At 40.2% G+C, this 71,791-nt stretch overlaps 3 protein-coding genes across 16 annotated transcripts; 1 reads left to right on the forward strand and 2 right to left on the reverse strand.

Moving 5' to 3' along the window:
- Positions 1-2,761: 2,761 nt before the first annotated feature.
- dnajc19 (DnaJ (Hsp40) homolog, subfamily C, member 19) lies at positions 2,762-7,596 on the forward strand. The gene is made up of 6 exons (XM_085375892.1): positions 2,762-2,852; positions 3,208-3,259; positions 5,740-5,813; positions 5,955-6,034; positions 6,254-6,324; positions 7,368-7,596. The coding sequence occupies exons 1-6, from the start codon at positions 2,850-2,852 to the stop codon at positions 7,436-7,438; spliced, it is 351 nt and encodes a 116-aa protein (XP_085232018.1). The 5' UTR covers positions 2,762-2,849; the 3' UTR covers positions 7,439-7,596.
- Positions 7,597-10,194: 2,598 nt separating this feature from the next.
- Positions 10,195-27,726, reverse strand: fxr1 (FMR1 autosomal homolog 1). Of its 13 annotated transcripts, XM_085376842.1 has the most exons (19): positions 27,646-27,709; positions 23,875-23,927; positions 22,250-22,343; positions 22,074-22,145; positions 21,832-21,980; positions 21,527-21,620; positions 21,204-21,320; positions 19,587-19,757; positions 17,626-17,704; positions 15,721-15,830; positions 15,471-15,566; positions 14,363-14,588; positions 14,055-14,148; positions 13,840-13,949; positions 13,307-13,516; positions 12,964-13,080; positions 12,270-12,352; positions 11,941-12,134; positions 10,195-11,811 (listed from the first exon to the last, which is right to left on the reverse strand). In XM_085376842.1, exons 1-18 carry the CDS (start codon positions 27,694-27,696, stop codon positions 11,946-11,948), a joined length of 2,115 nt encoding a protein of 704 aa, XP_085232968.1. In that variant the 5' UTR covers positions 27,697-27,709; the 3' UTR covers positions 10,195-11,811; positions 11,941-11,945. The 13 variants fall into 13 exon arrangements, with proteins under 13 accessions (XP_085232968.1, XP_085232977.1, XP_085232976.1 ...); XM_085376851.1 differs by having other exon boundaries at positions 10,195-12,134; positions 13,003-13,080; positions 13,307-13,513; positions 15,471-15,557; positions 27,646-27,726; XM_085376850.1 differs by having other exon boundaries at positions 10,195-12,134; positions 15,471-15,557; positions 27,646-27,726.
- A 22,348-nt stretch (positions 27,727-50,074) lies between these two features.
- ttc14 (tetratricopeptide repeat domain 14) lies at positions 50,075-62,700 on the reverse strand. 2 transcript variants are annotated; one of them, XM_085376269.1, is made up of 12 exons: positions 62,132-62,700; positions 60,390-60,514; positions 60,061-60,260; positions 59,433-59,517; positions 58,928-59,057; positions 58,401-58,556; positions 58,189-58,260; positions 57,930-58,049; positions 57,403-57,525; positions 55,432-55,549; positions 51,485-51,591; positions 50,075-51,358 (listed from the first exon to the last, which is right to left on the reverse strand). In XM_085376269.1, exons 1-12 carry the CDS (start codon positions 62,263-62,265, stop codon positions 50,386-50,388), a joined length of 2,343 nt encoding a protein of 780 aa, XP_085232395.1. In that variant the 5' UTR covers positions 62,266-62,700; the 3' UTR covers positions 50,075-50,385. The 2 variants fall into 2 exon arrangements, with proteins under 2 accessions (XP_085232395.1, XP_085232394.1); XM_085376268.1 differs by having other exon boundaries at positions 60,390-60,517.
- Between the last annotated feature and the right edge of the window lie 9,091 nt (positions 62,701-71,791).

Below are 71,791 nucleotides of genomic sequence, written 5' to 3' on the forward strand. Positions count from 1 at the left end.
AGAGAAGTTGAGTGATGCTGATAATGTTTGCAGGTACCCCAGACCATAGGAAAAAACGTTGTGTGTGTCACGTTAACCTGATGAAGCCTTATTTCGTTTGCCATACAAGTGTAAACTCCTCTTCATCCCTGGCTGTGCCATCAGCTATGCCCGTTAGTGATGTGGCAGTTGCGAACGAAATGGCTCTTAGAGCCGGATCTTTGACGTGAACGATGCGAGCCGGCTCCTTATCGAGAGCCGTGTTTTTTTTTCTTTCTATCACCCTCTCTCTCGCACTTTTTTTCCACTTCACTCCGCATGCGAGCTTGTGCTTTGCACTGGGCAGAGGGGGGAGGGGCGGTAGTTACGCTCGCAGTAGCACAGAAACAGAGCGGGAGGGAGAGACAGAGAAAGAGAGCCAGGGACAACAACGTCACATTAGAAAAGTATAGTAATCACCCACAACTATTTTCAGTTGCGGATGATAAAGGATTCAGAAAGTTTATTCATGCAGGCCTATATGACAGAGAATATGCATGTTCTTTTTGTTTTCATATTTTAATTTAGATTTAATTGTGTTGTGATTTGCAGTGTTTTGTGTTGTTTCATTTTAAATTTGTTTAAAAGGAAAAAGCTGAAAATTTAAATAGTTAAAAGTTGAAATGTGACTAGTTGGTTTTTGTATTATATGATTTATTTATTACATTTTATGTGGAGTGAATAAATAAAAGTATATTTAAGGTGGCCCCTACAGACAAAGCACGTACAAACTTCAAACGACCGGATTTGGTGTGTGATAGTAACAGGTAAATGAACTTTTTTTTTTTAATTATTTGAATATATATGAGTGCTTGTGTATAAATACACAAACAATACACATATTTCAATTGTGTAATTTAAGTGATCTAGGTTGCTCTGTTTTGAAGTTCAGTTAATGCTAGAAATGTGTTTTGGAGTTTGTACGTGTTTTGTCTCTAGGGGCCACTGTATATATTTATATATAAACATATATAAATAAAACCACTTTTTTTTTTACATTAGTAATTCCTTTTGTACATAATTTTATATTATTGTTAATAATAAATTAATTAAAGCAACAAAACAACCTGAAGACCCGGTTCTCTAAAAACAGCCGAAAGACCCGGCTCTTTTTAGTGAGTCGAGCCGAAAGAGCCGGTTCTCTAAAAACAGCCGGAAATCCCATCACTAATGCCCGTAGTTGTGCCAGCATCAGCGTCTCAGTACAATCCAGAAAGTGATGGTTTACTTTTTGTTTGTGCCGAGGGTTGCTCTCAACTCAGAAATATTAGACAATTTAAAATCCCACCCAAAACACTTGGATGACTCTGCCAAGAAGAATGTGTGCTGTCTGATTGAAAATCACCTTTCCCTGTTTGCCAACACTCCGTCTCGCGCTACTGTTCTGGAACACGACGTAGATGTAGGTGGCCATCCTCTGATCAACCAGCACGCTTAGCGGCTGAACCCACGCGCACTTTTTTGGCAAGAAGTTTTACTTGCTGGAAAACAGTCTAGCTGTTCCAGTGCATGTAGCTCTTTAACAAAGGGTTAAATTGCTAATTAGCTAAACTACTATTTAGTTTAATTATTTTTTTAGCCCTGGCCTCCCGGTGCACTTTAAATGCTAACATTAGCTGTGTATCACACTTCAAGTGTTCTAGTCACTCCTGAGCTGCGGTGTATCACACTCACCAGCTACCTATAATATGAGTATACATACCAGAAACACGTGTGACAAGAAAAGCATTCAAAAAGCATTCAGTTTAAGCTAGTATTTAACGGGTTGCTAACAATAGCATCTAGTTTGACCACACAGAGACCCACAATTTAAAAATTAAAATGTGCTTTTGAAACTAATAAAATTGAACTCACTGCCAAAAAGGTTCATGTCAGGTTCCAACTTCCAACAGCATTCATGAAAAGGACCAAGAGTAGCACAGGACACACAGCTAAGACCAACATTAGAGGCAATATTCAAAGGGGAAAATGAAATCATCAGACTGAAGAGATTAAAGAAATTACAAAGGTATGCATCTGTGATCTTTAAGGTTTTGTTGTTGTTGTTGTTTTCTTATGCATGTGTAGCTGAAAGTGTGATTACTACCAGAATTACAGTGGTTATTTATTTACACTGTTCATTACAGCGGGATAAAATTTTTAATGTATATCTCAGGAGTAACCTTTCCTTTACTACAGGGGATTCATAGCACCAGCATCATCGGGAGGGCCCAAAACATAATTAACATCACCTACAGCGTCATCTATTCACACTACAGGAGTCTGAAATTGAGGACTAAACGACTCTCAAACACCTTCTACCCAAAGACCATTAGACACCTGAATAAAATAATCAACACTGCTCTTCTACCACCTCATCACAGCTATTAAGTATAATTGCACTATTTCTTACAGTATTATTAGAAGTATCTGTCACACTAATAAACTACCTTGCATAAGCATTAACACGAGTTTGCACATTCACTACTTGTACTTGTCTCATCCTAGAATCACAACAGAATATTTTCATTGACATAAACTGGGTAAAGTATTATTTTCAATTTTTTTCCCTTTTAAAAAAATGTTTCCCTTAAAATGTTTAACCTGTGTTTTTTTTCTTTTAACTGTATGGTTTTATAAAGTCAAATAACTTTCCCGCAAATTTTTATTTATCCAGGAATAAACACAAACGTTAGAAACCAAGGAAACAGCTGCGAGTTGCGTTTACCCGGCGTTTACGACAGTTCTCTTTCATTTCCGGCATAAACACATGGACGCCTGAGCCACGAAAACATGAGAGGTCAAAAGTTATGGTCGTAATCTTCAGCATAAACGGAACATAACACAGAAACATGGTAAGTTGAAATCGTGATTTACCACATGAAATGTGAAAATGGTTGCATGCTCGAGAGACTACGGAAATAGCGTTTGAAGGCGTTATTTTTAATAGCTAAGCTAGTGTTAGCTTTACTTAAACGTGCATATGACCCAACACGACTGGACCAAGCTAAGCTAAAGTTTGGTGTTCTTCTTATTTTAACCAGCACGTCACTATTAGCCTGATAATTGGACCATTGATAGGTTTAAATCAAATGTAAACACGCCGCTTGGGTTTCGCAGCGAGCTCCAACGCGGTCACTGGTCTGCTGATTTGCTTTGTATCCCCTAATGTCATGAAGCTTTCTGATTTCCACCTTTCTGCCTCCGCAGGCCAGCTCCATGGTGGCAGTGGGACTGGCTCTGGCAGCAGCTGGATTTGCAGGTCCGTGACTGGAAAATTTTGTTGTTAACTTTGTCAGACAGGGTTTCACGAGTGTACAGCACCATGGACATTGAACTTCAGTACAAAGCACTTGAATTGCAAGGAAACTATTAAACAAAATGCATACACATATATGGATGACATAAAAATAGCTCTACGTAGTTCTATTTTTGTAAATTTACATATGTTTTTGACAACTTTTTAATAGTGTTATTTGCACTTTGCACATTTATAGTGTCATTTTGCTTAATATACTATCCCGAGCAGGAATAAGAGGCTTGAACTGTCTTACAAATAATGTAATGAAGAAAATATAACTGTGTGGTTAGACCTCTCAACATCGGCAATCTAGCTAAGTGGTCAGGTTAAGCTAGATATCAACTCAGTAACTCGACCCTGGATTTCCTGGTCTAGCAATGACAGCACTCGCATAAAAGAGGCGGTTTTGGCAGCGAGTGACTGATCACAAACATATAGAGTAGAGCCGCATATTTAACAAAAGTAAAGCAAATTTTAATGTTTAACATAGAAAAAGGTTAAACACACAATGCAGACTAAATGTAACACATGTTGCAGGCAGCGCAGCAGCAGTGTGACAGAGCTTTCCACACATAGTATGTATAGTAAAAAGCATTGTTAGAAATGTTTGTAGACTGCGAAGCACTTTGTAAATGCATTTAATCTAAAGGGAAGGAAGGATGGTGTGAAACACAGATTTACAGTCTGACTAATAGACTTGCAGTTATAATAGTTGGTGTTTTGCAGCACCATCATCACAAATGATAAATATTATATTTTGGAAGACTGTTGTTCTATCCGTCCCATATCATAACAGATTCTTTTTGACTCAAAACCAAAACCACTGAATGATTTAACTTTCATGTTTATGTTGGTTTTCCGTTTGTCATCTATCAGTAGGTCAAGGGCGAGTCCTGTGTGTGTTGACAGAAACTACATGAAACCTTGTGTTTAAGGTTTAATTTAACAGTATGCGAATGCTCCTCGCCTCCAAAGCAGATATTAAATTATGAAGAACATTTACATTACAGAAACCTGAGAGTGCAAACCTCTGCCAATGTCGTTTAATCTCTGGGCAGTATTTACTTTTAAGGGAGTAGTATTATATAAAGTTTAGGAAGTTTGAAGTGCAGGAAAAAATCAGATAAGGGTGGCATGACATGCTTACTTTGATTCCACAAACATTATTTTGGAGTAGGTCATGGATTATTAGGGGTGGGGGGAATAATCGATACTGTGTAGTATCGTGATATGACTTCAGAGCATGTTGATCCTTTTTCTGAGCAAGAATCCTGACATTCCTTCACTGTCCAAATGTGTTTCACTTTTTTTTTGGCAGCAATAAACATGACAGTTTACTTATTTTAATTTAAGACATGTTTTATTTTAATTAAGTTTAAAACTTTTTTATTTAATGTAAAATTATATTTTGTTTTAATTTACTTTCAAATTCTTCAGTTGCTTAATGAGCTGCATAGTTTTCATAAATTGCATAGTTCATAATAGCTATAATTGTACCAGATGGTTGCATTCAGTTAAGTTGGACTAGACTGTAATACAAACCGTTCAGTTTGTCAACAATAAAACTGACTGAAATGAGAGAAAGACTGAGTGCGAGACTTTGATATTAGATAAGAATATTGATAAAGTTTACCTTTATGTACAGAATCTGAATATCGCAAAATATTTTTAAAAAATTGCAATAATATCGTATCGTGAGATGTATGGTGATTCCCACCTCTATAGATTATAGGTATTAATTTGTAAATAGGTGGACATGAATAACTGGAGTTTATTGTATAATATTAATAAACTTGAAAGAAAGGCAGGCGTGAAATGTAAAAGTGAGGGGAGAGGTGACATGATATTTGGAGGCAAACTATGATGTGACTTTTAGAATCCCCATATACCAGTATCATGTCCTAAACAAAGGTAGTAGAACTTGAAGTAGTTTTACAGATAAAAGATGAAAGTTTCACATTCTTTGACTTTAAAGAAGAGGTCAGAGGTCAAATGTGATGATATTTTAAATCTTTACACAACGCTCTCTATATGTTTACAGTACACAACACACTTGTAAGAATCATAGTTTCTAAGTTATGTGGCTTTTTATTGATTTTCAACAAATAAATTATTAAGCAGAAACTGAAGATGTAAGACAAATGTTTTTTGGTAGTTCGGTTAAGCTAGGTGAGTCTAGGTGATTTTTTGTTAGTTAATATATTCTCAGATTTTCATATATTACAGGTTGTCTTGTAGTGTCAGTACTGTATCTGTATTGTTGTACTGTGATAGTAGCATTATCGTGGGAAAAGTATTGTTAGTTGCACCGGCGCCCAACCCTAAACCGCATCAGTGTTAACAGTAAAACATTTAAGGGACAAATCCACAGATTGATTTGTCATCTGAGATAAAGTGGATTTGCCCATCACTGTAAATGTCTCATCTTTTTCATGTACCAGGTCGCTATGCCATGCAGGCCATAAAGCAGATGGAACCCCAGATGAAACAGGCCCTTCAGAGCTTCCCTAAAACTGTAAGAAGGAACCCGTGTTTGCTGTGATAACTCTGCCAGTTCGATGTGCAGAAAACACAGACACATGTTGGTCTTTGCATTCAGTCTGCATTTCGTTTTCTCTTTCCTAACTCGTAACCTCGACTGCACACATTGTTTCAGGCATTTGGAGGAGGCTACTATAGAGGTGGATTTGAACCAAAGATGACAAAGAGAGAAGCTGCTCTGGTTTTAGGTGTCAGGTATGTGGATGCTGATCAGCACTCAGCACTGATTCTTAGTCTATCTGTGATGTTACAATACTTCCAGGTTCAGAGAGGTTTGGTCTTGTGCTGCACGGCTACCTTGTTGTGTTGTTTGTAGTCTCTCCACTACAGCAGCACATTTAACAACCACCACTAATCACTCATAATAACTCACTGTTACATACATTTACTGTTGCACCACTATTCTGTCTTCAGTCCCACAGCCAACAAGAATAAGATCAGAGAAGCTCATAGAAAACTGATGATCCTGAACCATCCAGATAGAGGTAAGAGAAAGCTTAGTGCTTACTCAAATACTGACTATTTTTCTGATGAGTCTGTTATCTAGTGAAAATAAAAAATAAACAAAATACCACTAAAATACTATGAACAAAGTTCAGTATAATCAGAGTATCTTTCCATTATCTGGCTTCACTTGCCTTTGCCTATAACGGTGGTCAACTTTATAAGTCAAGCAGGGACTTCCCAGTGTAGCTGTCAGCAAATTTGGATAAAAATGGCTGCGTTGAAGCACCAGAACAATCAGAGACATGTATACTGAAAGCAGAGCAACAGAATTTTTACAAAAGAATAAGCATAAAAAGTTCATTCAGACATAGTCCTGCCAAATGTACAAATATGATACAAGGTCCACAAAGTCCAGAGAGGTGTTCAGCTTTAGGATTATATATCAAGGTGTATAAAACAATAAAATAGTTTCAAACTTGTTTGCAGTCAACAAAAAAATAAAATCAAGGAATAAAGTTCTTCTCAGACTTTAAAAGCTTTCAACCCTCCTGGTATTTGTGCACACAAGTCTGAGGCATCACTGCAGAAGAACCGACACAGCTCTGTTCTGGAAAACACTGCACTGGCTCGAGAACCTTCATAAAAATCGGTGACCACGTTTCACAATTGCACTTTATTTACAATGAAAAGCTGATCATGCAAAAAAAAAATCAAGCAGCTGGAGACTCGCTTATTCAGACTGGCTTTTAACTAGTTTTAGGCTGTATGATGTCATATGTATGCTGTTTTATCGTTTTGTCTTCTGTGTTTTTATATGCCTGTTTTTATTGTTTTTATTTACCCACTTTGTGGGTTTTGACCTGTGAAAGGTGCTGTATAAATAAAGTTTACATAACATTTAACTTCAGAATGTAGTCCTGAGCTGTTACGCATGAGTGGCAAGTCTGTTAACAGGTCTTAGGTGTATTGTCAACATCCTGCATAGTAAAAGAAACTGTTTTGTTGTTCAACGTGAAGTGTGATTATGTGTGTGTGTGTGTGTGTGTGTGTGTGTGTGTGTGTGTGTGTGTGTGTGTTGCAGGTGGATCTCCCTACTTAGCAGCAAAGATAAACGAAGCAAAGGATCTGATGGACGGGCAGGCCAAGAAATAAAAGTGGAGATGCTTATTCATGCACTGACTGACTTGAAAGTTTTTCTAACTGATTGTTCTAAAAATAAAATCACGCTGTACAAGTGCAGACCAGAATCCTGCCATTATTACTGCTCAGTTTATATTGACTTTGTGAAATTCTATAAAGAGGTTTCCATTTGACAGAACTTCAAATTGTTGTTTTGCGTTTTTTAAGATCACACATGAAGTGTGTTTCTTAGTCCAACCTACAGATGTCTCATAAGCAGTTGCTAAACTTAATGGAGTCATTGAGTATTATGCATTTTGTGAGAGAACAAAGACAGTTTTTCTACTTGTGATTTTACTAGATACATTTGGACATGTGAATATTATGTTGCATGTCTTTTTTTAGCGACAGCACGCTGTTGTTAATGTGGTAAAATGTTAGTTGGTTTGAACACTTTAGCATTAGCAGAAACTTAAAAAATGTTCCTGTGCTTACTGAAATTACACTTACAGTGGGGCAAAAAAGTATTTAGTCAGCCACTGATTGTGCAAGTTCCCCCACTTAAAATGATGACAGAGGTCAGTAATTTGCACCAGAGGTACACTTCAACTGTGAGAGACAGAATGTGAAAAAAAAATCCATGAATCCACATGGTAGGATTTGTAAAGAATTTATTCGTAAATTAGGGTGGAAAATAAGTATTTGGTCACCTCAAACAAGGAAAATCTCTGGCTCTCACAGACCTGTAACGTCTTCTGTAAGAAGCTTTTCTGTCCCCCACTCGTTACCTGTATGAATGGCACCTGTTTGAACTCATCATCTGTATAAAAGACACCTGTCCACAGCCTCAAACAGTCAGACTCCAAACTCCGCCATGGCCAAGACCAAAGAGCTTTCGAAGGACACCAGGAAAAGTATTGTAGACCTGCACCAGACTGGGAAGAGTGAATCTACAATAGGCAAGCAGCTTGGTGTGAAAAAATCAACTGTGGGAGCAATCATCAGAAAATGGAAGACATACAAGACCACTGATAATCTCCCTCGATCTGGGGCTTCACGCAAGATCTCATCCCGTGGGGTCAAAATGATCATGAGAACGGTGAGCAAAGATCCCAGAACCACACGGGGGGACCTGGTGAATGACCTGCAGAGAGCTGGGACCAAAGTAACAAAGGTCACCATCAGTAACACACTACAACGGCAGGAAATCAAATCCCGCAGTGCCAGACGTGTTCCGCTGCTGAAGCCAGTGCATGTCCAGGCCCGTCTGAAGTTTGCCAGAGAGCACATGGATGATACAGCAGAGGATTGGGAGAATGTCATGTGGTCAGATGAAACCAAAGTAGAACTTTTTGGTATAAACTCAACTCGTCGTGTTTGGAGGAAGAAGAATACTGAGTTGCATCCCAAGAACACCATACCTACTGTGAAGCATGGGGGTGGAAACATCATGCTATGGGGCTGTTTTTCTGCCAAGGGGACAGGACGACTGATCCGTGTTAAGGACAGAATGAATGGGGCCATGTATCGTGAGATTTCGAGCCAAAACCTCCTTCCATCAGTGAGAAGTTTGAAGATGAAACGAGGCTGGGTCTTCCAACATGACAATGATCCAAAACACACCGCCCGGGCAACAAAGGAGTGGCTCCGTAAGAAGCATTTGAAAGTCCTGGAGTGGCCTAGCCAGTCTCCAGACCTCAACCCCATAGAAAATCTGTGGCGGGAGTTGAAAGTCCGTGTTGCTCGGCGACAGCCCCAAAACATCACTGCTCTCGAGAAGATCTGCATGGAGGAATGGGCCAAAATACCAGCTACTGTGTGTGCAAACCTGGTAAAGACCTATAGTAAACGTTTGACCTCTGTTATTGCCAACAAAGGTTATGTTACAAAGTATTGAGTTGTATTTTTGTTATTGACCAAATACTTATTTTCCACCCTGATTTACGAATAAATTCTTTACAAATCCTACCATGTGGATTCATGGATTTTTTTTTTCACATTCTGTCTCTCACAGTTGAAGTGTACCTCTGGTGCAAATTACTGACCTCTGTCATCATTTTAAGTGGGGGAACTTGCACAATCGGTGGCTGACTAAATACTTTTTTGCCCCACTGTATGTGATGTTCCAATGTAACAGGTTAATTCACTCAAAAGCAGATTTGTGGTTTAAATCAACTTAAGCAGGTGAAACATTTTGCATTTGCATATGGAAATGTTTTGAAGCTTAGCCAGTGAAAAGAAGCCGGTTGTATGCTGAAAAAGAAATTCTGTCTGATGGATACTGAAACATGAGTGGTGACCAAATCAACAGCTTCTAAGTCTGTGAACCTAGCAACATGAAACTGTCTGTGACTCCACAGAAGCCAAGAGGGTGTGTTGGCAGGATCCCATCTGTGGTGAAAACACTTCATTACATTCAGCCAAAGACACAACTTTTCCTATTTCTCATTTCATAAGTTTTTAACTTGTAAAAGAGACACCACAGCTATCATATACAAATCATGGCTAGTAAAGGATGCCTACATTGTATTCATACATTTAATAATCTTTCTGGCTGCAGGATAATACAAAAACTAACAAGACACTTTTCAATAAACTTGGTCAAGAGTTAGATGATGTGGGTCATGTCTCAGTTTTTGAAAAAGACAAACCTTGTTTAATAAACTCGAACTGCACCAGTATACTTTACACATCAGTAAACAGGTTATTGTCACATTCACTATCCAAATCAGAATCTCCACACAATGCAGCGACGCAGCATTCCTGAAAAGTATGTGTACAGCTAACAGTCACAAGCAAGACACAGAGATGGGTTTTAGATCTACACGAAAGATCAAGTTTATTTAAGAACCACCTGCATACAAAACATATTGCACATCAACCAACCAGACGATCCTTAAAAAAACAACAAAAAAAACTTTACTGTAGTTGACCCAACAAAAACACTTGGGATGTCACAACTCTCAGTAGTCCAAATTTGTCCCAAAAGAAAACCTCTAAGCATCGCATGTTAGTGTCAAGAAAACAGAAGAGATTGTTTTTGTTTGTTTTTTTAAATACTGTACATTTTCTTAAAAATAAATAAACCAAATATATCTCCTTCCTTAGTGGAACAGTCATGACCAGTTTCCAGCCAGCCAGTGTGGAAGAACCATGAAAATGACATCGTCACCTGGGCAAGGTTTTCTGGAAACATCTCAACACCGCAGTGGTCGGTTTTTACAGGGCTCTGTTTTCCCCAACAGTGGGCAGATAAAAGTGGACAATACCCTAAAAGAAACTCAAGTGACTTTATTGAATTCCTAGTGAGGGAAAAAAATTAATCAGCATCAAGCATTACTCGGGATGTACGTAATGAAACAATGTTTAGGAATGAGATGTTTCCAGGTGGCCGAGCACTGATGGTACATATCTGTCCAGCACTAAACGGTAACAAGCCAGTTTTCAGACTCAACTACAATCACGTTTTAAACAGAAGAAAGGTTATGTTTCAGTGCAAAGAAAACGACTCTTCTACAGTTTCTTTTCCAGACACGATGTAAAAGCATTTCTTCTGTGACCCAAGTGGTTGCATATTGGAAAAACAGGAAGCAGCTAATGTGAAATTCTTCAACAGATATATTTATTTATATATATATATTTATATATATATAAAGGATAACTGGATTCATCCCCACCCTCCCCACAACGAGAACAGACACTCCTGACTTTAAAAAGATGCCCCTAAAATCTTTTTGGGGTGTTTCAGTGGTTGCCTTCACCTCCCGCAGTACCATAAGAGAACATTTAGCACATGGAGACGCCGTGTCTGGTTCCGCTGTGGCAGATGAAGGCTAACACAGAAACAGGTGAAAGGATTTCAGATGGCATGCAGAGCCAGGCAACGACATGTTGAATCTACTCTCAAGGCACGACAGCTAATCACGTTTATGTCAAACATACTTGGGGTTTCCAACAAGCCAATCTGCACTGTGCTACTGCCCATGCAGATCAGTTAATTTACATCCTGAAATAAGTTTATGGAAGCATTTTTCTGGATCCAACTAGGAAAAGGCTTTTTAAAACCCTGCTGTGATGTTTCTACGAATAGAAAAAGGACTGCTGCATTCATACCACAGTATGGGTTTGACTGGAATCCCTGTCTGATTTAATAAACGCTGTACTCAGTGCAGCCTCTCCCAGAGCTCTCAGTGAAGACAGGACTGAAAAGCAGTTCATGTACACATCTGTAAGTTTATGTGTGTTTGACTATCTTTGGCAAGCTCATACAGGAAGAACTATTGTAAAAAAAAAAAAAAGAAAAAAAAGGAAAATGAATAGTTGGATAAAACAGGTGTAAAAAGGGAGGTTCAGGTTCTGACCTCTGAAACTTGCACAGCGGAACAGGTCACAAATATTTGGAAAATCTAAAATAAAAAAGAGAGAGAGAAAACAGTGCTTTAAATGTTATGGTTCACTTCTGAAGCTGCTCCAGTCATGGAGATTCAATCAAGTGCAGCTCTAGAAGTTCAAATATTTGAAACCATTTTCCTTGCCCTGACTAGGAGAGTCCATTAACAACAGCTTGTGGGTTAGATTCCTCCTTGTAGGAGACTTTAGTGGACTTCTCAGTGGAAGACCTGGGAGCTCTTGTGCCATTGTTGCCGTCGCCATCGGCTGCACCGTTAGAACCATTAGTGGTTGCCACGGCAGAGTTTGGGCTGTGTTCGGCGATGACATCCACCTGACCCTAAACAGAAAGGTGGGACAAACAGTGTGTGATGGGTGAGAGAGAATGACGAATGAATGACGAACACTAAATCACCAGTGACTGCCAGGCTTTTAAAGCAGCGAGAAGTGAGGATATTGTAAACTAGGTACTGACCACATCCTTGTTTTTCTGGGAGTCCTTCTCGATCATCTGTCTGCTCTGAGACTCAGCCCTGGATATGTAGTCAGCCACAGTAACTAAACAAATACAACAACAGAGAAAATAAACTATGAAAGCACATGAAGACTGACTCCTTCATACCAGAGCAGAGGCACAAATCTGTTTCAGATATTCCAAACTTCATCAGGATTGTATCGTCTTCACAGTTCTTGTAGATTAGTGAAACACACACAACAGCAGCATTTGCAGTGTGAAGTGAATTACTATTAAACCTGTGTACACAGTTAAAGAAAAAGTGCCCTTTCTCACAGTCTGAGAATAACCTTTTTACTAATTATGCATTTTAGATTCAAGATTACACCAAAATATGTTAGAACAATTTACAATGACACACCACACAAACAAGACTATTAATTGCTGTTAATGTCAGCATGACAAAGCAAAAGCAAGTTGTGACAAAGTTATTGGTAAAAAAAGGTTTTCTGCTAAAAAGAGATGCATACTTATATTTCTACATACCAAACCTTGTTAGAAAATGCTATATTACAGTATTGATCAGCCATATTGAATCAAATAGCAAAAGCCAAGAACACGACTGCTCAGTTTTCCATAGTTTGTGTTTAGCATGGTGTTGGTGGAACACAAACAAACACAAGGTTTTTTTAGTCAAGTCATTCAGAGTGCTCACTGGAGGAGGGCACACTAGGTGATCCAGTTGCCTGGTTACCTGGCTGCCTCTCTTCAGGCAGACGGTTTCTGCGACGTCGGCTACGATTACGACGTTGAGGTTTAGCTTCCTGGTCATCTAAAGGTGTCAGGTCATCACAAACAGAGGGATTGGGGTGGAGGGACTTACATCGCGATCTACAATTGTCATCTACTTTGAGCTGCACTGACGCCCTTTATGTTTCAAAATAGAAATGATGCACTGCTGCACAGTCCTGACAGCTCAGAACAGCAGTCGGTATAACCTGAATACACTGTGTGAGACGACAACAACAACAACAACAAACATCTAGTAACGTTCATACCTGTTCCATTTTCACTCATAGAGGCGTTGTCTGACTCGCTCATGCCATCAATCAGAGTGGTATCCTCGTCTGTTCTGCGTCGCCGAGATCTTCTGCGGCGGTTAGCAGGCAAGTTGGAGTCGCTAGCATCTGTATCAGCTGTCTGATCGGTCTCTGTGTTTACCTCCAAGGCTCCATAGTGATGGTTATCCTCATGGTCTCGAGGCCCTGCTGCACATACAGGATCAGATTAATAGGCAAAAACTTTCAAACAGAACTTTAACAGAAGAAAATGATAACTTAGAGTGTCAATATATCTGTGAAGGTTCCCAATCATCCAGGTCGTAGTCTAAGGAACTTGGAAAGAAAAGCTTCTGGCCTTCTTTAAGTTTCCTGAAAGACGTTTCAAGGAAACTTAAAGCTTCAGTCCAGAACTGAAGAAGCTTCTTGGATGAAACGTCTTCAAGGAAACTTAAACAAGTCCAGACGCTTTTCTTTCCAAGCTCCCTAGACAAATTAGAGTGTCCCTACTTTCCTTGAATTATCAATTTTACCAGAGCTGTTGCTGTAACTTCCTCTTCCTCCACGTCCCCTTCCCCTTCCTCGGCCGGGTCCTGGCCTTCTGCGGCCATCTCTCTGTGGCCGTGGGCCTCTCTCCCGCTCCCTGCAAGTCCACCAAACCAAATGAAATTGATTACACAGAACAGCAACCAGCAGTTTAGTCAAAAACTGGTGAGATAATGCAATATATGGATCACAGTAACCTCACCTTTCATGATCTTCTCCAGCCAGAGACCAGTCACTCAGCTCATCTTTGCGCTCAGAATCTGTCTCAGAGGCGTTGGACTGCTCTGAGGTGTTGCCTGAGTGTAACCAAACACGTGTGAGAAGACAAAAAAAAAAGAAAGAAAGAAAGAATAACCCACATAAAAAGGATAGAACAAAGAGGGAGAAAGAAGGAGGTAGTTATACACCTTGTTACAGGTGCGAACAATCCAAACATTTGACCTCCTGCATGATTTTACTGTATATGTGATTTTTTTGCACATATAGCGTTTGATTTTTAGAGATGCCTACCATATCCAGTGCTGTAGTTGTGGCCCCTGCGTCCACGCCCTCGGCTGTTGTAAGAGCGACTGCCATGCACGGACGTAGAGGAGGCATTGGCATTGTTTTCTGTATTATACCCGCCTCCTCTCTCCCCCCTCTCTCCCCTGTCCCTGTCAACTGGTCGGTGGCCCTGGGTAACCTGACGCAACTGTTCGTCAATCTGCATCCGTTCCAGACGAAGCTGCTCCACCTCCTAGAGCAAAGGAAGACGATAAATAATACAAAAAAAGCAGTATGTTCTAAACTAAATAAATAAAAAATGCAAATCTGAGAGCTTTGTTTTAAAATAGTCATCACGGCACACACATGCATAATGACCATACACACATCTACATCACATCCAATTCGCCTTGTGTTGTTTATTCTTAATCTTGCTAGGCTGCCTCCCTGTGTATAATCCACAATCTGCCTCAGCTCTTCCGCTAGCTGTGCGCCCTCTGCAAGTAGCTCCACCATGTCCTACACACAAACGGTGCAAAACAAAGCACACACGAAGCACCAACGCAGCACAAAACATGCAAACAGCACAGGACCCACACATACACATGGTGTAAAATGGATACACAGCAAAATACAGACTGCAGAAGAGCAAATTTCACATATCTATGAATCCTGCACTACGTTTTTATATAAGATTACTTGCTAAAGACTGAATTGGTGGTAAATTAAAATCCAGCTCAACAATACGGAAACGAAGGCTTCATTGTAACTAAAGTAACGGCCTCCAATATGAAATATTTTGACAATATTGTAATATAATCATTTCAATATTATTTCTATTTACTGCATACAAACATATTTTCCATCCTTCTGCACTTAATATTCAAATCAAATTAAATATAAGAAATTATAATAACACATCTGAGAACACTATCTGCAAAGCACATACAAAAAGCAATCCTGCTTGAGCAATGTTTATTGTGTGCTGTTTCCATGCTAAAAGCCGGGCAGTGTCATTAGTCTTGTGCCAGAGTGGACATTAAAAGCAGCTTGACATAGCTGGGAATTCGCATTGCAGCATTTGAAAAAGGTTAGCAAACGCAACACGCAGACACACGCACAAAGGTGCTCGTACATTTAGGTAAGAGATGTGGTACTCCAACAAGACCTGAACGTTGCCAATGCTCTCCTTAGTGCCGACAAATGTGAATGGGACCATTCCCTGTGTCAACAAAACAAAAAAACACAACACAGATGTTAATATGGGACTGTCCAACTAAATGACACTGTTTGTACGCTCTGTACTCCTATAGACTTTTAAACATCTGTCATAGGGATCAGTGCTTTAGCAGTTGGGGGTAAACACATCGCAGTAGCAGGCTTACTTCTTGTCTGGGCTGCTTGGTATCGTTGTCTCCTTCTATCCTGACACGCACCACACCGGACTTGTCCACTATCTCCTGGATGACCTTACCATTTTTACCAATCACTTTGCCTAAAGACAAAGAAAAGAGAAAAGGATCAAAAGGTAGGATGTCACAGCTTAGGTCAAAAAGATGAGACACTAGTAAACTGAGGATATATAAGCACAGTACAGGGAGTGCAGAATTATTAGGCAAGTTGTATTTTTGAGGAATAATGTTATTATTGAACAACAACCATGTTCTCAATGAACCCAAAAAACTCATTAATATCAAAGCTGAATGTTTTTGGAAGTAGTTTTTAGTTTTAGCTATTTTAGGGGGATATCTGTGTGTGCAGGTGACTATTACTGTGCATAATTATTAGGCAACTTAACAAAAAACAAATATATACCCATTTCAATTATTTATTTTTACCAGTGAAACCAATATAACATCTCCACATTCACAAATATACATTTCTGACATTCAAAAACAAAACAAAAACAAATCAGCGACCAATATAGCCACCTTTCTTTGCAAGGACACTCAAAAGCCTGCCATCCATGGATTCTGTCAGTGTTTTGATCTGTTCACCATCAACATTGCGTGCAGCAGCAACCACAGCCTCCCAGACACTGTTCAGAGAGGTGTACTGTTTTCCCTCCTTGTAAATCTCACATTTGATGATGGACCACAGGTTCTCAATGGGGTTCAGATCAGGTGAACAAAGAGGCCATGTCATTAGTTTTTCTTCTTTTATACCCTTTCTTGCCAGCCACGCTGTGGAGTACTTGGACGCGTGTGATGGAGCATTGTCCTGCATGAAAATCATGTTTTTCTTGAAGGATGCAGACTTCTTCCTGTACCACTGCTTGAAGAAGGTGTCTTCCAGAAACTGGCAGTAGGACTGGGAGTTGAACTTGACTCCATCCTCAACCCGAAAAGGCCCCACAAGCTCATCTTTGATGATACCAGCCCAAACCAGTACTCCACCTCCACCTTGCTGGCGTCTGAGTCGGACTGGAGCTCTCTGCCCTTTACCAATCCAGCCACGGGCCCATCCATCTGGCCCATCAAGACTCACTCTCATTTCATCAGTCCATAAAACCTTAGAAAAATCAGTCTTGAGATATTTCTTGGCCCAGTCTTGACGTTTCAGCTTGTGTGTCTTGTTCAGTGGTGGTCGTCTTTCAGCCTTTCTTACCTTGGCCATGTCTCTGAGTATTGCACACCTTGTGCTTTTGGGCACTCCAGTGATGTTGCAGCTCTGAAATATGGCCAAACTGGTGGCAAGTGGCATCTTGGCAGCTGCACGCTTGACTTTTCTCAGTTCATGGGCAGTTATTTTGCGCCTTGGTTTTTCCACACGCTTCTTGCGACCCTGTTGACTATTTTGAATGAAACGCTTGATTGTTCGATGATCACGCTTCAGAAGCTTTGCAATTTTGAGACTGCTGCATCCCTCTGCAAGATATCTCACTATCTTTGACTTTTCTGAGCCTGTCAAGTCCTTCTTTTGACCCATTTTGCCAAAGGAAAGGACGTTGCCTAATAATTATGCACACCTGATATAGGGTGTTGATGTCATTAGACCACACCCCTTCTCATTACAGAGATGCACATCACCTAATATGCTTAATTGGTAGTAGGCTTTCGAGCCTATACAGCTTGGAGTAAGACAACATGCATGAAGAGGATGATGTGGACAAAATACTCATTTGCCTAATAATTCTGCACTCCCTGTAGATGAAAGTTTTTGTTTAAATGTTGCTGAGAAGTTGAGCAAATAATGTACTGAATGAATGAATGACTTGTTACTAATTACTCATTGCTGTTACTAAATACCAACTTCTTTATCCCCTTCTTAAAATAGTTGAATCTACTTACCAACAAGGTTTCTTGGCACCTGGACCGAATCCTCTACAAATTCCAAGAAGCTTCTGGCTTTCTTTACTGCCTCTGCTGTCTAAAGGAAGACACAGGGTCGCTTACATATATTACACACTCAGCTAAAACATATACACAACCCAGTTACCACTGTACAACATGTACAGTATATACACAAAGAGCACGTCTAAAGAGTCCCACGCTATTTCTCTTATAAATAACATTCTCCATGTGAGACCATTAAAAAAAGAGACTTAGCAAATCCAATTTCATGTCAGCATTTTCATATTACTTCACACATAACCTGCCATACAGGAATAATTATGGATTCTTTAAATGGTGTTCATTTCTTTGTAGGAATCTCGTCAACTAAAAGCAACAATTTCATAAGAAAGATATGTTATTACTTCTTTCTTGTTCACCATTAGAGAAAGCATCTATACTGTTTACCAGTTTAAGTGCACATGTTAAACACCATGTCACCCTCGTCATCACTTCTCTTTCTCACATCCTCACTGGCAGGAGCTAAGACGTGAGTGACAACCATGTTGTTGTATAGAATAATAAAGCCCTGTTGATAATTCAATATATACTGAAAGACAATTTAGCCAATTTAAGCTCGATAAAATACTAAATATTTACTGATTTTGTTGTGGAAATTACTTTTACTTTGCTTTTATATACAGAGGGTAAAGTATGTATTGAACAGGTCACCAATTCTCTAAGCAAGTATGTTTCTAAAGGTGCTTTTGACATGAAATTGTCACCAGACATTGGTAACAACCCATGAAAAATGTGAAAAAGGGCATGGTAACTATCAGTAACTAGAAAGCAATCCTCCCACTTAGTGCAAATTCATTATCAGCTGATTCAGTCCCAAATGATGGCCTATAAAAAGCTGTCCCATTACTAAGATGTCTCACAAGAAACACACAAGACGGGTAAAACCAATGAGCTCTCGCAAGACCTTCACAACCTTATTGCTGCAAATTTTTCAACATAAAACGACCTCCCTATAAGATTTCAGACAGCAGAGTGAAAAGAATTATTAGAAGAGTTGTTCAAGAGCCCAGCAACAGAAAGACCTGGAATCAGCAGGTACAATTGTTTTAGTACAATTGTACTCACCACGCACGACTCCATTGCTGAAGAAAAAGCATGTTGAAGCGTGTTTAACAACAACATTTAAGACAAGCCTGTGAAATACCCAGAGGAAACAGTCTGGTCAGATACCAAAATGAACCCTTTGGATGCCATAAGGCACTGCACTGCATCACCCCACAAACACCATACCAACGGTGATGTTTGTAGCTGGGAACATCATGGTGTGGGGCTGTTTTTCAGCATACAGCACTGGCACGCTTCATATTATTAAAGTAAGGATGAACGTGGAAAATGTGCCATGACATTCTTGATAAAAATCGGCTGCCGTTCACCAGGATGATGAAGATAAAATGAGGATGAATGTTTCAGCAAGACAGTGATCAAAAACATACAGCCAAGTGAACTCTCAACTGGTTTCAGAGGAAGAAAAAGCTGCTAGAATGGCCCAGCCAATCACCTGACCTGTCTCCTTTATAAAATTTTCAGAGAAAGAACTAAAACTCTTCATAGAAGAACCCTTTAGGATTTAAAGACTATTTATGTGGAAGAATCACATAAATCCCACATTACAACTACTTTTCCATACAGGAGGCGCCTTGAAGCTCTCGTCACCAACAAAGGCTTTTGTACAAAGTACTGAATGAACTTCAACAACTGAGACATTTCTCATTATTACACATAATTTATGGACATCTATGGTTTGATTTCTTTGCATGTATGGATTGGCCGACATCTGGTGAGAATTTATGTCAATAGCATCTTTAAAAAGTGACTTAGATCATTTTTGACATGTTAAATAGTTATTTTACCCAGTGTACAATCCAGTAACCCTACTACCTCCTGTATTACCAACCTACCTCCCCATAAATCCTGAAATTGCCTGACTCCTCATCCAGCTCAATGGCAGTTACACCTGGAACCTTCCGGGCTTGCTGGATGTTGCTACCATGGCTGCCAATGGCCAGGCCCATTAGATCCAGTCTCACTGTAAACTCTTCCTGGAAGGAAGACACCAAGTGCCTGGAGTTCTACGAAAAACACAAGACATAGTCAAAACCAATGAACTCAGTCAGCTCTGTCTGAAGCTTTCATCCTGTACAAAAACTGAACAATAACAAATTTAAGTGTACTGTTAATTTAAACTCAAAAACTAAATGCTCGACCTTACAGAGCTTAAGATTATTGAAATATCTTTGGTAATATGGTTGTGTCCAAGGATGCTGAGCTCATGGACTGACAATGATCAGAGGAACTGCTAGTGGCTTGCCAATCAAGGCATTTTTTTGTCTTGTTTTTCCATGCATTACATGCACTTATCAGATTCATGAGTCATTAACTTTATCAGCTTCACTATATCTTCATTTCAGTATTTCTACATATTACTGACACTTGTGACACAGATGCAACTTCAAACTCTGTAAGGAACGGCTACACTGATCCACCATCACAAAACTAGAGGTCAAAGAAGAAGAGGATTCCTGTCTGTAGATGTGACTTTAAAGTATTTGGAAAGATGCTACTTTGTCTTCTTTCCTTAACTTCTTTAAATTAAAAGATTAATATGTATGAGGAGCACATGATGCAGGGCTGAGCAGAGACAGGTGAGCTACTTCAAAAAGAAAATGAAATTAAAAAAACAACAATCAAAACAGACTGAACAAGTTTGTTGGAAAAAAAGTTTAGTTAAAGAAAAAAGTCTGTCAAATGTTATAACTTTATACAGTTTTTGCTGTTCAGCTATCATCCGCCTACTTACAGTCACCCAATGATAGGCTAAACCATCCATCACTGTATATCAGGGGTGGGGAACTCCAGGCCTGAAATGTCGGTGTCTTGCAGATGTTAGATATCACCCTGGGTCAGCACACATTGAATCAGATGATTACTTAATTACCAGCCTCTGGAGAACTTCACGGCATGTTGAGAGGGTAATTTAGCCATTTAAATCAGCTGTGTTGGATCAAGGACCCGCAGGACACCAGCCCTTGAGGTCTGGAGTTCCCCCATCCCTGCTGTATATGAAGGCCACCCTGCTGGAACAGCACACGTTAGTTCTTTTTGAACTGGAAGTAGAAAATAAACTTGCCAGTTACTTACCTACTTCTTTCTTTCTTTTTTTCTCTTATTTTTAAGTTTCAGCCACACAGCTTGCATTAAGTGCACCGCACTATGTTAACCCCACTCTCCCACCTCAATTATTGTATTATATTATGGTATTATACAACAATCAGTCTGGAGATCACTGCCCAATACTAAATGGCACAATAAAAAGCTATAAGCAAAACGACAATTGCTCAACTAAAAAGTATAATTTGGCTATTGTTTTAGCTTACTTTAAGCAGTAGGATTGTATTTTACCATTTACCATAATAAATGGCCTGAACTACCAACTGAGATTGTTCCAAGGCAACTACAGTGCATACAGTAACCCCAGAACATCTCAGTAACAGGTCTTTTTCTTGCCATCACCCTACCTCAAGGTGTTTTGTGGCTTCCTGGTTGCGTGACATTAGAAGTAGCTTGGTCCTGAGGCTGCGCAGGTGCATGTCACTCAGCAAAGACACACGCTTCACTGTCGTCTCGTTGGTGGACTAAAACACACACACACAGGAAATAAAAAGACTTATGCAAATATGTGGGGATACTCCTCTGCTCATAATCACTAAAAGAAATGAACAGCTGAGTCATGTATTAGACAAACATGCAGGGCAGGATAAAGGTGTAGCACATCGTGCATTAGCCTTGGTGCTACTGTACATTTCCACATGTCACCACAGAATCACAGAAAGCCAGTTACCACAATCACTAGTTGGCTGGTCTCAGGGCAGTATGAGATGTGAGAGGCTCCCACGGCTTTCTTGAAGTCTTTATGAGCATTTTCATTCTGGCACCTGTCCACAAAAAACAAAAAACATATTACCTTCCAATCCTTAAACAAACAGTTCACATCTACTGAAAAAACGAGACAGACCATATATAACAGGTACAATAAAGGCTCTACTGCATATACACACTCTCACTGCTAATGAACTAAACAAGCCTGTGAATTTAGTTAAAATCTGTCTGTCTCTAATTTTGTTGCTGTAAAAGTGCTGTACATACGCTTCTTGTAGATCCTGAGGAACCGGGACAAAGCACTTGTGAAAGGAGTTCTTGGTGATGGCCTTGTTGGTGTTGACCGGACGCAGACGTTCAAAGGTCACTATTTCGTTGTAAGTCGCGTCACAGGCTGCATACTCAATCACATAGAACTGGAAATATGGAAAGGTTCAACAAAAAAAATGAATAAGTAGAATACTCTTCATAGTGCCTATAGTCACATGTACAAAAAAGGTTTTACTCACATCTCCCTTCATCATGCGGACTTTAGCCAACCACCAACCACACGGCTCAAGTTCAGTGGCTCTAGAAAAGATCTGCCAGGAGACGAAAACATAAGCAGGATAAGGCACATATAGAAAGAAGCAGGTGAGGACAAGAGGAACAGAAAAAAGGAGAGAACTTATATCTGTGTCCTTACCTCCACCTCGTCACCCTCTCCAATCTCCTTCTTGACATCAGCAGGTGGGGGCATCCTGACATCACTGAAGGGCACTTGGCGTTCTGGCTGCCAACTGAGAAAAAAAAAGACCCCATTTTTTTCTTTTACCTAAAACATGGTGGTTCTGGATCTATGATAAAATATTAAATTTACATGTTTTATGAAAACTGGTCAAATGCAGAAGAAGTAAAGACTAGAGCTGGGCGATATGAGATTTTTTCATATCACGATATGTTTTTTTCATTTCAGGCGATAACGATATCTATCACGATATAAGCCAAATAACTATATTTGTAAGATTTAAATGTGCCGTTGCTCACAAGTAAAATGTGAAATAATCAGCAGCTTGTTTTTATTTAAATATTTATTTCCCATAATAAGTTCAACAGGGTAGATGTACTTAAGGAACATGAGACTTTTTCAGATAAATAAAGGCAAATATTGCAAACTACACAAAAGGCAGCCGCTAAAGCGTTTAAGTTTCAAAATAGAACAAACGAAACAAACTAAATTGTCAATTCCACTTAGAAACAAAATATTAATTCTAAAAATAAATCTTAGTTTGTTTTACAGAAGAACAGACAAAACTGACTAACTTTTGTCAATATCAAATAAACTGAGAACTAAAAGGAAATTCTCAATCTCTCCTTGTTGTATAGCTGAGCTTTTCAAACAGTTTTAACAGTTACTTTAGTCTGACAAAAGCCGAATGACGAATTAGCGCTTCCAGTCAGAGACTGAGGCTACGTCCACACGTACACGGGTATTTTTGAAAACTGAGATTTTCCGTTTTCGTTTTAAAAAAATAATCCCGTCCACACATAAAGGCAGAAATGAAGGAAAACGCTGCTATGAACATGCCAAAGCAGCAGGTGGCGCTAGATTCCTAACCGTGCAGAAATGTTGGCCAATCAGAAGTCTAGAAGCCTCGGTGGGAAAAAGTAAACAAAGCTGGGGCATAGAAGCAGAACCGAGTCGTATGTGTGGACGGACAGTAACTGTGTGTATATGTAAGCATTTAAACACTGCAGAGAGTAGAATTAACAGTAACAGTATTGTAGAAATTCATTTCACCGAAACAATAACGTGGCGCAGTGTGACGCATGCACCAGTTTATTGTATTTCCAGACTTGCTTTCGGCACAATTTACAGTGCACGCTACTCTGTTTTTTGTCAGACTTGAAATAGCCGAAATACCTTCACACTACGGAACTTCTATGGCTCTTCCGTTCGACAATCTCTCCGGCATTGGAACCATCATCTGTTTTCTCTTCGGTCACGCTCGGTTGATTTTTCTAGTCGGCACACTCATTTCCTCCATTATGCGCTGGCTCCATTACCCGCTGGCTGCTTCCCAAACAAACACACGTGCGGCTTGGCACTTGTGCTGTACGTAACAAGTCACGCGACGTGACGCTGCGGCTGTGATTGGTTCGGCTCTGCGCTACTTAATTTGGATTGGCTGACCTTTTAAAAAAAAAAAAAAAAAAAAGAGGACAAGAGCGGCGAGGTCTATCGCGATAGCTTAATTTCTCTATCGAGTAAAAGTTATATCGCGATACATATCGTTATCGTTCTATCGCCCAGCTCTAGTAAAGACTCACTTGTTCTCAAAGGCAATAGTGAGAGAGTCATCGTGGATATCTTTGACAAAGCCCTGCAGGAGGGACAGAAACACAGATCAGCGGTTAAATATAGTTCCTGCTTTAAAAGAAGAGTTTTTTATGTCTAGCAGAAAAAGTGACATTTTGGGTATGGGAACCCATTTTTTTTATTTTGTGCATGCACACAAAGTATATACGCATTGTTGACAAGATGCACACTCCTGCTGATTGTTTGCCACTATCTCATCTGTATACAACTCACAGTAACATGCTAAGATATGCAAAGCACTAGCAAACAATTCTGAAGAAAAGTGCTAGGATGTATACAAGGATGTGCACAATAATGAATTTAAAATACTTAAAAACCCTGCATGAAAAGAAGCAAATTGAACATGTTTGTTAAAACACTAGGATACAGTGTGACAGCACAAAGTGTAAAACTGAATGTGAACATAACTACGTTTCCCACAGATTTAGATTCAATTTGTTGCAGGAGGTGGGCATGTGCACGCAGATAAGTGATCTTGAGCTTTTGTGTATAGAAGGCACACACTGGCTTTCTTAAAAGAACTATTACATAATGTGTTTATATTATCTGATTTTTAAATACTTTTCTCCCCTGCAAATAATTTAATAACCAAGTAGCATAGCCTCCCACAGCTTCACTCCAACTTTCAGGATGTTGGATGTCAATTAGCAGCTGACTGATACTGATGACTGCCACAACACTCAGCAGCAGAGGTCTTAAAACTGGACTAGTAAAATCTGAAAGCCATAAACAAAGACTTCTTTCAGCTGGTCCCTTCAGGGGTTGCCACAGCAGACCATCTGCTTCCATGTCACCCTATCCCTAGCATTCTTCTTTGTCACACCAACAGTCTGCATGTCCTCCATCATTACATCCATAAACCATCTGTGATGTCCTCCTCATTTCTTCCTGCCTGGCAGCTCCATCTTCAACATCCTTTTCATCCATCTCAGCCTTGCATCTCTAACTTTGTCTCCAATATGCTCAACCTGAGCTGTTGCTCTGATGTACTCATTTCTAATCTTGTTCTTACATTACATTTTCTAACTTAATCTAAACATCTTCACTTCTGCCACCTCCAGCTCGGCCTCCTGTCTTTGAATCAAAGCCAAACTTGCAGGCAGTGAAACCAGCAACTTTCCAGAAAACGTACCAGAAAACAAACAAAAGAACAACAAAAACAAAGGACAATGGCAGTGGCAGTGAACTGAAGAAAAGTATTTTAGTGAGACACTGACAGCTTCATGAGCTTCTTCAGGTAATTCGGCAGTTAGATCAATTACTATCAGAGAAAGAGAGCTTTGTTGTCACTGTCTTAGTTTATGTTTTAACATGTTTAACACTGCATTTATTAGCATATTAGAATATTATCTGCAGTAAACAATCATACTTTCTTACACTATGTGAGATAGCATGTTTGAAACCTTAGTACGTAACCAAAACCGATAATAGTCTAGCACTACTATTTAATACTGTGGTATGCTAATACTGTGACAGTGACATCAGCACCACTGATGGTAACAGATAGTGACCAACACAAGATAGTTTAGTGTGTAAAATATCTAAATAAATAAAAAACAAAATGATATATTTGATAAGTATGGACTTGTTTGTTTGCTTGTTTGTTTGAAGGGCCAGAGTCGTCTCTATTTTTTGAGGCGACTGAGGTCCTTCAACATCTGCCAGAAAATGCTGAGGATTTTCTATGAGTCTGTGGTGGCCAGTGCGATCCTCTATGCTGTTGCATGCTGGGGGAGCAGGCTGAGGGTCGCAGATGCCAACAGACTTAATAAACTGATCCGTAAGGCCAGCAATGTTGTGGGGATGGAGCTGGACTCCCTCAAGGTGGTGTCGGAGAGGCGGATGCTGTCCAAGATAAAGACAATGTTGGATAACACCTCCCACCCACTCCATGACATGTTGGTCAGTCACAGGAGCTCGTTCAGTGAGAGACTGAGATTACCGAAAAGCACCACTGAACGACACAGGAAATCATTCCTGCCTGTGGCCATCTCCCTGTACAACGCATCCACTTAACACACTGTTTGCTGCTACAACTACACATGTTTCTTTTCCAACTATTTATTTATGAGTGACTTATGTATGTATGTATGTATATATATGTATATATTGTACTATTCTTAGTTAGCGTATTGTCTGTCTTGTCTTAATGTTGGTTTAAAATGGAGCACTGTAACAAAAAATAATTTCCCCCAGGGATCAATAAAGTATTCTGATTCTGATTCTGATTTTGCAAGTTTAAGTTTGAACTGCTTTCCAGCATTTGACAACATTCCTATCACAGGGTGGAAGCTGCAAAATTACTTTTATATATCCTTTATTTATCCAGAAAGTGATATTGACATTACAAAAGCCTTTTTCAAGACAGATCTGGCCAAGAGGGCAGTGGAAAACGCAACAAATATATCATCACAGTTCTTTCATACACAGGCACAATAACAGAGAGACATAAAAACACTGTAAAACTAGTCATTTCCTTACTTAACGTATAACTCCTACATAAATCCTAATGACTACAGTCTATTTAACAACATAAGTAAAGATATCATTAAAAAAAGCCCCAACAAAAAGAAAACACACACGCACACACAGAAACATCAGAAATCAGTTTTGGCAGTGGATCATTTTTTGGCACAACGCCTGTGCTAGAGTCAAACGTGAGGTACCCAACACTACACACCAGACTTGGAAGTACTGAACCCCAGGTTCAATGCGTTCAGACACTTATTTAAGCCATGTGTCTCGCTTGCGTGAAGGACGGTGTTGATTACATTCAAAGAAAGCACACACACGTATGTCTAAAGAGTTTAAGACACAGGGGTGGCAGAGTGGACAGAATCGCCCAGGGAAAAAAGGGGTGTGTTAAATAAGGAAAAGCAATGAGAACAGTGTGAAAATGCAGTAGTACAAAAGAAGTCATGGGATGTGAAGGTGAGACAAGAAAGAAAAACTTGAAAGTCTGGAGAAAAATGAGAAGAGAGAGGAGACACGGGGAGAAGAGGCGAGGGTGTTGCTGTGGGCAGCACGTCTAGAAATAGCTTTAAAGTCGATGGTATCAGTGACCCACTCGACATGCCAGCTGGTCGGGATTGACAAGGAACAGCTGGCTCACACATACCGAAAAAATAGCTTCGGAATGATGGAGTATCAAATAATAGACAGCGACAGTCAGTCGTAAAGTCTGTGCAGAGAGACTTCAAAATCTCTCACACCACCAACCATGGTGCCTTCACAACACGACACACTTTAGTAAACTGCGTCAAGGTATAATGGGCTGGTCCTCCGTGTTTCTGATATCAGCTCAATAGCCAATGATGACACATGCAGATACTATTTACTTCAGCAACATCTTTCGACGTCAACAGCTAGGCAACTATCAAGTTAGCTAACTTTCAGCTCGAGAAAGCGGCACAAGAAGTCAAATAAAATTAATAACACCTGCTCTGTGTTACGTATTCAAGTTATCGCATGCAAGACTGCGGTTCTTCCAAACTGGCTTTGAAGAAAGGTCCTCAAAAGTGTCAGCTGGCGAGGACATGGGAGTGACGCTAGCTTAGCTTGCTAATTATGGCTAGCATTGCTAGTACAAGCTAATATCGAACTCTCGGGTACGTACAGAGGAAGTCGGATCATGTTGCCACAATCCACGAGACTTAAACTAGAATACTGTACCGTATGAACAACTTTTATGTTTGAAACTGCATTGATAAGCCGGTATTTACCTTGTAATAAGCCCCGTTGGAGCCACGGACCTCCACCGCCAGTTCTTCCATATTGGAAACGCAAAGGATGTTGGGACGACAGGTGCTCCTTCAAGCGTCAGGACTTGACATCTTAGCACCAGTAAAATGTATAACAACAAGTACATGTAAAATTTGCACATTTAAAACTGAATTAAAATGAAAATATAACTTGTTATTCTAATGTAGCTTACCTGACAAACCAAAAGTGAAACTACAAAAGATGAATGCCCTTTTATTTATGTTTTGTAGTTTTAGTCCCGTTTTATTGTGCTGTTGTAATGACCATTAGAAGACACCTACTAAATCACTTTCAGTACATGTTATTCCATTCTTTGCAATAACACAGACAACCAAACTGACCTAGTCAAGATAGCTGATTCAGATGCAATACTTGTAGTAAAAAGTAAATCCCCATTTCAGTTTCCGGAGCAGTGTTTCCTAGCAGAACTACGGTGGAAGGATTGTAACACAAAAAGTTTGGTCTGATTATGTGATATTTAGGAGCAATATTTACTCTGCAAATGTAGTAAAGGACCGAAACCCCCCCAAAAAACCACAAACTTAAAGACAGTCAATTTCTGATGGAATTCAATTAAGGTTCATTTTATTTACATACTGCCAAATCATAGCAAATGTTACCTCACGGCACTTCATCCTGCAAGGTAAAGAGCTTAAAGCATTAGAATGAAAAGCCCAACAATCAAACGTACCCCTATGAGCAGGCACTAGGTGAGGGTGGAACAGAAAAACACCATTTTAACAGGAAGTACCCACCTTAAGGAGGGGCAACTATCTGCTGCTACTTCAGAATTACTTTCCTGGACTCTACTGTCAACAGTTCTAAATTTGTATGAAATTGTAAAAAAAAAAAAAAAGAAAAAGAAAAAAAAGTGCACTATCAGAATATAAATGTAGGTCTCTTTTATTGGGATACAGCTGGAAACGCTGCTCTAATAGTAAACGTCATCAGTAATGAGAGTTGTAGAAAAAGGGTCAAATGCTTTGTTCACCTGTAGTTAGACTATGATAAAAAAAAAAAAAGACATTTGCTGTGCATATCTCTGTGGTGCGAGATTCAAACTTAAGAGATACATGCTCCAGTTTTTTAATTTCCAGTGTTTAAACCCATTTTAAAAATCCAGCTTTACCTGCCTATGAAACTACATCTTCTCAGGTATAAGAAAATGTAGCAGTGTACTGAGCAGCAGGGAAAAATTAAACAGTATGATGAATAGCTCTGAAAAGGCAAACTTGTGGTGCCTTGGAAGAAGGGAAAAAAAGAAGAATACAGGGACCTCACCTCATTTTTGCAAAGAGTTCTGACTGTTCGCCTCTTTTTTTACAGGTGGGGATTTGTTCCAGTGATTCCCTTTTCAATCCCTGCATTGCCATTGTACGCACAAGTCACTTCAAAGTCATACAGAGTGATGACATTTGTCCTACAGTGAAGCATTTATGGTCCTGATGAAAGTTCATTCTTCCAGAATGATGACAGTAGTTGCTAAAATAATTGGTGCGCTTCCAAAAAAAAAAAAAAAAAGACCCCAAATAGATATTCTAGCCACCGGGCACATGCACAGGTTGGTAATGTTAATTATAATATTACCAAAATATTTTGGAAAACACAACAGATGGAGTTTATTTTGCATAGTGTTCCAGAAATCTGTGGTTCAATGCCTTACTGACAAACTTATTTTCAGTGTTTCTGTTATCAGCCAACTGACATACATTGGTGTGTAGTACAACATAATGAGTAATCAGCAAACTGCTGTATTAACAGCAAAAGCTACAGTTCTCTAAAATTCAGAGTTTCTGTATTTTTATCATTTTGTTGTGCTAAAAAGATATGGGAAGAAGAGAACTAGCACATCTCTCCCCTAGTGTGCATTCTGAGGAGTAATGCAGTATTCATTATTCTTTTTTCAATGCAATGGCCTATTTCCTTGTGTTCACATTAGTAAGTTTGGCTCATTTGTATAATGATTTATCACAGGTAGCCAAGTTCACATTACCTTTTAAGAGATCTTCATTTCTCCTGCACAGAGAAAAGTGTATAAAAACCGTGTAATACAAAACAGCTGACCAAAAAATGTTCAAAATTGTCAAAATATCTCAAGTACTGAGAATACCTTCACATCCAGTGCAGGTGACATTTGCTTCCAGCTAATGGTGCTTGAATCCAATATTATTTTATCCCCGTTTTCACAGGAAAAATACGCCTAATTTGAGTGTATCTTTTGATCATTTATTTATCTAGGTATAGTTTTCTAAAAGCTTCCTGGCAGGGTTACTCTGTAGATTTGGTAGAGGAACATGTAGCACATAAGACTCTACACTGAATGTGGCAGACAGACAAACAGAGAGCAGGTGCTGGCTCATCTTTTACAAACAGCCACTGTGACACCTAGTGGCGATTAGTTATTCTCTTGAGGTCTGCTATCACTGTGCAGCAGATGCTGTATTATTTCTGATCAGACCATCAGACTGCACCAGAGATAAACTATAAATCATCCTCAGCAATATAACATCAGTGTGTACACAGTGTGCACTGATATTTGCAAGCTAGTATTTTTGTTCATCGATACACGTCAAGTTGGATGGAGAACAGATTCATTTTGTGTCAGTTTGGAAATGTCACTTGGACATTTGTTTAGTTATTAAAAAACCCCAAAAGGATCACTTGCAACAAATTGGTGGTCATATCTGTTTGCACGGTTGCAAATAAAGAGGAAAGCCCCAACATCAAAATTCAACTAAAATACCTGGAAAGATTTTTTTACTCCCAGATGAACAGAATTTCAGTAACAATTCACAGAATGACACATATGACAATGATCTTTATTTTTTAAGAAGAACGAACTGAAACACATAGAAAGTGAACATTTGTCTTCTTATATCATTGTGTGTAACTGTGTGTGAATTATGTAAAGATATACTGACTGTAGACACAGAAATGTACTCGGAACCATGTAAGTGTTGCTTAACACTTCAACAGGTGCTGACAATGTATATTTTTTAAATCTTAAGGTTAAGTTCAATATTAAAATCACAGTATTTATTTATCAGATAGCAATTATTTCATCATATAATTAAATACCAAAGATTTATTTGAAATGGTCTTTTTTCCAAAATGACCTTTCAAAGGGCTATGTCAACACATGCCTGAAAAACAAAAACAAAACAAAAATAATATAATTGAATTAATTATGACATTTATTTCTTCAAAACGTCCACCGTGTCCAAATACATTTCAATAAAGAATAATGTGAAGTCGTAAAAAAATAAATATACAGTATATGGATTTACCCAGTGGTTTTACGTATAATGTGTTATGTGGAACATAATAATCACAGGCTGAATTTAAATCAATATACCCCATAAGGATTTATAATAATCTGTTTTTTTCTTAATTGCAGTTTTATGTTTTGTTCTAGTGAGCTTTGATCCAAGGATAAATTCTTTCAGAATAAGACAGTACACTTTGCTATTAGGTGAAATGACTAATGATGTACACTGTTTAGCTTTAAATGCATGTATAAAAATTTTTTTAAACCAGGTGCATGAATCTAAATACAAATTATATATTTATTTCTTTTTCTTACATAGCAAAAAAAAAAGGTACATCTTTCAGGATGTGCTGAGGTATCTTTCGACGTGTTCTGTCGCTGTGATGAGGCGGAGATGAAAACGCCGTGTTCCTGTAGTATTCGCACTGTGTGTAATTCAGCTCGCGCGCAGCTCTGTGGTGAAAATATTCTGTTTGGTCTGAAGACATTACCACAGACCCTCACAGTCTGCCTGATAGTCTGTCCTCACGTTCTGATTTAAACCAGTTTACCAATTCCATTATGCTAAGCCCGAACACTGGTTGGGAAATGATGAACGATTATGTGAAACACATAATCTCCCTGCTGCACCATCATTGCAATATGACAGCCAAATTTCATTCATCCTATCCAATTTCTTCCTTATTTAAGGAAAGAAAATTACTGGTCCCAGTAATCAGATATGTAGTGAGGCTGTGTGCAGGAGTTAAGCCCACTCCCATTAGGCTTTCTGCCTTCTAGCTCTGGCTGTAGTCAAATACACGAACACACAGACACACACACACACACATACAAAAAGACAGATACACATGTTCCACATGTCTGACCCTCCTCAGTTCTCACATCCCCTTTTCACCCATTTCAAGGACTATTATTTGGCCTTGATATATTCTCTACAACATCATCCGTTAGCGATGCCAGTTTGAAACACAGTGGCCCTTAAGTGGTTTAGAGAGCTGCAGACAGGCAGTTCTCTCACACACACACACACATGCACGCACACACACACACACACACACATCTCCTCCTCTCTTTTCTCTCTTCTGAAAGAGGCATGTACAAATGTTCATTTTCCAAACAACATCATCATTTTAGAAATTGGGCTAAATTAGATAAGAATGCAATTTTGTCTCTTTTGCCAATGATTATCCTTTGACAAAAATCTAATGTATTGACAAGATATTATTGGGGACCAATATTTGCTCCCTTCTGTCTATGTTTCTCTTTCTGTATCTGTGGAGCCAAATCACCAACGAGCTGCCACATTAAACACCGTGTCATTTATTGCTAATAGACTCTGGATATCATAAGCCCTCAGTGAGCGACAGTGTCATAAACAGAGGGACGAGTGTTGAGCCTATGGCTGTTTGTTCCACACATGTCCAATTTCGCTTTCCAATTGGGAATGCATTATAGGTGTAATTGAAAATTAGCAGTACATCTTTTTTTTTCTTCTTTTTTTGAGGGGTAATTTATCAGGCCTCATTGTTCCTGTGTGACACCTCCAGGGCCTGTTTCTAACAAGGAGCCTGGAGCACCGGGAGGCTTTCTGCTTGCCCGGGCCCCACAGCGCTCTCTGTGCTTTGTCACTAATTGTGGCCTCCTCTCCACTGAATTGTGATTCGGCTAAAAGAGCTTGTTGGCTCGATGCAATGAAGCTGCCGGTGATGCTCTCACCATTATCAAAGATACTCTTGATCTTTTCAAAAGCAGGAAATAGATTTTTTTCACTCCCCCCCCCGTTCAATCACACAGAGGGTTGGAAGAGAAGGGGGGAGAAAAAGTAATTTGCAATGCGTCCATTAGTTCTTCATTAAAGCAAGATTAAATTGCACCTCAAATCACATCTGCCTTTTCTAGAGTAAAGGGTGACAGTTTTAGGGCCAAAACTAATTACTAGTGCCAATGAATGAGAGAGGAAAACAGGGCTGTTTTTACATGAGATAGTGTGGCCTGTCATTATATTCAGACTAATTCCACTCTGCCTGCTCTCTTAATGAGACCAGAACGTCCTCACATCTCTCTCTCTCTCCCCCTCGCTCTCTTTCTCTGTATCTGCGCTCGCTCCAAATGTATAATTTTGATAGCACTTGGAGTTTGCATTAATTAATTTTTCTGCGAGACCTGCTACAAGTGCCAAATCTGTGATGCTCTGAATTATCATTTAGAGAGAAATGGAAGACAGACAGATGCGGACGGAGAGACGGGCACAGAATAGAATAGAATAGAATAGAATAGAATAGAATAGAATTCAACTTTATTGTCATTGCACATGCACAGGTACAGGGCAACGAAATGCAGTTTGCATCCATCCAGAAGTGCTTTAGTGATATAGATATATTACAATATATATTAGCAATAATATAGATATGTGAGTATATTACAGAAATGGGTCTATTATGGTATGTTATAATGTACACGGTATGAAGTATGTTGTGAATATTCTATAACTATAAGTATGTACAGGCTGTAGTGAGTACAAGCTATGTACAGGATATGAACAGGATATAAATATGAAAAACTATACAGAATATGAAATAAATAACTTTACAGAATCTGGGATATACAGCTATACAGAAATGGGAACTATGCAAGTTGTAAACAGTTGTAGGATTAAAGATTATCAAATGTACAGAATGATTATTTACACAGAGCTATACAGTAGTGCAGTTAAGGTAAGTGAGATATAATTCCTACAGAGGCTATATAAAGTGCTAGTGGTTGTGAGTGGTGGTTCAGTCCATGTTATTATTGTGTTTGAGGGTACAGTTGTCCATTGTGGGTGTGTGTATGTTCAGTCCATGAGTTTAACGTGGGTCAGATGTCAGGAGGCAGAGTTCAGGAGTCTGACAGCTGTGGGGAAGAAGCTGTTCCGGTACCTGGTGGTCTTAGTCCGGAGGCTCCTGTGGCGCCTCCCAGAGGGCAGGAGGGTGAAGAGTCCATGTGATGGGTGACTGGGGTCTTTGATGATTTTCCCAGCCCTTTTCAGACACCGCTTCCTGTAGATGTCTTTTATGGCAGGAAGTGGTGCTCCGGCGATGCGCTGGGCAGTTTTCACGACCCTCTGCAACGCCTTCCGGTCCGAGGCAGAGCAGTTCCCGTACCAGACTGTTATACAGTTGGTCAGGATGCTCTCGATGGTGCAACAATAGAAGTTCACCAGGATGTCTGAGGACAGGTGGTTCTTCCTCAGAGTCCTCAAGAAGAAGAGGCGCTGGTGAGCCTTCTTGACCAGCTTGGAGCAGTTGGTCGTCCAGGTGAGATCCTCGGAGATGTGGACTCCCAGGAACTTGAAGCTGCTCACACGCTCCACAGCCGTCCCCTTAATGTGGATGGGTGGATGTGGGTCAGCATTCCTCCTGTAGTCCACGATGAGCTCCTTGGTCTTCTCGGTGTTAAGCAGCAGGTTGTTTCTGTCGCACCACTCAGCCAGACGATCCACCTCCTCCCTGTAGGCGGCCTCATCGTTGTCACTGATGAGGCCAATCACCGTGGTGTCATCTGCAAACTTAATGATGGTGTTGGAACCATCAGCAGGTCTGCAGTCGTGGGTGAAGAGGGAGTAGAGGAAAGGGCTCATCACACAGCCTTGTGGTACACCGGTGTTCATTGTGATGGTAGATGAGCAGCGGTTATCCAGCCGGACATGTTGGGGGCGGTTGGTCAGGAAGTCCAGTAACCATTTGCAGATGAGGGAACTGATACCCAGGTCTGTCAGTTTCCTGATGAGTTGTGAGGGGTGGATTGTATTGAATGCTGAACTGAAGTCTATAAACAGCATTCTGGCGTAGGTGTTGTTGTTGTCCAGGTGTGAGAGGACAGAGTGCATTGCGATGGAGACTGCATCCTCTGTGCTCCTGTTCCGGCGGTATGCGAATTGGTGGGGGTCCAGGGTGGGGGGGAGACAGGATTTGAAGTGTGCTAGGACCAGCTGCTCTAAGCACTTAGTGATGATGGGGGTGAGTGCTACTGGGCGGTAATCATTGAGGCAAGATGGGTTGGAGTTTTTGGGTATCGGGACGATGGAGGTGGATTTGAAGCAGGCCGGTACCACAGCGTGGGCCAAGGACAGATTGAATATGTCTGTGAGCACTCCTGCAAGCTCCCCAGAACACGCTCTGAGAACACGCCCGGGGATGCCATCAGGGCCTGCAGCCTTGTGGACATTGATCCTGCTCAGCACCGCTCCTACATCGGTGGGGGAGAGAGTCATAGGTTGGTAGTCTGGCGTCATGTCTGCTTTGGTTGTGGTTGTGGGGTTCCCTCGCTCAAAACGAGCATAAAAGTTGTTGAGCTCGTTGAGGAAGGAGACATCAGAGGATGCGGGGGAGGGTTTGGTGGTCCTGTAGTCTGTGATGGTCTGGAGTCCTTGCCACATGCGTCGGGGGTTGGAGTTGGAGAAGTGTTCTTCTACCTTCTTTTTGTAATGGTGTTTGGCTTTTTTGATGCCCTTCTTTAGATTAGCCCTGGCTGTACTGTAGGCGTGTGCATCTCCTGACCTAAAGGCAGTGTTGCGGGCCTTCAGGAGGAGACGAACATCCCGGTTCATCCAAGGCTTCTGGTTGGGGTACATGGTGATCCGTTTCTGGGTGGTGACACTGTCTGTGGTTTTGGAGATGTAATCCAGTACAGATGAGGCGTACTGGTCCAGGTCTGTGTGGGTGAACATATTCCAGTCTGTGTTTTTAAATCTGTCCTGGAGCACTGCGTCTGTCCCCTCTGGCCACACTTTAATTGTCCTCACAGCAGGTTTCACACGTTGGATGAGTGGTGAATACCGAGGTGTGAGGAACAGGGAGAGATGGTCCGATTGTCCAATGTGGGGGAGGGGTGTGGCTTTGTAGGCTCCAGCCAGGTTGGAATACACATGGTCTAAAGTCACAGAAGAAGACAGTTAACTGAAAACAGCGAGGAAGAATCAAAGCGAGACAAATACTAACTTTATTCATCTGCCATTGACGACATGTCAGGCTTGATCAGACAGCTGATGTATGGTTTTGTTTTAAAATGCACACTTTGTGGAGGACAGGGAACCTATAGAGCGAGGAGCAAAATTACAGCTACCTTATGGTTTTGATGATTCACTGTAAAGTCAAACTGCAGCCACAGGAATTCTTCCTGTGCCTTGTTGTAAGATTGCACTTTTTCACTGGTAATTTGTTATAGTTTGATAGCATTGTATGAATAGAAATGCATCGTAGCTTCAGTGGTGGGCATACATCGCGTCCAGTTTGACAAATTTACGATTCTGACATTGTAAAACTGGCTGCAGGGTTTTGCTACTTAAATAATATGAATTGCTATGAATTGAAGTCCCTTGTAGTTTTGTGCTAGGCATAATCAGTTTCATTAATAGTCTTTTATGAACAGGAAGTTCATAGGAACTTCCTCTGCACTCTTCATTTCTGCACATCTTAACTGATGGAAGGAACCCCCCCCAAATGTATCCTTTTCCCAACTCCTCAGCACCTTTTTTCCACTCCGGCTTCCCCCCACCTCCGCTCAGATCGACAGACGCTCCTCTCCGGTGTTGGAGGTTGAGGGTGGTTAGATTAGTCTAAGAGCTGAGAGCAGTCAAGTCTCACAAACAGGATTTAGCATGTTGTCTCATAGTGGCAGCTCTGCCACTGGATCACATGGTTCTGATGAGCCCCGGGGCATAACATGCTTATGGCAGATACACTGCGATTTACAGAGACAGGAGAAGTGCAGAGTACACCAACTTAACATGTGTGCATTTGTTAGCGGTGCACAAAGTTGAGATGTTGGCATCTTTAAATGAGTCAACAATGTTGTGAGGCTTTACCCCTGCGCTGTGTATAAATCTCTTAATGCACCTTACAGGCTTTTCAGAGTTGCCAGCTGATTAGCCCTCTCAAGACGATTTTTGCCATCCTTAAATTTTTTTTTTTTTTTACATACAGTGCATTTTTCACCCCTCACGAGGTATCAAACCTCCTTTCCTTGCAAAAAAAAATATATGCACTAGCACTAATTTTTTTAAGCAGAGGAATCACCCCACTGGTTTCTGCTGAAGCGAGATTTGGCTGCAGAGACCGCGTTGGTTCCAGAAATTCAAACCTCATACCATTCCAGGCTGGGCTTATCCTAAGCTTGTTAGTATGTGCGATGCCGGGACCGATAGGGACCTCTACATTACCATAACGCTGCTGAATTAACTATGATCTTCCACTGCACCGGGAGGAAAACTGGCCTACAGAAGTTTTGCAATATGCTGTGCAGGATATTATGATAACATGCAATAATAAATGTTTATAATCTACTTAGTGGAAGACCAGGGTTCAAATATGTTTCTATATTAAGCTTATTAATGCTCCTCACAGATTTCCTGTTCCACTATCAGAATGGCAGAGTGAAATATGCACAGTTAACCAGAAATGGGAAAATAAAAGGTCCCCCTGAGTGGCGATTAATCAAAGTGGAGGTTGTGCATTAATTTGTCACACGGCCGAGAGAAATGCCATTCTTAAAATGTAGCTTATGGTGCTACATTCGCAAACATTAGGTGTATCTTAAGGGTTGTCTCTGAGAATTTAGGGCCTTGTGGGAGCTAATATTCTCAATTGTTTTGGATGTTATTTGGAGAAATGAAAAATTGCTAAAAAGTTGATGTATATTTGCTAGGAAGGTTATACCTAATGGTTCCTACTCAGCTTTGAACCTATGTGGTCAGATGATTTCCTGTTCTCAGATGTCCTATGTAATCTAAAATAGAAAGCTATGGCGAATCAGGAAATAGTTCATGGTTAGTGACTCTTGTTTAGAATTGATTTAGAAGCGACGTCCAGCTTGGGCCATGCCAGCTTCTTCCCTTTCATTTCTACTTTTTTGGGTTAGCTACGCTAAGCTAAGTTCACATTTCACTGGAAGGTTGGCATCAACTTTCTCATCCAGTTCCCAGTAAGAAAGCAAATAAACACTTAGCATAATGTCTAATTAAAAGTTCTAGGATTAGACGATGTAGCCGTAGCTGCTTTAACAAGACTCTTTACCTCACAAATTAATAATCAATCCCTGCGGCAGCTCATAGCCCTCCCTGACCCTGCTCCTTTAATCTGCTGGTGAATGTTTCTGCAGAAAATACCATAAGGCCCGTACACGTTTGAGACGCATTAGTCGATACACTCCTAAAGTATCCTTATTATACTGCTCGTCTTATTTTGATAAACAGTAATTTGATGTCATGGAGGACAGTAAGGATTGAATGGGACTTGTCTGTCTATTTGCCTCTCTGCCATTCACACCACTTCTCTCATGGGTTAAGACTCCCCTCTCTCCCTCTCGCTCCCTTTCTCTGTGTTGACACATATACATATCACACACCGGGATTAGTATGACGGTGACTGTAACAAACCTCTCTTTTGAAAAAAAAAAAAAAGAAAGAAAGAAAGAAAAAAGGGGGAGAAAGCGCCCTATTCTATAGTGGAGGTGCCCAGCCAGAAAATAGCATACTTAGACAACAATGGCGTGGTAAGTACCTTAGCAAGGATCAGCGCTGGCAGAGTGAAACACATTACAAAACAATGGCTGACTGCCTGCCTGCTTGGCTGCTTGGCTGGCTGTCAGGAGGAGCCCTGGAAGCTGCCATGAGCTGCCATGCTGTTATTTGTCAGGGGGGGGAAAGAGAAAAGGAGACAGAGACACACATCATCATCTCGCTACTCATCGCCGTAAACACTGGTGTGAATGACTGGTCACAGAGAGTATAATCCCGCCTGCAGACGCGTCTCCCATGATCCCCCTCGGCAAAGTGGGCGCGTGATGTTGTTCCTCTACATGACAACAGCATGGGATGCTGAGGTAACAGGAAGGGTGATTGAAGAGGGCTCAGTTATAAATGCGCTTTGATCCGAAGTTTCATGTTTGTTTGTTTATTTTTTAGATATTGATTTGATTGATTTACAAAGTCTTTGATGGAACATGAAACTGAAACATGAAGTTTGATGCTTAAAATTACAAAATTAAAGCATAGAAAATAATAATAATCAATTGACCGTTTAAGTTGTTTTGATCATCAATCGTCTGTTTCCTGCATCATAAATGTTTGGTAAGCTTAACGATTGGGCAGAATCTGTCAATCTGAACATGTTGACTCATTGACAAAGCCCTCATTGCATCTGAAGGGTAGCACGTTAAATTTAGATAAACTAGAAATAGCTCTGGATGTGGTGCAAAAAAAAAAAAAAACAAAGAAAAAGAAGATCAATAATGCAAACAGATGAAGAAAAACCAATGCTAATTTTAAATAAATGACAAATAATCCTGCTGCTGAATTATGCTTAAAGCACCCTGAGAATATACAGCAATTATTAACCTTCATATCATGCGTTCAGAATTACACATTTACATTCCAATATTTTGATAGGATCTAAATCAGGAAGTCAAATATATTCCAGTTTTATTATTGGCTCAATAATGACTTGAGATTGTTTAATGCCAGTTAAAAGTGGAAAAGGGGGCTTCTGTTTAAAAAAAAAAAAGAAGGCAGGGGGGAGGAGCGTTACTAATGATATAAGAGTGAATGTTGGAGCATCTCCTGGAAATCTGGCAGAAATCCTAATGTCACTCCTGTCCCTCTTTTAATGCAAACCAAATGAGCCTGCACTGTAATAAGAAGCTTCCCAGAATTAGTTTCCGTTTGCAGAAAATTGCAAGAAAAAAAAAAGCTCCCTAGTACCTTTATCTATGAATTTCACTCCAGCACAAGCAAAAAAAAAAAAAAAAAGCAAAAAAAAAAAGGGGGGGGGGGGCAGACCCTCCTCTGACATTATTTGGATGACGTGCCATCAGTGGAAGCAGCAAGAAATAACATTGTGCAAATTCTATGCATGTTAATGATAAATAGGAATCCACCTGCTCACAGATAAAATGAGTTTAATTTCCCCCCCTCCTCCCCTCCACGCGTGCCCATGTGCCTGCCTGGCCTCATAGAAATTACTTATGCACAGCTATTATTAAAATAGGGCCAGAGCAAATGAGAAAGAAGCGCTATCTCTGGAGAGCGTGGCTGGGTTTTAGACTGCCGCTGCTGGTAGCTGCTGCCGCCAGGACTCCCTGCTTCACACAGTCAGCGATTCTTCCACACGCACACACATGTGCAAACACAGGAGCCCGAGCAGATGCACCTCACCTCCTCTCAGCTCTTGTGGCAAGCTCTGACCCTGTATTTACTAAATTAACTCAAATCCCTTTTTTATTTTTTTGAGTCGGGAGTTTTTCAGTGTAATGGAATTTTGCAAGCTTTGTGAGAACATCTATTTTCACAAGTGTCTGTCTGCGTGCATGCTAATATGCACTTATATACCGATGGGAGATGTGTGTGTGTGTGTGTTAGAGCGTACATTTGTACTCTTGGGCTTGCACGCCTGTTTTTGTATCCGAATGTAATTTTGTTGTTGGAAGGAAATTTCCTTTGGGTGCACAATGTGCTCGTCCCTGCATCTTCAGAGTAACTGAGGCTATAACAATAGAATGCTGAAGACTTAGAAAATATCAGCCATAAGTGGTGACTCAAATATTTATGTATGCATGGAGGAATGCAGATGGAAAGATGACAATTGGGAAAGGCAAGAGGGAACAGAAGCAAAGTGTAAGAAAAATCTTCTATTAAAAAAAAGGAAAAAAGAGGTCATGACGGAAGTGTTTTTGTTCAAAGGTTGCTGTATGCTCTCTGTCACCTCTGCTCCATTAGCAAATCAACACATTCCTCTCATCTCTCACTTTGGCCTTGAACACTTGCAGAACATTCATCCTTTTCATCCACATGAGTTGAAGGATGTTCTGATGACTGGCTGCACAGCCTCTCTCTACTCTGAACCCTTTGCCTTCTTTGTGGCTGTGATTCAATAATCAGCTAGAGGATGAAAAAAGAAAAGAAAAACAACACACAAACTCATTAGGTGAAAAAAATCCAAATTGGAAGTGAACTGAACATTTGAAGGTTACATCCTAACATTGTTTGACAACAGAGCTGCTAAAACTGGATAACAAGAAGAATGTAATAAGCTTTGTGCATTTTATATTTTTTTAAAAAAAAAGTTTGTACTGTATCTACAGAGCAAAAAATAGTTGAACATTAATATCTCTGCCAAAATGCAAAGGAGGAAATAAAAGAAACAATGTGCCATTAGGGCCAACTTGAAACATACACAGAATAATGATGCGCTAAGATGTTTGCATTTTGTCTTGAGGCTTCCTGCTGTGTGTATGGGCTTTCTAATGACTGCTCGCTGTGAGGGAAAACAGCCCCTTGGGGACGTTAAGAATCTAATAAATGAGGTTCACTCTCCACTTCATGCACTCTCAGGGCAGCAATTATGTCAAAACAGTGTTTATGGTGGTAACAGTAAAGAATTTTTCTGCCCTCTGTAGACGGGCCCTTTGGTTCTTGACAGGATTTCTGAAGTTGAAATTACTGTGTGGTTATGTCACTTTATAATGCGCTAACCTATAGTTTGCATATGCTATGGTTATTATTGTCAGTGTGAGCACAGAAAGTAAAAGCCTGAATGCACGTGATTGTGTTGACACACTTGAGCATGTGATGTCTGCAACACGTTATTTAAGAATATAAATAATGTTCTTTTAATGTAATTATCGTGCGCAGTGTTGTGCTAAGGGCTGTATTTTGCTCTACAGCAAGCAAAAGCATCACAGCTGGATCAAATTTGTGGAAGGTCTTTCTTTTGACCGCAAACACTAAATATATGTTTTTAAGGAGGGCGAGGGTGGAGAGAGTAGTAGGGTGGGGGAAGGTGAAGGGTCACACCAGCTCTTGGAAATAATATTAAAGGGTTAAAAAATTCAAATTTGGGGTGTACACCAAGATTTTTCCCCTCTTGCATCACACTAAAGTACTGACAGCTAGATTAAGCTGCTTTTTTTTTACAGCTGTAATCTACTGTAAAAAAAAACAAAGTGTTGCAGTGCTGTAAAGAATACACTACACAATACTATTCTTAGCTCTTGGTTATACTGTTATCTCCAAGAAGAGTTTATTACTCCAAAATATAACTGCATGTCCTTGCTCCTGCTCGCTTTCTTGCATTTCCTCTATTCTTTGAATGACAACTTTTAAAACATATTCACAGTTTTTTATAAATTCCCCTACAGATGAACAGTGGCTTTGTGCCTCTTAAATACATGGATCACAATGGAAGCCCTTTGCTAGCCAAAACCCTAACACAGTTCTGGATTACACAACCGCTGGAAATATGAAAACAACTTTGCAGTCACAAAAATCACGGTAAAATACCATAAAAACACAAGTGTCTTCTTGTTAATATAAAGTGTTCAAGTGCATTAATGCAAAAATGGTACAAACTGTGCAAAAATTTCCTGCAAGTTGGCAAAATATAACCAAGTGTTCACTTAGTATGACAATACTGTACGGCACATTCTTTTCTTAATCATGTTTTAGTTCCTTGAGATGTGTAGCTCTGTGTGGGAAAGAAAGCTGATTTGAAATTTATATTAACTGAATGTGTTACGTACACTACAAATGAAAAACAATAAGAATGATAAATCGCAAAGAAGCTGGATTCAAGTGGACAAAAAAGGGCACAAAAACAAACCAACAAACAATCAAACATATGTATATTATAGTCTGTAATGGGCCAATGTGTGGCCACTATTTGCCTTATCGCCTGGTTATGATGTGTATGGTATAGAAATAATGTAATATATTCTATATGAAAAGTCATATGGGGAAATTCATTGGATTGGCACATGATTTGAGAAGTGAACTTTAAACTGTTGTACACTTAAAAATAATATACTAACAATTTAGCCAAGCAGAACATACGTCTGTTTTTGCACCAATCCAATCAAAAATAAAGAGGTTTATGCTTTTTCTTCATATTTTTTAAGGATAACTTGAGAGTTTTGTATCTTAATATTTATTTTTTAATACCTTGGTTACACTTTAACAGACCTGGACTTGATGAAATACTCTTAAACCTCTTCCCTAAAAGAGTTTCCATTTAAATTGCATATATTTCCATATGTAAATGAAAGAAAATATGGTTGGTTTGCTTACTTTCTATTTTCATGCATATCTGTGAAGCACTTTGAATCATAAAGTCATATATTACGTGCCTCTGAAAGACATTTTGTTTGATTTTAGATCACTGATTACTTAAAAGGGGATTATATTTATCATGTCAGCTGGCTATTTTGTCTTAGGTAGCAATAACTCAAGAGATAGACAGTCGCAACTTGATATATTTTGCATAATGTTTTTGGAGAATCCCAAGCAAAGGACCGCCCTCTTTCAGTACTTCTTTGATGGTAAAATACTTCTGTATCTTTTCTCCAAGATTCCACAAGATATTATCACTAACAGGAGAACCAAGTCCTCATCATCAGTCACATTCAAACACTCTTCCATCACGGGGGAGCCGTGAGAAAGATTTTCAGTGGTGGTTTTTGATTTCCATGCAGTTTCTTTAAGGACCCTCCCCGTTAGGAGGCTGCAGGGCACTGGTCTACTCTGCCACTGCGGTTCCTGTAAAAGTCAAAACTGCAGATAAATACAGTGCTTGGAGGACATTAGAAGTGTAGTACAAGGGTCCAATTTTCTTGATTAGCTGATAACCCAAACCCCCTAAAGACCAGTGTTGAATGGCCCCAGAAATTATTTTACAAATGTGTCTTCCAGCAGAAGAAGTTTGAGTCCCTGTGGAGTATTGTGACAGCACTGAGACGAGGGCCAGTGACAGCAGTGGGTGAGAGTGTGATTGAATGGCAGCAGAGGACTATACATCTTTAAATTCCTCATTATCCACTAACACACAGGCACCACGTCTGCTCCTATTCCATTACTTACTCCTCTGTATTGTCATGCTCCAAGAATTCAATGTAGTACCTTTTATTGTAGAAAATGAAAAATGTCATTTTCCTCTTCTCCCTCTCTCTGTCTCCCCCTCTCCTAACACTAATTTAAAATGTCTCATCTCCCTCCGCGTGTTCAACAGTCTGATTGCCTCAGTGCTGAAGAAAGAGGCCTAAGAGGAGGAATCCCCTCTTTGTGAAAAGAAGTCCAGGTGAAAGCAGAGCAGGAGGAAGAGGAGGAGGAGGAGAATGGGGAGTGGGATGATTCATGAAGGCGAGAAATCTGCAGCTTCATCAGAGTCGGTCAAGCAGGACAGCTGCTGCCGTTGACCTCACGAACTAGTGAGAGACCCGCACCTTCAAGGACTAAAGGTCTTCTTTTTCTTTTCCCTCTAGCAGCCTTCCTCCCTCTCCCCCTCCCACTGCTATTCTTTTTCTTTCACACTTTTTCTCTTATTGCAACACTGCAGGATCAGGACATGACCTGGAGAAACAAAGTCCTTCAGGTCTGCAAAGGGGGGAAAAAAAGTACAGTGATGTAGTGTCTCTGGGCCTGAAACACAGCAGACCTCCATGTGTTTGTCTCACAGAATCAGCTGTGAATCTGTTCCCTTTACTGATGGCTGACGGATGATGGAGTCGGATGGATGGAAAGCACATTTCCTAAACAGAGCACCAGATGATACATTATTGAGACATTTTATTGCTAAATACCTGAACTGAGCCATTCTGTGGCTTCACAAACACCAAATTTTCACTATTTTTTAGCCTTAGATAACAATAAAATAAGTTTTCTTTTAAACAGAAATCTATGTATTTATCTATTTAATGCGAGTCTTCTTAAAAATGGATTACAATTCATAAAAATCAAATTAAGCAGAGAGGAACAATTTAAATAAATAGAAAACTTCAACTGAAATATGTCTTAAAGACCTAGATATTTTGTGGTTTTCATGAATGTCAATCAAAACATGTTTGTTTGTTTTTTAAAAACAAGTGAAACATTGTTTATAAAGTGCAAATGTTTGTTTCAGGTTTGCTCACATCAATAGACAAAAATCACATTCGTCCTACTTGAAATGCCATTCTTGACTCAAACAAAGTCAGGCATTTCCAGCGGTATGGATGGAGAGCTCAGCGGCCTGCACTTTCCAAATATTCAACCTCTGGTGTGGACAAACGCGGTGTTCCACTGCCCTCCAGTGGAAACATGCAGAACTGCAGTTAAACTGTTTAATGTTTAAAGTATGAATAAAGAACTTTTTTTTTCTATTCAAAATGTAAATCTAATGACTAACCATAAAGACACCTTAGTATATACCATTAACAACATAGGCAGACCATTAAAATAGTTTCTGGGCTTATCTGAGGGTAGCTGCGTAGGCAGAGACCACCCTCACTAACTTCTGATGCACACACAGTCTTTACTCAAAGTAGGCTTTAAGAGTTAAAGAGTAAAAAAAACAAGTCCCCTTTTAAAAGAGAGACATTCCAGGAGGAATCAGTAGGTCGATGCCTTCTTTAAGTATTTTTATTAAGAACTGAGATTATAATTGAAAGTAATCTCATGTGCATTTTGACTGGTGGATAATTTGCCATCTTAGGATGCATTAACCAGCCGGGAATTGTTGAAATATTATTTAAAGACATGCAATATGTTGTTTACTTATGTTGAAAATAAATAACTGTGCAGAGAGGGTGGTGAAGGCTGCACAGAGAGTTGTCGGAGGCAGCCTCCCAACCGTCACAGACATATACACCTCCAGATGCAGGAAGAGGGCCACCTGTATCATGAAGGGCCCCACTCACCCAGCACACCCACTCTTTGTCCCGCTCCCCTCAGGCAAGAGGTTGGGGAACATCAAATGCAAAACCACCAGACTGAGAAACAGCTTCATTCCAGAAGCTGTGAGACTTTCGCAATACATAAATGGACAAGAACTGCTATCGTAGCCCCTTAACTGCTGACACTTAATGACACTGTCACTTTATCAGTGCTGGTCATCATGCCCTTTGCTGCTAAAGTATTTACACCTATATTTATACCTACACTCTAAACCCATACTCCATACTGGTACTCAGGTTGTTTCACTCTACTTATAGTATTATTTATTGTATTGTTTTATTACTTGTCATTCCTGTTTGTTAAAAAACAAACAAACAAACAAACAAAAACAACCATTTCTTTATTACTTAAAAAAAAAAATTCTGTTTCTTCATTATTTAGTTTCTTTTCACTCCGGGACCGTGTGTACATAATTATGTTCCACCTCATGTTAACATGTGATGCGAATGACAATAAAGCTCCTTAAATCTTGAAATAAATAGAATAAATAAATAAAAAAAATGAGAAAAGTAGGGTCACATTCTATCTGGTAGTAAAGACATTTTAATAATATTTTACCATCTGTTTTACTTTTTCCATGATGCTGTAAAAAGCAGAGGAAAGACATGTACATAGTGTGTCTTCACTAAAGATAAACAAGGTTTTCTCTTCCCATTTGCTCGTGTTAAATATTCATGTTATTAAGTGAAGGTGTGCAAGATGAAGGAAACGATTGCGGGGATTCATTGGCCAAACAACAAATAAATAAATAATCTAAATGTTTTTGCTGTTCTGAAAAGACATCTGCTCTCCCTCATTCAGTGTTATATTTGAAAGTGAAGAGCATAATCTGCCAGAGAATCCATTTATCACAATTTTTTAGGATGGAATAATCCATGTGTTCAGTGAGGCGTCTTGGCGGAGACCAAAAACTCCTCTCCAGTGGCTCTTTACGGGTCTAATGACCCACCGAGTGAGCACTTAGCGAGATCTCCTGTATTCAGTATTTATAATATTAAGATGTCAGGCATCTGAGGGGAGGAAGGACAGGATCAGGAGTGTGTGGTGAACAGCATTAAATGAAGAGGCTTCTTTTCTGCCTGTATATTAGTGGCTAATCTGCCCTAACAAGATAGACTGGGGTGTACAGCATTCTCCACTGCATCACTGATGATGGGACCAGTAATGATGGAGGAGGGAAGCAGGAGGCTGGCAGCTAAGCCCGAAGTAAGCTACTTTGGCACGGGGTGAAGCACGGCTGGTCCCACAGCCACCAAAGAGTGTGCGTGTGTGTCCAGTTATTAAATCAAATATGTGACACCAAGTAGCTTAAAGCACCAATAAGCCACAAGGCCACTTTGGCTTTAATTTGTTCAAGGATGAAATCTCATGTGAGTTACATGGCATGACTTTTAGGGAAGTGTTGCCTCAATTTAAAGATTGTATGACAAAACCACAGAAGTAATAATGTGTTAAGTAAAAAAAAAAACAAACCCCAAACCAAACCTCAATAACTAGAACACATCAGATGTTTTAGTACATGTTAGTCGTTCTCAAGGTGTGGGCTATTGATCCACTCGATGACCAGAGGAAAATTATGGAGCCAAAACCAGCCAAAAATTTGTTGCTTTACTGTTAATGCTTGATGAAAACTGTAAAATATTACATGGAACATCTTACTGTTTTAAAACCTACAAGTTAAAGTGTTTTAATATTTGAGATCTTGCATGTCTTTATCATGCTTTCAATGGTATTCTAGCTTAGTATGAACTTTGCCCAAATCATTAAAAATGTGATTCCACATAAATCTCCACTCAAGGCCCACTTAATTACTTATTAGGAAGCTTTCCATGACTTTGATCACTTTGGTTTAACGCACAAACTTTAAATGCCGATGAATACAATGTTTTATGACCATGAGGAAGGTCTTTGATATTACTAAGATTGTAAGAATAGAGTCACAGTTTGTACTCTTTGATTTTGGGTGAACAAACCCTCTGACTCTATCCTAAATCAGCTTCTTGTGATGTTGCCATGTGTTCCCAACCTTTGGATTTATCCTGATTCTTTTGAATGAAGTTGAGGTTTCACGAATGTCGATGGAAAGCTACACAGGCCTGCAGTACTGACACTTTCCCAGAACTTCAAACAGGCCCATATACAGTAGCCTCCACACATATTATGGAGCCAGGAGAGGTTAGCAATGTGTCTGCAAATACAGTGGTATTTCTCTCTGTGGAAGAGAGAAGTGCAACTCACTTGAAAGAACCCCACAGCTGAATATTTTCACCAAGTTTAAAGGTTTTCTGCACCGCTGCATTTACATCATGAAAATAGGCAGAAAAAGCAAAGCAATAGTAATGTATGTATATACATACCTGGTCAATAAAGCTGATTCAGATTTTAATAAGCTCTTTGATACTCTCAATATATCAACAGTTCTAACATTACAGTGATATGGATACCCTTGACTGTGTGATTATAAAGTGGCTTTTTAAATTTATCCCCAAACACAGCCTCCCCAAGTCTGATTTGACCTCGATTTAAAATCGTTGTATTGAATTGATGAGTTCTCAATGTTTTGGGAGTCCTGTGGAAGACAAAGCCCAGTGGAACATTTTGAAAGTCATTGACTTTTTTTTTTGTGAGGATGAGACCTTTCAAGGTTTCATCTAACAGTGAGATCAGGTGATGCTTATACATTTACAGTGCTCTGAAAAAGTATTTCCCCCTACAGAATTTCTTACTTTTTTCCTTTGTTTTTCACACTTATTTGTTGATCTGATGTTTCAGATCATGAACGTAAAATATAAGACAAAGATATCCTGAGCAAATGCAAAATTTTTCTTTCCAAATCTATTTGACCTTATGCAAAAAATTAATTCCTCCAAGACCTAATAAACTGGTTGTGCTACCACTGGCAGGAAGAAATGCAATCAAATGTTTGTGATAATTGGAAATTGTTTTAATTCAGCGACACTGGAGGGTTTTCCAGCATGAATGGGCTGTTTAATGTCACAAAGCATATCAATCATACTAAACTTGGACTAAGCCAAAACATTCTTATTTTTTTTAAATTGCTGGACTTGCTGTTGTGTTTCAGATCATTATCCAGCTGCTTAACCCAAGTGAGCCTGAGGCCCAGGGCACATACTCATGGTAGGAGATTCTCCTTCAAGATTTTCTGGTAGAGAGCAGAATTGCAGCAAGTCATCCAGACCCTGAAGAAGCAAAGCAACCCCAGACCATCACACTACCACCAACGTATTTTTCGAGCCAGCTGTAACGGGACTCAGACCTTCTAAAAGGTTCAGCTTTTGTCTCATCAGTCCACAGAATGTTTTCCTATAGGTCTTGATGTCTTCTGGCAAATGTGAGATCAACCTTTGTGTTCTGTTTGTTCAGCAGTGATTTTAGTCTTCGGCTTTTGTCCAGCCTCTTTTTTATAGTTTAATCATGAACTCTGACCTTAATTGAGGCAAGTGACAACTGCATCTCTTTAGATGTTGTTCTGGGTATGCTGTTGATGTTGTAATTTTGGTAAGCTGGCCACTCCTGGAAAGATTCACTACTGTTCACCACTTGAGTAACAAAGTCTTAGCAATGGTCTGTAATCCTTTAAATGTCAGTGACTTTGATTCTTAAATGCTCTTGAATGACTTTAGATAGTGGTGTGATGTGTTGCATTTTCTGAGATTTTTTAAGCATATGTCAGAGGTTCTATTTGAGTGATTTCTTAATTCAATGGGCCTGGGTCATCTTTGTCCAATATTAAAATTTGTTTGGTGATCTGAAACATTACAGTGCAATAAATGTAGAAGGAAAAAAAACCATGAAGGGGGCAAATACTTTTCCACAACACTGCATCTAATTGATTATATCTGCACCTGATCTAATTTCTGTAACACAGTGCTCATCACTGTAGATAACATGCAGACATGTATTGGATTACAACTATAAAAAAAAAAAAGAAGAAGAAGAAGAAAAGGACTTCAACGACTTGCAGGTTTGATATTTGAAATGCTTTACTGACTCAACTGACTTTGTTTTATTACAGGAGACAATTAGTCAGAATACAGCTGGAAGTTCTGCACTAAGTATAGTCTTAAGGATTGTTTGGACAGAGGTTTAACAAGCCACAGAAAGAATGTACAACATGGCACACAGCAGTAAATATAAGGCAGTCAACTTCTTTGACAGCAAAAAGAACGTCACAGAACAGATCATCAAGCTTACAGAGCAAAGTTATGCAACAGCTTGTCAAAATGTTCACTATTCTCTAAAGGCGATGCTTCTGAAGATAATGTAATAATATGGACTGAATCTGATATTCTCATGCTTAGATATGACATGTACTGTTTGCCAGTTTAAAAATATGAATTTACTGTAGCATTATTTTAAAGTGTTAAACCTGTTTGAACCCATCAAGGTGAACATTTCAGGACATTTTGACAAACAGTTACTAGGAAATTATTATAGGACTCCAGTCTGACATAGGGAATAACAACCTTTCAAAGTAAAACGGCTCATTTTCTGCAAAAAGACAAACTTTAAAAAAAAAAAAAAAAAAAAAAAAAAAAATAGCTGGTGACATTCAATGAGCAACAGATTTGGCCATAGATCAGGAGTATTGATGCAGTCCAGAGAGTAGTTTCATGGTACTAATATTACTTTCACCTTTTTTCCGAACACCTGTATGGATATCATACCCTCTTGTTATTTTTTTGGTTTCACTCCTTTTTCCTTCTCAAACTGAGCAATCTGGTTAAAAATATCCAACAGGTTTGCAGGGAGGTCCTTTTTGGCCCCCATGCTGCACTGCTCATTTTGATTTCCAGCACTTCCTTTTTTACTGTGTCCTTGATCTGGAATGGTACCTTCTTCCATTCGACTTTCCTTCTCTCTTTTCACCTGATCTGCTCCGTGAACTTCCAGCCTGCCTCTATTCTCTTCAAAGAGGTTCCTGGATGATGAGTCATTCCTGTTCTCTGGGTGTTTGGAAGTGGAATTTCCAGAATGCTCAGGTCGGTAACTAGATTTACGACCCGAATACTCCAACTCTCCTGACGAGCAGGATAATTTCCGCTTGGAATTTTCATCTAAACTACTTCTCCTTTTGGAGTCACTGCTTCTTCTGTCTTTCTTCCTGTCACCATCCCTACTTCTATTCCTCCTTTCTCTACTCCTGCTCCTAATCTTCTCTCTATCTGGGCTTCTGCTCAGGCTGCTCTTTGTTTTCTTCGTCCTGCTCTCCTCCCTGTCCCTTCCCTTTCTTTCTCTCTGTGAGGAGTCAGACTCTTCCTCTTCTGAAGCTGCTGACAGCGAGTACAGCTTGAAACTCTTTCTATCATCTGCATCCTTCCCTTCTACCTGCTCCTCGTCCCTCAATCCAAACCCCAGGCCTCCCACCTGGTTGAGAAAAGTAGCTGAGGTATTGGAAGGTGCGGGATACCACTCCACCTCGTCATCCTCCTCTTTCTCATTCCTATCTTTCTTACCCTCGTTGCTTCTCCTGCTCTCCTTTGAGGAGATCCTGCGATGGCGCTTGCTTCCACGCTCTGATTTCCTCCTTTTCTTTTTCTTCTTTTTAGACTGCCTGCGAGAGGACGATGATGATGTGGAGGAGGAGGATGTCCTTGAAGAAGTGGAGGATGAGGAGGAGGATGATCTCTTCCGTTTTTTCTTCATCCTGAAAAATAGAAGACATGTACTGATAATATTTTTCTGCTAAAACAGACAGGGTATTATGAGGCTGTCCTTAACAGAAGTGGCTTTTCTTTTAGCTTTAAGTAAATAAATCAATCGGTCAGCTTACCTCTTCTCCTCTTTTAAGATCTTACGTAATTTTTCAGCACTGCTCTGGCCACTCTTAGTTTTGACCTGTTCCTTAGCCAGTGCTTCCTCTCGCAGGCGAATCGATTTCTTTAGTCGCCGGGTGAGGCGAGGCAAGACGAGACATGACAATGGCAGGCAGCCAAAAGTCCACAGAAACATATTCAAAGACATACACGCCATGACCCAAAACCACACAAAAATCCCGAAACAACAATCATTCATTCATTCATTTATTCAGCCATTTGCATCAGAGCAAGTATGTATGGAGAGGGAAAGAAAAAAAATCAAGAGGTTTGTAGAGCATACATAACCGTCACAAACCAAACAGATCGCAGGAAGAGAAATGTGTGATGAGTTACAGATTTACCATAGAGAATGATGTGGTATGATCCCAGAGTGGGGGTAGATTTAAATTTTTTTTTAGATTGATGGAAGGACAGAGGTGCAAGCAGAGATGTGCAAAGAAACGGTATTAGTCCCAGAATTATGTGGAGAAGGTTTCAACATTACCGTATTTGAACCCGGGACACGGAACACAAGTATCCAGGAGAAGAGGAGTCATTGTTGCCATTGTGCAGATTATTCCCCCCCCCCACGAGGCAGGTGACAAGACCGCAGCAGTCAGAAGGTCAGAGGGCAGAGGGTCAGAGTCCAAGGGTTGCGAACACACACATACACACCAAAACAGTTCATCAGTATTACAAACCACAGTGCTCGGAGCAAAGTAGAAAAGCATTTTTTCTTTTTTAAATATAGCATTTTTTTGTTTTTTTTTAAAGAAAACATTCCTACATGAATAATATGCACTTTAGAAATGTGCTCAAACTGGTTTCAACGCCATGGACAGCAGCTCATGTCTTTCTTCAGCACCCAGGCGTACCCACACACATTTACTGTTTATTGTTATACTCTTTGCTGTCTCACTCTCTCCTTCTGTGTGCGAATGTGTGTGTGAATGGGTGGATGACTTTGTATAGTGTAAAGTAGGGCTGGGCGATATGGCCTAAAATCCATATCGCGGTATAATTTGAAGCACGTGCGATAACGATATATATCGCGATATATTCTTTTCTTCTGTATACCGTATTTTCCACACTATAAGGCACACATAAAATCCTTTAATTTTCTCAAAAATCGAGAGTGTGCCTTATGTATGACCTACTGACCTCGAACCGATTTTGGCTGCAGAAATCTGTTAAAAAATGTTTTAGTACAACTTTGGTAAGCCGCACTGCTTGATGGATTGTCAAGAGCATTACGGCTACCGTAGTGAGGAGCTTTGCGGAGTAATCTGGGTCCAAAACTCCGTCCTCTTCAGGTCCCAAAGTCAAACGAACACAGAGTTAAAAACAGTCTAAACTCTTTCATCTTTAATAAAATCATCAGCGTTGCTGCTTTACCAGGTGTAACAATTAAGTTTAACATCCAGGCATCCATGAAAACAGAAGTTATTAAATTCAACGGAGTTAGAAGTTAACAGGAAGTTAGCTCGCTAGTTTCCACCTAAACATGACATACCATGTTCTGAAACTAATTCAAACGTACAGCTCTGCTACCACTTCCAACATAAATGAAGAAAGAAAACTAAACAGCAGTGGTGTTTGCAGGGTTACTGAAGTTGGACTACCTGGTATATAATGTTGTGCTACCTGATTGCTAGCGACACAGCTATGTTAGCATAACATTAGCACAGTGAAGCTGGAGGATGAACGCCAACTTTTTTTTCCGCTCGATAAAAGTTAATGTGAGGGATTCTGGTGGTCAGGGACAAATGCAATCGCATAGCAGGATGCTATACACGGGCCAAACTTCAGTCAGAACAACTGAGATTATTCATCCACAATACGAGGTTAGTTATTAATATACTGCAACAACATGGGAATAGAACAGCTGCGAGAGAATTCAACATTAATGGATCAATGTTACGGAAGTGGAGGAAGCGCAGTTTTTGGCTTTCCCCATATTTCAAAGGTGCTTCATCTCTTTGCTATGACTGTCGCCGGGCATAATTTGCAGATGATAATGGTTGTAATGGCTGCAATGCTTTCGACCAAAACAGGCGCAGCTTGATGACGTCATCAACATGCGCTATCGCGATAGAGCGGTATAGTCAAAATCTCTATCGTTGGTCAAATTTATATCGTATTTTCTATCGTATATATCGTTTATATCGCCCACCCCTAGTGTAAAGCGCTTTGGGATCCTTAGGACCAAGTAAAGCGCTATACAAATACAGGCCATTTACCATTCTTTAGTCCCCCCCCCCACCCAAACAAAAAAACAAAAACAAAAGTCACACAACATGCCTCACCCTCATTTTTATCCCTAAATTTAAGGTTATTTTTACCTTTACCATCAAAGTTCATTGTCTTGCTATGCAAATTAAATGACTTGCTATGATTGTCAACAAACTGACAAGTTAGTCTTTTATAATGAGCCATTTCACTATTAAACATTTTATAAGGCAATCTATTATAAATCACCTTTATTAATGCATTTCTTACCAAAGACTTACCTTAGCCCTTTCAGTGTTGTGGCATACTACACCTTACATACAAAAGGCTTAAGTTAAAACTGCTGATAATCAAGTTAATAACTAGTAAACCTTTTTAAATTCATGTCCTATATTAAAAGTTACAGAGGTCAACACTGAACGAGTGTCAAAGGCCTGCATGTATAAAATTAACACTGTCGTGGTACAGGAGGTGTTCCTTATTTATTGAGCTGCTAAAGTTGTGAAAATGTTTAGTGTTTAATTAACAAGCCTCAGATTAACCACGAAATCCACTGCTTCATGTAAGACAATCTTATGATAATCTGTCAACAACAGTCTTTTCACAGCAGCCATTCTAACACAAGGACACAGGGGGAGTAACAATGATTAGGGGAAATACCTGCATATAACACAGCCTTCATTAATATTACTACAAACACCCGTTTTTACCAACTACTTCAAATTGACCTGTCAAGTTTCCACTAATGCTGTAATATTCACAGTTCTTTCTTCAGTCTTTGAATGTAATACATTTTCATAAAGTTGATGGGAGTGAAAAGCACAGCCCAACCAATAGAGGATTTTCCGGACTAATATTTGGGGATTTAAAAATCTAATATATTGGACAGTTTTTTTGTTTTTTCAGTTACATAAAACAAACAGATTTCCCTCACATTTTTCTATGTAAAGTTATTTGTGTAAAAACAACCTCAGCAATTCTTTTGCTTCCAGTTTTCACTTCTTCTCTTCCCTTGTCAGTGCGGATATAGAGTTTTTTTCACCTATTGTTCAGGATATCATTTAATACTAGCAGCTACGTGCACTGCCACAGCAAACAGAAAGGGATGTGGCTGTCAGTGGCATTCCCAGCGTAGGACAAAGCAACCAATGCAGCAGGTATACCGAGGGCTTAAAACTGACTCTTTTTTTAACTGAATTCTACTGTGATCATGTGCGTAAACACTCCAAAAGGCCTCTTTTGAGCAAGGAAAAATTCTTACTGCTATCAGAAATATCTGGATCTGTAGCTGCTTAGTCCCCAGTGGTCACCGGTTAGCTGCTAACTTTAGTGTGCCTGTTTTCTCGTGGTCAGTTAAACATATGTAAGCAGAGCACACATAAATACAGTTCTGGGAACTTGTCAACTAATTTTACAAGAAACTAATCTGTCCTCATACCATCCCTTTCTCTGTGTTGTCAGAGCAACAAGCAGCTGCTCATTTTTTCCACCTTTTTTATTAATTTTTCTGAAGTCACACAGAAATAACACCATTTTAAAATTAAACTTTGATGGGACCATTATTTCTGTATCTGCTTTAATAGTTAAGCCTAAAATACACACACTGCATACCTGACAACTTTTTTGAACCCCTCAGGCACGCGTGCATGTGTGTGTGTGTATGCATGTGTGTGTGTATGTTGTGTCCGCTCACCTGTATAGTGTCTGTGATCTTGTGCAGGGCTTCCTGTGCCTCAGGGTTTGAGCCATCTAAAGCTAGAGCTCTTCTGTACAATCCCTCAGCTGTTACTAGCTTTTCCTGTTCCTCAAGCCTGCAAGCACAAACAAACATCCTTTGAGTAAATGATAATGAGAGATGAGATGAGATGAGATGAGATAGCCTTGAGATGGTCTTTTGCCCACAACCAAGATGACAGACCTTGCCGACCATACATACAATACAAACATCACATTGGGGAGACAGGTCAGGCCAGGTAGCGAGGAAAAAAAACATTGAAATGTGCAACACAAAAGGATAATACAGGAATGCACAGGTATCAACACACCATAACACAATAAACACAGACAAGCAACATGGGAAAGAGTTCCAGTGTGTACATCTGATCTGGGACCGCTACAATCTTTCGACTGCGCCTCCAGCTGACCCGATGTCCACATCATGGGGGAGGTAAGCGTTGGAGGTGGCGTTGGATCCGGGGTAGGGAGGGTGATGCGTCAGTGAGTGCTTATCAGTATCAGTATATGTATGTGTGCATGTCAATAGTTCAGCTGAGACAGTGTCCTTCGCCCTGCCAGGCTAAGTAAACAGTCTTCCAGTCAACCCAGGTGGCCTTGTAGGGAATGGGAAGGAACAGACTCAACACAGTCGTTATCAGGGAGTTGTGGGGTAGCCGGGTTATGATGGTAATTGAGAATTTCAAGCTGTTTTTTAACACTCCGACACTGGTCTCTCAATCTCCCGTTAATAGCTGCGAGCTTCTCCGTGATGTTATTAGCCGTCGATTCTGTGGTCTTGTCACTCTTTTTGCTCACATAGCAGATTCTGAGACCTCACGAGCGCAGCCAACTGATCCGAGGTGTAATCCAGCTTCCGCCCAGAGATGTTGTTCTGAGTTGATTCTTTCCTGATGTAATCCAACATACATACGCTCAAAGGTGTTATTCTGAGCATTCACTGCAGTCGTAAGCGCCTCCAAGCTCTTAACCATGCTGCCTTCAGTGAGCCCTTTCTGAGAAGTCGCACCTGTCGTTCCAATCCCAGCGGGCAGCCTTGTGGAGGTTTGAACAGCCGGTTCCGCTCTCTTAATTCTCCGATAAGCCCGGGCCAAGCCAGCTCCGATCAGCAAGAACCCTGTTATCATGGTTCTGAATAGGTAGATATCTTCAGCGTCCTCGATCGACAGTCCCACCAGGCACACGATCCTCTGCCACCCGTCCATCGTGTATCCGGCAGGGAAAGTCCCTCCAGGGCACTCGGGTTCTCCCGAGCCTCTCGTTAAAGGGTGTCAATAGCATTCAGAGACCAGTTGATCAAATCCATAATTCTCTTTTAGGTTTTAGACACAGACTGTGAGAGAGTGTTCCAGGGAAAGTAATACAAAAAAGACACGAGACTAGACAAGGACATAAGAACTAGCAGGGAAGATAAGGGAGAGGAGAAAAGTGCGTCCGCCTCCTCCGAGAGCCAAAGAAAAATAATACATGTTATTTACATGTTTCTCCCTTTTTCACGGGAACAAAGCAGCTGAGCTGATGCTCGCTCACCTGTTTCAGAATAGCCTGTGAACCTTTTTCTAACTTCGTCCTTCTATGCAGCTTCTATTCATAAACACTAGCAGTGCACCATAATCAGGCTGTGAAATGGTTAAACAGGGAAAAAGGAGCAGGCCAGAGAAAGCTTCGTTTCCTCCTTGGGAAAAATCAAAGTTGTTCTGTCTGTAGTTACCTTGCACATTGCTCTTCATACCTGGATTTAAAATCAATAGTATTTGCATACTGACATATCAGGCCCATTGTGCACTGTAACAAGAAAAAGGTGGTGGAGCTGGCAGCTTCTCATTAACATTCTTAAACTTCTCTCTGATCTGAGTCTTTCAACTAGTAGATCACGACTGAACTGTAAGCTCTCATTTCACATCTGCCTACTAAGTGAAGCAGTACTTACTGTTTTCCTCTCTCCACTAGTGTCTGACACAGATACTTCTTGGCGTTGCGGTGATCAGGACAGTTCTCCAGAGCTCGTTCAAAATCTGTTATTGCCTTCATGATGCTGCCTTTGTTAGCATACCTGTGTACAAAGTGAAAGAAGCACAAAAAAGACGGTAAGATTGATCTCATTTTCAGGACTATGCCAGGTTTCGGTAACAAGTGTCATGTGTGTTTACCAGGTACTAAGCCAAAAGCAACTTTTCATTCCAAAGAGCTACGACAATAGTACAGGACCATGTGTGGTGTCTTAATTACTGTTCCTCATTTCATTCTGGTATGGGAAATGGTATGAGGAAACTTACCAAAGTCGTTTAAAATGTCTTGATGCATCCAATAAATAAACTATTGTAAACACTGTATATATTTCTTGTAATTTAAACCAGTTAGGTGTTTACAGGGTCATGAAAGACGAGGGAATATCTCAAACAAGGACAGAATTATACAAACAACAGTTCTCATCATTTGAACTGAAAGCAGACTCACAGAGCTCCACGTGCCACCAGTGCTTCTACATTACTAATGTCTATTTCCAAGGCTTTGTTGTATTCATTCATGGCTTCCACATGGCGACCATGTTTGAAGTGGTCCACCCCTGCACGGACACTTGAAAAACACACAAGCAAATACAAGTCAGGTTTGTATTATTGTGAAGTCTAAGCCAGGGGGAATAAGTGGTCCAAAAACAAAATGATGCAACATCCCATCCATTTTCTGTGGTCAAAGTTGATAGCTAATACATTACCACTTTAAGGCCCAGGATGCAGACTGTTTCTTCCTGATTGCAGAAGCAAAATCCTCTGCTTGGAAAAGTTTACTGTGGAGAAAAGAACCACAGACACCACACTATTTAACAGCCTTGCTAGATGTCCAAACTTCCATTATTGCATGAATCTTCTTGCAAATTTGTATGAAATTAGGGGAATTACTGTGTAATCGCACCAACTAAATGTTTACCTCTGCAGTCCTCGCATCATTGACGGTGGGTGGGTATCACTAATTCCCACCTTTTCCAGCAAGTAGTCCACTACAGAGGGGTTGTGGTATCCATGGCAACCTGTCAGTATACGCTCATATGTCTCACTGGAGTCAGTGGCTGCCTGAACACTACGACTAAGGAGAGAGCAGTCACTGCAACCACACGTTAATGCATTAATACATATTTATATCAGATTAAGCTTTTATATTAAAGCTCAGGCTACATATCAGCCCGCTCATTTGTGTAACAAAATACATCATATTCTTGAAAAAAAGCATGAATATAAAAAAGAAAAATTTAATCCCCAAACTTTACATTTTACATGAGCAGTGACTGCGAATACAGATGGTCTGCTGCAGCTACAATCAACTGAAGCTTGATATGAAACACTAGTTCAAATGCTTGTGTGACATTTCTTAATGCAATGCTATGCAACAGTATTCACTCGAACTAGCTAAGCAGGTTTGTTTTTCTTCTTTCAGCAATCCGTGTTGTGTTTCTTTACCTGTAATGAACAGGCAGCTCCTCCTTGGTAATGACACCAAGTTTGATGTGCTCCAAGCTCGGAGAAAGACAGGCCTGATGGAGCGACACTGTGATTTTCTCCTGGTAGCGATCAATATCTTTCACTCCAGCTACAGAATAAGAAAAGATCAGACCATCATTCTTTACATATCCCATTACAGTACTGCGAAGCAGCACTATGGAGTTCAAAAAGCAGCAAGCATTTCTATGATTATAACTGCACTGCAAACCTGAAAATTAAAATAGGATAAAAGACTAAAACTTTAAGATATAGGTTGTGTTGAGACACAACAAAGCCTCAAATGGAAAAAGATACTATCATAGGCCAATTTTCCGTGGAATGAAGGTATTAGCTAGATTAATATACTTTATGCAGGTTTTGTCTGTCTGATAAATCTATTGTTATAAAATGTTTTAAAGGCTCCTGAAAAGAACTGCAGTATATGATTCTGGACCTCAGTGTTCTGGTTGTGTTAGACACAAACCTCTGATGAAGTCCCCAATCTGGTAGTACGCCAGGGGATCATCATGGCTGCCAGTGGAGGGAATTTCTCTGACATGACACAGAGCCTGAAGGGTGAAGAAAGATGTGCCTTTATGAAACAATAGTAAAATGCAAGGTGGATGGCCGATTTAGTTCAGGTGGACAGAACAGCAAATTTAATTACACAACATTTGCACCATTTACAGTCTGACAACAGAAACTCTCCAAGAAGCTTTCTGTTGAGGAATTTTTTCACTTGTAATACCTCAGTTGAGGTGGCTTGATGACAAATATGCAGGTGTTTTTTTTTTACAACAGACATGAAGATGAAAAGCAGAACTCTTTTGGAACTGCCACTCCTGTACGTCCCGTAAAGCACAAGACTAAATGACGATTACAGCACAGATATCATCACATGGACTCATAACATGAATTTTAAGCATGACTGTATTCTTATGTAAACTCCACGCAAAGAAAGAACTGGCAGTCACTCGGGTATTCCCAGAGCTACACAGCCGGTTTTTCATCAACAACTAGCCAACAGTCCCAAATTTTCAGCTTCTACAGTGATGATTTATGACATAACTCAATGACATTCAAAAGGAACTGAACTGAACTTGTTGACCTACCGACAACTCTAAGTCCTCAATGTCTCTTTTCAGACCTCCTGCTGTGCAAAACAGAGTGAGAAAGAAGCCGTATTCTCTAATGTTGTTGATCCTCCCCACCACAATGTCTCCTCTTTCCAAATCCCGGTAAATCATGGATCGCCTCTCCTCATACGACACCTCCATGAATACCTCCATCGGTGGCATGACTGCATAGGGCTCTGAAAGAGTGAAGACAGATCTGATGCAGTGTGTCACAAAATACAGACACTTTTCTCAACATCAGATAGGGCCCTATGTGCAAGTCATACTCATCTTCATTTACACGCACAAGAATGAACAACACACACCTACAGCCTCCTCCTCCTCGTGCTCCTCTCCTCGAAGACCAGCGGTTCTCCATACTGGACTGAACAGGATGTCAGCCTTCCTGGCAATGAACTGCTCCACAAGTGGGTTGCTCTGCTCTTCACACCTACTGCACAGAACAACAACAAAAGAAAGATCAGTAAGATCAGCTGGACTGAATTCACCTATGACAAACTAATTCTTGTATAATGGTGCAAAGGAAAATGAAGTAATGCAACAGAAAAAGGTTGAATTAATACACACTCCTGCTCTTTGTTCACAGACCTTCATTGAGAGTTATTGTATTACACTACTGATTTTTATTCTACAATGACAGCTGCAGTAGCTAGTCAAAAACCGATGCGTACTTTTTGCACCTCTTTTCATACAATGGTATTTTAGTTTAACTACACCATTCACAAATGATTGGGGGGAAAAACATGTGTGGAAACAACATATGCTTACGTGGACAAAAGTAGTGCGCCACTGACACATTACACCTACAGGTGTTGCTCGGCCATGGAAACCCATGCCATGAAGCTCATGGTGTGCCTTTCATGTACTGATGTTAATGTCAGAGACTTGGAACCCTGCAGTAATCAGGTCAGCAGAGTGTTGGGGATTTTTTTTTTTGACACAGTGTGCCTCAGCAATTGATGAGCAGCTGATCACAGAATACTCAGGAGCAGTGTGGGGCTCACAGCTCATCCAGTAAAGTCCCTGTGCCCCCTAAGCTGAATTATACTGATATACTTCAACTATAAGTTTTAGTAAGTCATACAATTTGTTATTAACAAACTTCCACAAAGTTCCACATCGCTGGTAAGTGTTACTGCACTGCATGCCCAGTTTAATTAATGGTTTCACATGAATTTAGTTCTTCTGCATCAATCACTGCACCCAGCACAACTGCAAACAGAGTGGAGGGGCTGCTGCAGGTCAGACTTTCTTGATTTGAAATGTAAAAGAGGTCATTCATCACTTTGTGCAGCTACATTTATAGCACGTATTTTTGCAATTTTATATCTGTGGCTGCATTTCTTTATTAGTGTACATTGCATGTATAGTTCTAAATATTGATAGTGTGTTTTTTATTGCAATTGCAAAGTGACTTGACTCGATGGCTGCCTGTCAAAGTTTGTTGCCTGTCTAGTTCATATGGTCTGCTTCCTACCTAACCTGGGAGTGAAGACATTTTATAAACTGATTTGCTGCAGGAGTGGCATGGTCTTGCAGTACCCCACATGTGTTCAGTGAGCTCCCTATAATGACTCATTCTTTCACAAATGTCTGTAAAGTCAGACTGCATGTCTAGGTGCTTGATTTTAGACATCTCTGGCAATGGAACTGAAAATACCTAAATTCAAAAGCTGTTAGGTGTGGTGAAGTCCTTTTCTGCATATTTCTTGTGCAATTTAATTATAAGTCATTTTAAATCCAGAGAATTTTCGAGCAAAAGTTGCAAATTCCTCATTAGCGTCACCATTTCTAGGCAGATGTCAGCTTATGAACTGAAAATCTGCTGGACGAGCAATAGGAGATTTAAACAGTAAAATTATACTGGCGATAAGACTGTGATATTCACTCATCTTTGTTTTCAGAGCGTTTAATTCACAACCTATATGCAATATCATCTTTGTCTAACACTTTAAGAGAAAATAATGATGCGCTAGCATTTTGTCTGTACTTATGACTTTTGGCATTCTGCAGCAGCCTGCCGTGGTACTCATAAACTCAGACATACCTCTCATACGTGGCTTTGCAGAGGTCAGACACCACCGCTTGGAAGTCTGGATTTTCCGTTTGTTCACATTTCAGCGTATTGAACAGGGATTGTCCATGATACGTCAGACATTGCCTCAACAAGTCTCTGTCCATTCTCTGCTTTTACGGGACTGAACTCACATTATTGTACGAGTCAAAAAATACCGAAGCGGCCGAGCACTCTTTTAGCGATGCCCATGCCAGCACAATTTAGAGCTTACCTTGAGGTTGAGACAGTACTGCAATTTTTTCCAAGATTAAAAAACGCTTAATTATTTGCAAAAAAGACTGAGAAGTCCACTTTAATGTATGTAAGTTAGATAACAACCAATCTCTGTTGTTTAGCTAGCTAGCAAACCCACCAGCAAAAAGCCGCACTAACACTGTTTCCGCAGTTTGTTTGTCTTCATAAAAAGCCCCAATATTGCGGCACTGCACATACACGGACTAGGTGTTCATGCAACACAAGGAAAATTGTTGTTTTAGCTATTCAAAGTTTAGCTAATGCTGAAAAAAATTCACTAGTAAGCCAGGAGTCATGGACAAATGAGCATGCGCCGTGTGTGTCACACTGAAACAGTCGGGAGAAACAAGAACCACATGGGAACGATGGCGATAACTGCTATTTAGTTCGTGTTTATATTTACCGCTTAACGCAAATTTTATTTTGCCCCTATTTGTAATAGTCTTTGAACATTCAGCTTTCTTTTTTATGGATATTTTGATTTCTTATGCAGAATAATTCATTTGACCCCTGATTTAATGTGAGCCTTGTGTACTTCAAGCAAGAAAAGGTTGATTTTATTGCCCAATCCATTTTTTTTTTAATTTCACTAACTTCTAAAGAGTTTGGTGTATACAGGGTTTTCAAAATAAATAAAGTAACTATACCCAGCATGGAAAAATTTCTGTGTTCCCCAATGACATATATAGGAACAGAGGTGTCTTAGCTGTGAATTGCTGAACAGAATGTTGGAGAATAAGAGGACCCCTGAGGAATGAAAGACTTTCAGAAATCCCTGTCTGTGAGCACAGTTCCCCATGCAGGGGCGGAGCGTGGGGGTGGCTTACTGGGCTTAAGCCCGGGTTGTTTTGTCAGAAGCCCGGGGTCTTTTGGAGTGTAATTTTTCATAGTTAGATGCCTGGCTGACAACTGTATAAAACAAAAAGTACACACAATATTCGAAGCACATAGTGCACACTGTGGGAATTTACGACTGTGCGTGAATCCCCCCCTGATATTGGTATGATCCAAGCTCAGGCACTAAGCGACTGAGCGAGGGGGCGGGGCAGCTGCTGCCCGTCAGTGCGCTGTTGGAGAGACGGAGCCAGCCATACTAAGGAGCGCTTAAGTTTGACCAGGTACCAAAGCAAATCATTGGTACTGTACAAATAATGTAAATATGACGGTGCATCACGAAAGATATCAAACTGATCACTTGACCAATATTATTTTACTTGCTCTTCAAGTGAATCAACAAATGGCGAAATGAAAAGCCGAACAAATGCTATTTTTTTTAGAGAGTCTTAGCTTACGTGTGTTTATTTCATATTCTCAGTTCTTACCCTCCCCGACTAAATCGGTTTCAGTTATGTACTGAAATATAAGAATGGACATTAGAGGCTTCTTTCAAAGAAAAAACTCAGGTAAATGTTATTTTATATATTATGCTTTGTATGTTGTTCAGTATATTTCTATGCAAAACAAGAGGGTACACAGCAGGATATTCACATTTGTAACCAGATATTTACACTTTAGGGAGAAAACATAAAACATTTTTACTGCACAACATCAATTTAGAGTAAACTTTTGTTTTAGATAAATATTGAAATATCTTTTGAATTAGTTAAATGTCAGAATAAAGAGAGACAGAGCTTCTATTTATTATCACTTTCATCAAATGTAGGAGTACATGTACACTAAGTTTATTGTTAAATAATAAGAAAATTCCAGACGATTCCATTCTGAGCTGAAGAAGCTTCTGATAGGTTAGTAGAGTCCATGTGAGTAAACAGGTGGCACAGCTGTGGATGCATATAAGGCAAAACACAGAGCCTGTTTCTTTGACATGGGAACATCAAGAGATGTCAACCAAAACACCAGGAAAAGAACTGTGGAGCTCCATAAGTGTGGCTCAATTTTGAATACAATTTGGTGCCATTTGCAATTAAGAAATACAGACGATTTCTCTCTTTACTCTTAAAGTTAACAAATATGTTTTTTATATTTATCAATCTAAAAAAATAAACATTTAGTCTGATTTGATGTTACAATTAAAAAGTGTTTGTGTTTTTATCTGAAGAGTTTGTAAATATCTGTATATTTGATGATTGTCAGCACAAAGAGGGAGAGAGGAACAGAGAGGGAGATGGAGAATGAGGACAGAACAGAGATGAACAAGAGCAGGTGAGACACACCTGTTAGTCAAATGGTTGTTTACCAAAAGTATCACCGTATCACAGGTCCTCATGTATCTCGTACCTAGTGTTTCTTTTTAGGTTTGTTATTTTTCAAATTCTATATTTATTAAGTTATGCAGCTTGTTTGCACAACAAGGCTAAATAATTATATAAACCTTTCTCAATCTAAATATTGTACTTTGGTAAAATTAAAAAATAAATGTAGTGCAGGTCTATGATGATTTTTAGTGCTGCTATCATCTAGTTCTGATTCTGGTTCTGTCTTGGTTAAGTCCTCAGTAGTGCTGATTTTGAACTGTTGTAGTCCTGTTTTAATTCTGGATCAGTTCTGGGTCTGGTTGAATCGGGGTTTAGTCCTCGTGTCTTGATACAGCCCTGATTTTGTTCTGCCTCGCTGCTTAATTAAAAAACTAGTTTAAGGTGTCCTGCACATGTGATATATATTTTTCCCTATATGAAGTCATTCTTTTTTGAACAAAACTCAAAACAGAGCCAATTAATCTTTCAGTCATTTCTACCCCCCCCCCCCCCCCCCCCCCAAGGGAAAAAAAATCCCACATGCATACTATCCTTTTGGGCTAAGCCCCGGGTGTTTCAAATGTCTGGCTCCGCCTCTGTCCCCATGTCTGTGAATGTATGTTAAATGTCTACCATGTGCAAAACAATAGAACAGGTTAACATTATCCAGAAATGCTGTTGCATTCTATGCATTCTCTGTTGCATTCAAAGGTCATTTAAAATGGACTAATGTAAAATTGAAAACTGACCTGTACTCAGTGACTGGTAAACTGATCCTGGATCCAGTAAAACAGCCACAGACCATCACACTCTCTCCTCTATGTTTGACAGTTGATGCCACACATTGTAGAATCATCCTTTCGCCTGCTTGGCGGAGTACAGAGATCCAGCGCGATGAACCAAAAATTTCAAATTTTGATTCATCAATAATAATACCTTTTTCCAGCCTTCAGTAGTCCAGTGGCGGTGTTTCATGGCCATTGTCTTATTGTGACATCTTAGCAATGGCTTTTTTGCTGCAACTCGCCCTATCAAACCTGCAGCTCAAAGTCTTCACTCTCTTCACAGTTGAAACTGAGACTTGCTTACTACAACCACTATTAAGCTGTGCCTGAAGCTGTTGTCCTGTGAGCAGCCTATCATGCAAGCTGTTACCTCTCAGAAAATTGTCCTCGAATCAGTTGCGGCTTTGGGTCTTCCAGACCTCTTCCTGTCAGAGTTTTCCCCAGTTTCGGAGTGCCTTTTGATGGTGAAGGAAACTGTAGTCACTGACACCCTGAGTTTCTTTGAAATTTCTCTGTAGGAAAGACCTACATTTTTAAGTGTCATGATAGTCTGTCTCTCTTCCATTATTAACTGCCCTTTTCCCACCATTTTTGTAGCGACACACTACTTTGTGCAGTACAGTACTATTCAACCTTCATTGCTGCTGAAATTGTTAGCCCATTTTGTTTTACCTGTAAAAGGTCTTTTTGTATAATTTTAAAATGTACATTATTTTTCAGTTTTGGGTAACCTAACATTTTTTTAATCTCTGGCAGTTAACTACTTAACCTTGTACCATTTCAAGCTATTCATTGGACTTGGATTACTTAAATTGCAATAAATAACTGGAAAGATTAGGGTGTTCTAAAACTTTTGACCAGTATATATTGTGGCGGACCACCAGGTGACTCCACTCACAGATTTGGGCGCTTTTTGGATGTGGAGTTCTGGTGAATCCAGTAATAAAGTTGGAGTGAGACACTGAGACCTCTCCTGTCGTCTTTACGTGCCTCCACATTGGAAAAGCATACCAGCTCTCATTTTCACACCTTAGTCAGGACATTGAATGGGCATAATGCTTTCCCTAGCCCCTTACAATAACATTAACCATCAGAAATTATTGCCTAACCTTCATACTTACCTTAAACCTATATAACCTTGTAACCCTAAAACAGCCACACACACACACACACACACACACACACACACACAGTAAAAATTATTCTGAGGAGGAAGTCCAACACATAATGAAAAACCTGTTTGCCTACCTCATGAAGTTTTAGTTACTACATGCAATGTAAGTCACTTTATGTACACGAGCTATTTATATTTCTTAAAAGGAAAAAAAACCGTCAGCTAAGTGTATTAAAAAATGTGCAGTGGACAACAAGAACAATTCTAATCTACAGTTAACAATTTATATTTGTTGTTTTGTGTTATTAATTGTCTCTTTATTAAAATCAAATGAAATGCTTTGCTTATGACTCATAAACACTAAGTGATGTACTCCTACAGAGTGCTTCCATTCATAGCCTACAATGAGAATGAGAATTTTACTTAATAAGATCACGAAGACACTACAAATCAGACACTACCAGATACGACAAACTAAGTTAAACTTGTAGAGATTGTAGTGACATTAACTGTTGAAACTGGACTGTCACCCTGTGATGCTGCAAGGCCCATAGTGTAAGTGTGTGATAATATTAATAAATAATTAAAAAGTAAAAATGAATTTGTCCTACATTACACAGATATGTATTTTCCCGTGCACATACCTATTTTTTTCAGTTTCTATGAACGTTGTCTCTGTCACAAATCCTTAAACATTCCTTTGAATAGTGGAGGGAGGAGCATTTCATGATCTAAGTACAATGCACAATCAGACATAAAAACAGTCTGTGCTGAGAGCAGTGAGAAGTAACTACAACCATCATGGAAAGAAAAATTATTTGCTGGATAATACTGCTTGGACATTTTCATGCAGCACAGAGTAAGTAGTTATTACAAGTCATATCTGTATCATTGTTTGTGGGATAGTAAGAACTAAATTATATTTATTTTAAAGTAAATAAATGTTCCAGGATAACTGCATGCTTTCAGTGCATCCTCAAAAAATAATTAATAGGACTGAGATGGCGATTACAAGCAGTGGATCTGAAGCAAAAGGTATTGTTTGGAGGCTGGTTGTTCAGGAGTGGCAGAAGCGGTGGGATTCAGGGAGTAAGGGCAGGCAATTGTATCATCTTAAGAAGGAGGTGGCAGAGAGTAGGTTGTATAGGGGTAGTAGGAGAGATGAGGTGGTCATTACCAGGCTTAGACTGGGACATTGTGCATTAAATAAAACACTACAGATGATAGGAGAACATGAGACGGGGCTTTGTGGAGTGTGCCAGGAGGAGGAGGAGGAGACAGTAGAGCATGTAATACTGCGGTGCAAGGGTTATGATGTGGAGAGGTCAGTTCTGCAGAATAGATTGAAGGAGCGGGGTGTTGGGGTCTTTAATCTGAAGAGTGTGTTGGAGGGTAGTAGGGCACAGGTGAGGGAACTGGTGGGGTTTCTGAAGGCTATAGGTGTTTATGAAAGAGTGTAGGGTTTTTTTTATTTTTTATTTATTTTTTATTTTTTGTTGTTGTTTTGTTTTGTTTTTGATACAGCTTGTAAACTCACTGTCTGACCCATACTGTCACGGTCCTGGGTCAGTGACCCAGTGTTTTGAGTTTCTTGTGCCTCTGAGTTTTCTGTATTATGTTCTTAGTTCTCGTTGTTGTCCTAGCTTGTTCTTTAGTGTAGTGTCTTAGTTTGGTGTTCTTGTATTCTGTTTAGTTCTCTGAGTATTTGGTAGCTGCCCTCTGTGTTTCTTAGTTGCTGTCTCCCCTAGTCTAGTTTGCATCTTTGCTAATTCCTGTTTTACTTTGAATTTCTGTGTCTCATGTGAGTGTATCCTACTTTGCTCCCTTGTCTCGTCAGTTCTGATTTCTCCCAGCTGTGCTCTCCTTCTGTGTCTCATTCCCCTCGTTACTTCCCATTGTATTTAAACCCTGTGTTTCTCTGAGTCAGTGTCGCGTCGTCCCTCATGCTGTGTGTGATTCTCCCCGTGTCTTCTGGTATGTGTTATAATTAGCGTTTCCCAGTGTAGTTTTGTATTGCTTGTGTTCTATTTTCCAGCAATAAAGCTGTGCTTTTGAGTTCAAGTTCTGTCCCCGTGAGTTTGCGTTTGGGTCCAATCCCTGCCTGCCACACAGCGTTTCATGACACATACTCCGGAACGGTAGGAGGCGGTAATGCTCCTTTACGTTGGTTGCCAACCGCCGTTAAACACAAAGAAGAAGAAGAAGAAGAAGAGACAAAGGAGCGACGCACGAAAGGCGAGCAGGAGAAAAAGAAAGGCGTGCAAGCCCGCACATGTGTTAGAGGAACTGCTGCCTGACTGTGGGGTGCCACAAGCCGTTCGGTGATCCAGTCCTAACGGCAGGAACAGCAACAGTGGGTGGCGATGGCCGCAATTCACAGCAGGGCAGGAGTGCCCCTCTGCCTGCATCTGGCGGTGCTACGAGGGAGGCCGTGTTCAGGTGTGGAGTGAGGCGGGACTATGCGGTGACGCGCTGTCAGGACGAGACAGGTCTGCGACAGGAGCCCCCTCCTTGGTCTTCTGGCCGGTGTGGTTTCCATCCCGGAAGAGAAATTCCTCTCCTGTTTCAGATAAGGAAAATTTGCCCACGTGTGGCTGGACTGTGGGACTATGGGACTGTGGGGGGGATTTTAGCATATGGGAGACATTTGTTTAGCTTTGTTTTAATAGTGTATAGCCATTTCTACCGGCAGGGTTTTTAGCGTATTGAGAACACTCTTTTTATTGTATATACGGGGGATTTTAACTTGTATTTGTGATTCTGGCTGTGGTTGTTTTTTATGGAAATAAATGGTGTGTGTTCAAAGCCAGCTTAGTTTCTTTGCCCTGAGCGCTGACCCACTCACTCCCCTTCCTTCTGTATGTGAACGGACTTGGAGGTGAAGATTTAGGTCCACCAGTCTTAGCGGCTACATAAACAATAAATATAAGAAGAGTAAGAAAATTAGAACACACATGCATCAACATTACAATGAGCGGGTGGAGGGAGGTTTGGAGTCTTCTCTCACCCCCGTTCTCTGCGACCTGCTGGAGCAGGGGGGGGCTAGGAGGAGGAGTTGGCCGTCCGACTGTGGTCTGGAGTGTGGGGCCTCCCTGCTGCTGCGGAGTCGGGGCGGTCTGCCTCCCCCCACCGCAGGGAAAAGGGTAACACCACCTGGGTCTGGGTGCAGTTCCCCCCTCCAGGGGCAAGGGTACCTAGACCCGGTTTGTAGAGTACACTTGGGGAGTGTGATCGTGTGTACAGCGTCTCTTTATGTCTGTCTCCACGTTGGTTGAGTGTGGAGTGAGTGCATATGAGAGCATGAGGGTGGGAATGGATGTTTGTGTCTGTGTGTGCCTGTATGTCTGTGTCTATATGTCAGGTTGGGTGTCAGGCGCCACCTCTCTGGGGACATCTCAAGCCCTCCAAGGTTTGGAGGCCTATCTCCCCCTACCACCACTCCCCCTGCCAGTGGCGGACTCCCTCAGACATCGGTGCGTTGGTGGTTCTTTGTGTCCGGGGATGGGCGTCCAGGTACACACCGGCTCACTCCTTGGCGGCCGCTTATCGGGGCCTGGAGCCTGGGGCTCGCTCGGGCCACTTCGGAGGTGGGGTGCCCCCGGCCTCTCGGCCTGGGGCTCGGTCACTCAGGCACGGTTGGCTGCCGGCGGAGCTCACGGGCGCGTCACTGCAACTCCCCCTGGCTTCTGCTCCGCGGCTGCTGAGTGAGCCCTCATCTGGGACTCTCCTCAGCTCTTTCTGGGACAGTGGCACGGCTGCCCCTCTGTTGGTCTTCCTTGGTCTCTTGTGTTCTGGGGGCCTCTGGATGTCTGGAGTTTTAATCACCTCCATACCTGCTTCATGCCCTGGAGGACGGGGCTGTGGCCCCCCCACACCCTCTAGCAGATCATTACATGAAGGAACCTTTTAAAAAAAAAACAAAAAAAAAACAAGCGCGTCCATGCTCACAGGTGTACACATGGGTGATCACACCCACAAACTACACCCTTTTTGGCTCCTACCTCAAAGCACACTGTGTTCTGTTGATCTTATGTGCTGCACAATAATGTTTAATATTTAGTATTTACTGTCATATTCTCATATATCATTGTGATGTTGTTTATTCTATTACTCTTGTTCTCTTCTGCTTGTTTTATTTTATTTTTCTCAGCAGGTGATCCAGGTGATTGATATATGCATTTTTTTTTCTGCCCGTTCTGTTGGTTTTTGTTTTTTGCCCTTCTCCCCCGTCCCTCTTCTCAGCTGTTTCTCTTTCCCTCTTTCTTTCTCCCCTTCTTTTCCCCAGTCCAGTCTGTCCCGTATTCAGTAAGTGAAAATAAAATAAACAATAAAAGGTGAATCAAATGGACCATTGCGGCAAGGCTGGGATGGTCAATTTGGTAAAGTAAATCCGTTGGGAATCTTTCTTTGCCTTTAGACAACAATTCTGATGGCAAAAGAGCCAAACGGGACAGGCAAAAAAAAAAAAAAAAAAAAAAAAAGTAAGAAAATAAATATACACTTTAGGATTAGGGGTAAGGGGATCAATAAAAATTTAAAATGTATAATTTACAGTTTGTTGATTTAAAGTCTCACACACAACCTGTCGACAGAGGAGGGGGGCAGGCTGCTTCCAAATAGAGCACATTTCATTCATAATGTTGTAAATCCAAGCCCATTATGTATTCATGATTTGTTCCTAGGTTGTGCGAAGTCCCAGAAATAAACAAAGCGAATCTGTAAGCTAAGTGTAGGTCTATTAGGTAATGTTGTGGTGAACCCATGTTAGGGGATGGGTGTTCAGGAGTGCAAAATTAAAAACAATGGAAGATGAACAAGAAACGTTCAAAGCCATCAGGTGCTCAGTTTAGAAAAAAGAGAAAAGAAGAGGAGGACAAACGAGCATAAGATACCGGAAAGCAGATGTGTCATTGGATAATGGCCGGTCATGTATCCTGAAACAATCAGAATCATATTTAGAACACTTTATTAATCCCCAAGGAAATTATGTGGGTTACAGTTGGTCCGAGAAAAAAATTTAAAAGTAGTAACAGACTAAACTCCAAACAATACATTGTTACAGATTTTACACATTTAAGAAATAGCATTAATATATACAGATCACTCAATTATAAATATCAAGAATTAACAGAGGTGAAATAAATATAAAGAAAATTGACAAGAATATTACAAAGTAGAGAAGAGCGTGTGTAAAAAGGGTGTAAGTATTGCAGTGTTTACAGTAAATGGCCTGTATTTGTATAGCACTTTATTAGTCCCTAAGGACCCCAAAGCGCTTTACACATTCAGTCATCCACCCATT

This window comes from Diplotaxodon limnothrissa, linkage group LG17 (assembly GCF_057381915.1).
Source record: "Diplotaxodon limnothrissa isolate DT_005_m linkage group LG17, D_limnothrissa_male_GT1.1, whole genome shotgun sequence".
NCBI lineage: Eukaryota > Metazoa > Chordata > Actinopteri > Cichliformes > Cichlidae > Diplotaxodon > Diplotaxodon limnothrissa.

Coding starts and splice junctions, on each gene's coding strand:
- fxr1 (XM_085376842.1), bottom strand. CDS start 27,696: ATGGAAGAACTGGCGGTGGAGGTCCGTGGCTCCAACGGGGCTTATTAC. Junction 21,621..21,831: donor CCTCAGGATCTACAAGAAGC/GTATGTACAGCA, acceptor TTTTGTGGACAG/GTGCCAGAATGAAAATGCTC. Junction 13,950..14,054: donor GCTGGAGAAGATCATGAAAG/GTGAGGTTACTG, acceptor GTGGACTTGCAG/GGAGCGGGAGAGAGGCCCAC.
- dnajc19 (XM_085375892.1), top strand. Junction 3,260..5,739: donor GGCAGCAGCTGGATTTGCAG/GTCCGTGACTGG, acceptor TTCATGTACCAG/GTCGCTATGCCATGCAGGCC. Junction 6,325..7,367: donor CCTGAACCATCCAGATAGAG/GTAAGAGAAAGC, acceptor TGTGTGTTGCAG/GTGGATCTCCCTACTTAGCA.
- ttc14 (XM_085376268.1), bottom strand. CDS start 62,265: ATGGACAGAGACTTGTTGAGGCAATGTCTGACGTATCATGGACAATCC. Junction 60,261..60,389: donor CGAGGAGGAGGAGGCTGTAG/GTGTGTGTTGTT, acceptor TCACTCTTTCAG/AGCCCTATGCAGTCATGCCA. Junction 58,050..58,188: donor GCATCCTGGGCCTTAAAGTG/GTAATGTATTAG, acceptor GTGTTTTTCAAG/TGTCCGTGCAGGGGTGGACC.